Source organism: Dioscorea cayenensis, chromosome 17 (genome assembly GCF_009730915.1).
Source record: "Dioscorea cayenensis subsp. rotundata cultivar TDr96_F1 chromosome 17, TDr96_F1_v2_PseudoChromosome.rev07_lg8_w22 25.fasta, whole genome shotgun sequence".
NCBI lineage: Eukaryota > Viridiplantae > Streptophyta > Magnoliopsida > Dioscoreales > Dioscoreaceae > Dioscorea > Dioscorea cayenensis.
In genome coordinates, this window is record NC_052487.1 from 2,837,201 (window position 1) to 2,907,524 (window position 70,324).

Genomic DNA, 70,324 nt, shown 5'->3' on the forward strand with positions numbered 1-70,324 from the left:
CGGAAAGAGTCTTAAATGTCAGTAGATCGAATAAAATTCTGCTAACCTTTATCCTCCCACAATCATTCTCTTAAATAAAGGTTACAAAGGAAATTATTCTTATAAAAAATAGAAAACTAAAATTAAGGATTTTTAATTGTAATGAAAATAGTTGCTAAAATAGACTCTTCTAATTAGGATACACTATTAAAAATAAATAATTATTTGTCTTCCCATCTTTGGTGCTTCTAACTTCTCTTATGGTCCATATCTCCCATATGTCATACCCACAAAGGCACCTGTAACATGATTCCTGATCATTTCCGGAATACCCATCAAGGCTGAAAGGCCTAACAACCCATTAATCTCTTGGACGATAGCTAATAAAATTTCTGGAAGAATGGTGACACATGCAAACCCCAGCAGAAATATGGGACTTCTTTAGGAAATCATATGGAGAAAACCTAGATTGGTAAGGACTCATAAATGACATAGAAACTGTTGTCCCATAAATGAGATGAGCGAAGAGTCTAATCATATCTCAAAATAAAATAATCTACTTAAAACTTTTGAATATGATTATGGAGAGAAGCAATCATCCAGATACTCATGCCATATAATGCCAGCTTCTGACATAGTTAATACGCTCGAAAGAATAGAAGCATTAAGTTAGAAAGCAAATATCACCTTTTACTTGAGTAGACAAAAGATGGAAAGTGAGAAAGCAAGCATCCAAATCCCGTAACGTAGGCCCAGTTGGAATACGGTAAATAGGATACCTACGGGATGAAATATAATGAATTAAAAGTACATATCAAACTAAAAAAAACAAAAAGTAAAATAAAATGCAAAAACGATAAATATTCGCACCATGCAACTGACATCCAGCTGGTTGGCAGGAGATCACAACTTCTAAGGGTCTTCAGTTCAGAGAAACGGCAAGCAAGATCAGAAATCTGTAACAGTCATGTCAGTGGCAATCACTTTGGTTAACAATTTTCAGTTGGATTTTGAGTTGCAATAGAAGTTTTACCTTGTCAGCTAAAGGTTCACGACTATACGGAGGGCTGCGTTCAAAATACTCAAAAAGAAGATGGCCAGGACCATTTCCCGCCTCACCTTCATCGCTAGAAAACTCTTCTTGGGGCACCATATGTTCATCTCTCAAGGACAATCTTTCCATTTTGATTACAGAGGCACTTCCCAAATGATTTTGATTCGAATTCACTGTATATTTCAGGCATCTCTCACGTTCACAATCACTGCTAGCATCACTGCTAGAATCTCTGCAACAATCACCATCGCTCTCCTCACCCTGTCGCCTGTATATATAAATCCAGTCAGACAAGAAAAGGCCATGATGCCAATACTAGCAACTAGCTTGTACCTACAACCTGTGTTTGATTTGGTGGTAGTGAATGTTATCATTAAGTATCAACATTAGGTAATAAAAGTGAAGGATTGGACAAATTGGGTCATTTTCCCCTTTCAAAATAAGCAAACATCAACATCACAGACATAACCCAAACAATTGTCTGTGGGTCTATGAAGTATGAACTGTATATACTGATTAGCAACTATTTCATTATATGCACATATCCAACTCCCATTAGTAGAGGATATTGATTTAATGTGAGAAAAAAACCAATACTTTTCACCAAGTTAGTTTAATGTACAACATGGTATTAAACTCAAACAACAGAATGACAATTAGCCAACAGTGTAGTTGACAATACAGTCCCAATAATTGGATTTGTTTCACAAGTTTACTCGAATCATTATTTTTCTGGCATGTGGATGGCAGTCTGAGGCTGAGACTACCTAAATACCAACTTAATACACAATAAACAAGCCCACAAAATTGAATATGGGCTCATTGCCTCCACAAGACATCCATTTGTAACCTATAAGTATTCCAAACTATAATCATCCATTTATTATTCAAATAAATCTTATGGATTTAACTTGTCCTTTGCGCAATGTAATTAATGACGCATTATAACAAAAATACCATGACATTTATATACACTCTCGGTGTTTGTCGCCTTCGTCAAAACAAATTTATATACACTCAACTATAAAGCATTACATGCTAGGAAAATTGAAAATAATTCAATTACTAAAATATATCAATTTAAGGGCGGAAAGTAATCATCATTGCAAAAATAAATGCATTACGATGCAGGTTCAAATTTTTGCACAAAATAAATAAAAAAAACAGGTTCCTAAAATGAACCACTTCACAAAGAAATGTGAGGAACACAATGAAATATGTCCGCCCGTCACCACTACAAAGATAAAAGCACGACAACATTCAAAATTTACAACTCACACGAAAGTAAGAATTATAAAATATTTTCAATGAACAGAAAAAATATGGCATGGCATCTTAAAATAAAAGGCAACAAAAAAAAAAAAAAAATTTCTTCGAAAAGAAAAAAGGCAACAAAATCAAAGAGCAGAAAAGCTGCATTAAATGCCAAATAATAACCTCATCCAAAATCTTGAACATTCAAATGGAAATAGAACAAAGAAAACCAATACCTGGTGCTGTCCCGCTGCCTATTTAATTCAACATACAATTGCATGCCGGATAAGTAAGGTACGTAATATTGAACAACGGAGTCACTCCCATTCAAAAGCAACGGAACACCGGCGCCATAAGCACTCCACTCCTGGAACGACTCCCAAAGATCCTCCAATCCAAAATACGGCAACAACTCCGTCTTCCACTCCCTCATCCTCGTCTACCAATCCAGCAAAAAAAATCAAAACAAATCAAATAAAAAAACCTAAGTAAAACCTAAAGAAACCCAGAAGAAAAGCAAGAAAGGCCAGGATTGAGATACCTTAGAGGGATACTGAGCGGGAACAGAAGGCGAGGTGAACTTGATGAACTGAGCAAGATTACACGGTGGGAGGACCTCCGGGACGGAGGAAGATGAAGACACAGCAGCAGTCTTGCACGGCGGTTCGGATCCAGCGCGGTTCTCCGGCACACGGCCATCCAAGACAACAACCTTGCCTTTCACGCCAACCACCGGCGCCGACGAAGCCGCCAAACTCCGCGGCCTGAAAAAGCTCTGATTAGGGTTCCGACGAGCCTTAGCAGCGTTATAGAACCGATCATCACTATGCCCACGGCCGAACTGCGGACCGGCACCCAGCATTCTCGAATCGAAAGCCGAGACACCAAGAAAACCCCAATTCGGATCGAAATCGGAAGATCGCCGGAGATCAAACCCTAGAAAACCACGAAGATCGAAACGAAGAGAAGAGAAAAGGGACGATGAAAGGGCTTCTCTCTCGCTCAACGGCAGCGCGTTTTTATATATATTTTTATATATTTATATTTTTAATATTACTAAAAATATAGATTATATAAATGAGAGGCGGAGGAGGGGGAAGGATGGAGTGAATGAGATCAGCTGTGAAACCTCAAACAGCATCAGTGACTTTTCACTAATGTTAACGGTTGAAATATCCTCGTGATTGGGATGGATATTGATCTACGGTTGTGATGTAGGAATTCTGTAATGGATCTTGTAGGGATTTTTTCCAAACGTTGGACTCTTGGGATTGACTGCATGTGTTGCTGAAAGATGAGGTGATGCCACGTGTCATTATCGACACGTGTGCTTTGGTGATTGTTTGATTTGGGATGGTTTGGATCGCCACTCTGGATTAGCGCGTCCTCCCCTTGTGAGAAAAGATCGCCAGAAGCATGACCGATTAATTGCAATCACTTTTTCTTAAAATCCTCTTCCTTGATTGACACATGCCGTGTATTTCCTAGTAAAAATTTTAGGAAGTGAACATATTATAACCATTTTCTACTTTCTTCATTGAATTTCAATTTGTTTCTTTTTAATTATCCGACACTGATTTTTTTTCACCAGGAGATCACCCATAAAAATTCGGTCAAAAAAACCGAGCTGGCCATCAAAATTGGCTGAGTTGGCTTGACCTCCCTTAAGAATCCGATCAAAAAAGCTGAGGAGCTAGCCACCAGAATTGGCTGAGTTGGCTTTCCGGTGGCCAGCTCAGTTTTTTTTACCCGATTCTTATGGGTGACCTCCTGATAAAAAAAAATCAGTGTAGGATGACTAAAAAGAAACAGATTGAAATTCATTGAGCAAAGTGGAAAATAATTATATTACAGTGACCTCCTAAAATTTTTACCCGTGTATTTCCTTTGTATTTATTATTTTTTAAAAAGATATATAATATATTATAAAATCGACTTTCATTTCAATACTAGAATTAATTGCACTGCCACTCCCACCATCAAAACTAAACATCTCCATTGGAATTATTCGCACTACCACTAACGGTCGGACTATTAATCTCTGTGTAGAAATTAATTACACTACTACCACCCATCACCAGGGTTGTATGATTAATTTTATATTAAAAAACACAAATATTCTCTTTAACTTTGTTTACTTGTCAAATTTTAAAAAAGTTACTTAAAGTTAGTTGATAATCTAAAATTTATAAAAAAAATTATATTAACTTTCTAAAATTACTTTTATTTTATAATTTATTAGAAGTTATAGAAGCACATTAAACATAAGGGATAAATTTAAAAAAAAAATAATATTGAAGATAAATTTTCTAAATGGAAAAAAAAAACTATAGAAAAACTCTAAAATTGAATTAGTGAAAAGAACGGTAGAGAATAGATTGTGATTAATTAAGGGTCATTAGGGGTATATATATATATTTTATAAAATCAATCTTGATTTCGATACGGGAATTAATTGCATTATCACTCCCAGTCAAGTTATATCTTTATATTGGAATTACTCGCACTACCATTGCAGTCGAACTATCAATCTCCACATAAAAATTAATTACAATGTCACTCATCCCTCGCGTATTGTAGCAATGGTACGTATATTTATATGTTGATTAATTTTATATATTAAAAAAAACACTATCACTCCTAGTCAAATTCAATCTCTGTATTGGAATTACTCACACTACCATTGGCAGTCCAACTGTCAATCTCCACATGAAAATTAATTACACTGTCACTCATCACTCGTGTATTGTAGCAATAGTATGTATATTTATATGTTGATTAATTTTATATATTAAAAAAAAACACAAAAAAGAGGTTGTGATTAATTGAGGATAGGTAGAGGGGCACTAGTTACGTTAAATTAACGTTGATGGAACACTCGTTGCCGAAACGCAACGGTGGAGTGGTGTAATAGATTGGAGGATGTGATATGGTTAATTTGTTATTTAATGCACCTGTTTGTGTTTGTTAGTGAGTGTTCGTCTAGTCATGATAAGAGTGTTTAATTAAGATGAATAGGACCTTTCTTTTCTAACTTAGCTTTAGGTCCACTTTGATGGCTTAATTTTAGATGTGGAGTTTTGGACATGTGTAATGTTTGTTTGTTAATTTATTATTATTTTATGTGTAATGATAATGGTTTCAATTTTATTCATTAAAAAAAAAATTTGTGTACTATATATGAGCATGTTAGGTCTGGACGGTAGTCATGTGTTGTGTTTTTTTTATCAAAAAAATGCAAGTTTTTCCACTTGATTCAATCCTTTTTTGTCCTCTATTTTTAATTTATAATTCCAATGTTCTTGACTGATTTGAGTATGTTTATTTCCTAGAAAAAGTATGTTCCTCATGTTCCTCAAGTAGAATGATATTTGAGATGTACATCATTAATTATTGCTATTTGAATATTGAAAATAAGAGTGTGCCCCTTAATTTTTTTTTTTAATCTTTATATTTTAAGTTGGGTGGAAGAAAATTTTCCAATAAATAAAATTGAGACTTTTAAAAGATTAATATGAAAATATGTCACACGAAAAAATTATTGGATAATTTATAACACTTATAATTTTGTAAAGAATTGTAAACATTTCACCAATCTGAATTTTTAACTTCAATATAAGAAAAGAATAAATTATTAACTCTATTATTGCATTAGAATTACTATTTTCAGTTAATTGATTAAAAAAATTACATTTTTTTAAATTATATGTGTAAAAATATTAACTTAATCATCATTAAGATTTTTAGAGGTATATATACACAAATTTTTAAAATGTATTTTAACACTGTATATGGGATATATGTGTGTATATATGTATATATGAAAAGAATTAAAATTTTAAAAATACACCTCATATTTGATTTTTGGGGTAGAGATACATGCACATTTATCAAAAGAAAGCATCATGAAGGTTAGTTAGTTCTTTCTCACTTAAAAGTGAAGGGTTAGGATCCTACTTAACTTGTCCATATTTCTCTCTTAAAAAAAAAAACATGAATCCAGTCATCAAACTAATCTCTTCTGTGCCTTTATTGAGCTATAAGTTTTCAAATAATTAGTTTTTTCATCAAAATTTATTTCCAATGTTTGCCAAATTTATGGAGTTATTTTTAATTAAATAATAATACCCATCCAAGGAATATTAACCCCTTCAAAGTTTATGTTTTAATTTTATTAAATAATATCCATCCAAGGAAAATTTCAATCCAGTTTGTTGTGTTGTATGACTAATGACAACCGTTGCACCTCTTCCCCATGCTTGGAATTTTCTTATTCTTTTTTATAATATATGTTCATAAATACAACAAATAAGAGCTTGAATAAAATTTGATAATTAATTGTCTAATTTATGTATTTTTACTAAGCTAAATAGAAATTTAGATTGTAAACCTATATTTACAATCGAGAATCTATTATTAGCCGTGAACATAATTTAAATTTGAGGTTCTTAAATTTTTAAACTAATATTTTTTATAGTGAGATTAATGCCGCTGAGATATACTCGTGGATTAATCCATTATTATTTATTATGTTTTTTTTTAAAAATAAAAATCTCCTAATGTGAATGCAAAGACTTGGAAGGATCTCCTACAAATATCACCTTCACTGAGTGGACCTTGAAGTATAAGCCTAGTGGCGACTCCAAAGTCCGTAGTCTTGTGCATGAGATTGCAAGCCATAATTTATCATTTTAATAGTCCATGCTGTGGGGTACAAATACTAGAATCATATTATCACATAGGAAGTCAGTATAGAGTATATAGATTATAGATTATAGATTATAGATGGCACTCTGAATTATTTTCTTCATTCATGGTACGGCAGACCTCATAATCATGCAAGCCAAATCAAAGAACTACTATAAAATCATACGGATTTACAAGCGTCGTATTATGTTATATTAGTCTCTATGTTAGATCGTCATTTTGTACCGTTGTATTTTACTAAAAATAAATATTTTTATTATCGCCGCAATAGATGAATGTGATAAATAAATGCCCATATGAAAAGAACGGTTGAAGATTTTAATTAGGTATACATATATATATATATATATATATATAGAGAGAGAGAGAGAGAGAGAGGAGTTCATTTTGAGGTTTTTTTTAACATTAGCTTAGGGTGGTTTGATACTATTCTCAATTCTTTATTTTTGTTACAAATTTTAAATTTTAAAAGCAAAATAAGAAAAACACATTTAAGTAAGTTATTCATTTTCCAAAAATTATTGTAACAACACGCTTGTTTTTTTTTTAAAAAAAAAATTGACATAAATATTTTAATGTTCCAATTTTTTGAAAATATTTTTAAAACATTTGTTTTCTATTTTTTTAGAGATTTTTGAACTACTATCTTTTTTATGTTGACCAACCACGAGTGCTTGGTAGTCTAACAAATACTGATAACTAGAGATGGGGCAACCGGTGGTGGTCGGTGGTGATCGGCGATGACAATCTGTCAGTTGTCGATGGGTGGGGCAACATGTGGCCAATAGTCCTAAATAGGGTTGCCGGGGTGGATAGCGGTGGTAGGCCACCTAGCCTGCAATGGCGGACGGCATTGGTCGTTAAAAAAAGAACAAGACAAGAGTGGGTGGTGCGGTGGCGAACCATAAGTTGTCAATGGCCGCGCGGCCATGTATGACGTAGTGACAAGTTGCCGGTAGCAGGAGCGCCGAGCCGCCGGTGGCCGAGTAGTGACAGGTAGTTGGATTGCAAATTTTTTTTCATATATATATTTTTATAAAAAAAAACTTTGTTTACTAATATGACTTAATTTTGTCTATTAATATAAAAAACTTCATAAAACAAACTTGTAAAAGACTTTGTTTACTAACCAAACTTGTTTTGCATTTTCATTTTGCAGAACATAAAATAACTTGTGTACCCAAATATGTTTTTATTTTTAAAAAATTGAAACAAAACAAAAAAAACAAAGCAAAAGTGTGGCCAAAAATCCTAAAACAACCTCTTAGTTTATATTTTTATTTTTAATTTGCTAGTATAACTATTGTTTTCTCAGTTCGCAATAATTATGTTTGACAATTTGTGATTTGTCATTAACATCCTTTGATAATAGATGGGTGCAAGTGTAATCTTGTTTTCTCAAGAAGCCTCTTGTCTGTAATTAAATAAAACAGAAATACACAAATTTATATATATAAAAAAAAAAACTAAACTCAAATTTGGCAAGAATCACTTGTAAAAGAGGAGAGGATGATTCTACTATACTGAAAATTAATGACAATAATTGCCTCTCAATTTAGTAAAATTATTTTTTATCACAATCAAATGCTAAAAAAAATATATTTAAAATGAGCTTTAAATCGATCAAGTTGTTGTAAATTAAGTCTAAGTTGTTATTTGTCTCAATTGCTCTTTGGATGCAGTCGAATCACCTAAATTCTCTGAACACATACATATTGCCAGACAGAGGCCTGGCATTTCAATGGGATTGGTGATGGACTATGATAAGATCTGAAGGCCCTTTGCTCTTAAATTGAATCAAACTATCACACATACCAAAACCGTGTTGGTCACTTAACTCAATGCACTTGCTCATTTTAGGTGGTGTTTGGTTATATGTAATTGAAAATACAATGGATTTCTAATTACAGTATAGTTATAAATCCTTGTATTAAACATACAAAAGGAGTCAAATATAGTGTTTAGTTCGTTATATTTGCTAAATCATAAAATTTTGTATTTGGTTGGAGGGATTTGTAAATCTGGATTTGAACAACTTATGATTGGGATTTTATTTTTTTTGTTAAAAAAGTTACAAATTGGAGAAAACAATAAAACAAGGAAAGCAACTTAAAGGCTTAGATTAAAGAGTTTGCAACAGTCATCTATCCATCCAGGATGGTCCAAGCCTTTGGAGAAAAGGGATAGGTGCGGGTTTCTTCCTCCAAACCTAGTCAAATCATCAGCAAGTTGATTTGCGTCTTGGTCTATAGTTTTAAGAATAATGTCTAAGAAAGATTCCAGAAGCCGTTTCATTGGATCCAAGGTTTCAACACAATTAGTAGAGTATCTAAACATTTGAATGGCGCTGGAGCAATAAAAAAAAATTATGTCAGGTTTTCAGTTTCTTGAGGTACAATGTTCCAAAGAAAAGTTGATTATGGCAATCTCGGCACTGATTAGAGAGTCTATTTGAATTCTTACAATTCCTACAAGAAGCACATGTTTTTTATTAGTTGTAATTATGAAACTCAGCCCACTAATGTTCAAAGAATTATCCCAAGAAGCATCAATGTAAATGTCAATAATGTAATAGGAAGAGGAAAGGTTTGAGTACTCCCTGAGGAAATAATTTGCAGCTGTGAAATATTCAGTGGTATGGGTCCAAGCGATTGAAGCAATGGAGTTGAAGTTGGGGGTTTTGTGTTGAAAAATCAAATTGTATCTCATCTTCCATATATTCCAAGCAGCCATAACAATAACTGATTTAGCAAAATTATCTCCAATCCAAGAATTAATTTTGCTTATGAGCCATTCACCAGAAATGAGATTCCCAAGAAAATGCAGTTCCAAACGAAGAGATTGGATAATGATAATCCAACAAAAACACACTTTAGAGCAAGACCAAAGTAGATGATCTGAGGTTTCAGAAGCCATTCCACAAAAATGGCAAGTTATGAGAGGTCCCACATTGATGTTGTAGAGATATGCACCAGTGGAAAGTCTATCTTAAGCTAATTTCCAAATAAACATTTTTACATGAGGAATGACTGTAAGCCCCCAAACATAATAACAACCCTTCCAGAAAGTTTGAAGGGGAGAATTATCATTTAAATAATCATAAACAGTAGGTGCAATGGAGGCTTTTAAAGAGCAAGGCCACCAGATCCAGTTATTTTCAGCAGAGAATTCAAAATTAATTATGCTAATCCAACTCCAATCAAGGCTTGGACCAAACAAGTTTTCAAGGAGATTAAAATTCAGGTCACCATCATTCAACAAGTCACCTAAAGAAAAATCTTTAGGAATTCATATGTTCAGGAAAGTAGGCTTGAGATAAATAGGAAGATCCAATAAGCAAGGGTCTTTCCAAAAATCAGTCAACTGAGGGTTGCAGGTAATCATTCTGAAAATCGGCTTCAGGACATCATCAACTTTGCAAATAGAATTATGGAACCAAGAAGCATTGCGAGAAGCAACACAATTCCAAACAAACCAATTTCCATACTTGTTTTTAAAAATATCAACCCAAAGCTTGTTTTTAGAGTTTAAAATTACAAAAACATTTTTGGCCATCAGAGCAAACTTGACATGTCTAAGATTACGAACACCTAAACCCCCCTTGTATTTACTTAGTGTAGTAGTGTCCCAACCAATAGTGCGAAAAGCATTGTTATTGCCATTCCTACCCCAGAGAAAGTTTATGGTAAGCTTGGCAATATTGTTCAAAAATAGTGGCTGGGATAAGGAAAACAGAGAGATAGTAGGTGGGAATAGAGAGATTACTGCTATTAATCAGCACCACTCGATCAGCCGAAGAGAGGGTCAAGTGATTCTAGGATTTAATAGTAGCATCAACTCTATTAATCAGAAAATTGAAGTTGTTTACAGATAATCTATTGGGAGAGATAGACACACCAAGGTAATTGAAAGGAAAATTATCAAGCTTGATAACCAAGATGCTACAAATAGATTTAGCAACTTGCTTGTTAAGCCATAAAGGAAGATAAAGGGCTGATTTGTTCATATTTGGTTTATGACCAGTGAGCTCGCAGTAGATGTTTAGGTAGGAGAGGCAATTATGAGCCGATAATCTTGAAACTTTGGTGACTAGAATCAAATCATCAACAAACATGAGGTTGTTAAAATTTTTTGGAAGATTTGGCTCAAAACTAGGGATTAGATTGATCCTAAGGGCATAGATGAGAATTGCAGAGAGATTTTGGGTAACTAGGATGAACAGAAGGGGGGAGATGGGATCACCCTTTCTAACTCCACGAGAACTAGTGATCTAGGGACTAGGGCTACCATTAATTAAAAAGGAGAAAGAAGCAGAAGAGAGGCAAGACTTCACCCAGGAAATCCAAGCTTTTGGAAATTCCATTCTTTGGAGGGTTGCAATAATAGCTTTCCAATCCACTATATCAAAGGCTTTCTCAATATCTATTTTAGTAATCATCCTAGGGGGAGGTTTCGCTCAATATCAATTGAATGGGTTATCTCTTGGGCGGAAATAATATTATCAAAAGTAGAATGCCTAGAAAGAAAACCATTTTGCTCAGGACCAATTAAATTTGGGATCGCAAGCTTTAGGCGATGCATAAGAATTTTGGAAATCATTTTATAGCAAACATTGCAGAGGAAAATTGGACGAAAGTCAGTAACCGATTGGGGAGAATCTCTTTTAGTAATAAGAACAATATAAGTTTTACCCCAGGAATTTGGAATATTAGAGGTGTTGAAAAAATATAAAATGACATTTAAGAGATGATCACCAATAATACTCCAATAGTAAAGATAAAATTTAACGTTGAAATAGTCCGGCCAAGACTTTTCACACGGGGCATAGATCTAAGAGTGTGAAAGACTTCACCTTTGGAAACAGGTTTAGTCAATGCACTCTTATCCACAAAAGACAAAGTGGGAAAATTATCGGGAAGCACAGAAATAGTTTGAGCAAGATTAAAAGAGGAAGAAGAAGACCACATATTTTTATAAAAGTTCAAAAAGCAACTTTCAATATCCTCCGAGAAGTAAAGATATTACCTGCATTATCCCTCAAGGCATTGATCTTACTTTTATGACGACGAACTTTAGCAGCCCAATGAAAATAATTAATAGTTTTGTCACCTTTCTCCATTCATTGAAGTCTTGCACATAGTTGAAGTAGATTTAGAGATTTCTACATTTTTGATTTCTTGCTCAATATTCTGAATTTCAATGTCAATAGAGCCCATACCAGAAGCTTTCCACCAGATAATATTTTTCTTAGTGCAAGCAATAGAGTAAGGAAAGGCATGCATAGATAAAGAAATCAAATTTGAATTCCAAGCTTTTAAGATACAAGGATGACATTCATCATAGTCTAACCAAAGATTATCAAACCGAAAGATTTTGGTTTTTTGATGAGAGTAAATTTGAGCAGTTAAAAATAAAGGGGCATGATCGAAATTTGTTCGAGCAAGATAACGATTGTGAAAAGAATAAAAAGTTGAAATCCAATCCGAGTTTGCAAGAAATCGGTCAAGCAGAGCCCAACGACTAGCTAAATCGGTTTGGCCATTGCACCAGGTATAGTCTGGCCCCACAAACCCTAGACCAAAATGATGATTTGTAAGGGTAAAATCATAACATAAACTTGATTTGGAGACATAGTTTCGAAAAAAAAAAACCGCATTTTTTCTCATTAGCTGAAGTAATGGCGTTGAAATCACCCGCTAAAAGCCAAAGGATGTTTAGAGAAGACATACCAGATAAGCTCCGCCAAAAGATTTTTTTGCCCAGATATTACCTGGGAGTTATACATGACAGAAAGAATCCAAGAGTTATTCTCCTTCGTGATCAAAAGGTGGAGAGACAAACGAGTAGTAACAATTGGGGTGACAGTACTAATGGCACGAGACCAAAGGAATATAATGCCTTCAGAGAGTCCACAAGCATGCATAGCAGCCCAATCCCAATCTCTACTGAACCTTGTATAGAAATGATAAATACGATTTAGATTTGATTTAGTCTCAACTAAACAAATAATGTTAGGATTTAAACGAATCATGAAATCTTTAACGCGATCAATGGTATGAGGGTTTGAGACCCCACGACAGTTCCAACAGATTTTTTTTTTGTAGAAATCATAAACAATAATAGAGAAAAAGAGATGGATTAATGAGTGGCAAATTTGCGTCCCTTCTTAGATATGGTATTGCCTTTGCTGGGATCTCTCCTTGCTAAGGTTTCCAATTTAATGTCTCTTTGATATTGAAGAAGGAGCATGCCATCCTCTGGTTCCATACTTGAATCAGTATCATCTTCCATATTTTGGTCTTTTGAGAGGGGTTGAGAGAGGGCTTCCTTAACTCGGATCACCATCAGCAAGTGGTTGGAATCATCACCTAACTCAGCCAAGCGAGGATGAGGAGCGGCCGCTGGGTTTACCGAGGAGAAAAGCATGGGCTGAATTGAAATGTCTTGGGAGTTGGGAAAGGGAGAAGGCTTTAAAAGAATCCAAGAGTTGTTTTCAGGGTGATCTTTAGAAACTATGGCTTTAGGATCACGCGAGGAGTCAAGAAAGGGGTGAATGCTCGCATCATTGGGATTTTAGAAAGGCACCTCCTAAACTTTTTTCCATTAAATAATTAATTTAATCAACGGGCAAAGACGCATCGGATGGGGATGTCGAGGAGAAGTGATAATTGATTAACGCGGGCTTCCTTTTCCACATCGCGGCAAACCACCACGACCAGGGAAAGGGTTTGAGTTTTCTGCCACATATCGAGCATGCATCCACGAAGGAGAGCATGTCAAGATCGCAGTCATCTTTCTCCTTATGAGGGTTTCGGCTGCCTTCATGACCGTCAAACCGGACACAACCGCGACCACGACCACGACCTTCGTTGGTTCTTGGTTTTAACCAGGGGCCATAATCTAAGAATTGTTTCAGTTCTGCTTAAATGAAATCTGGGGATCTTTTGAGATATCAACAGAGCCTTCCTGTTCTTTTCTTGCCCCATCAAGCTACATGGCTTGTTGATCTAGCTCCAGTTCTTGTACCAACAGTACAGAGGGCATTGAACGAACAACATCATGCTGTCGATTGTTAGCAAATTTACATTGTGCTTCACTGTGATCCACACGTCCACACTTATAGCAAAACACCGGTAATTTCTGGTAAAGAACTAGAACGAAAACAATGTTAACTCCATAATTTATCCAAGTTCCCTTTTACAAAGGTTGCTCTAAGTCTAATTCCACACAAACGCGTGCAAATTTAGCCCGGGATCTGTTAAGAGTATGCTCATCAACCTTGAGGACTTTTCCAAATTAAGAAGCTATGGTTTCGAGGAGTTCACCACCCTAGAGCTCCATGGGAACATGATGCAGCTGAATCCAGACGGTTGCATTGAAAGATTTTCAAAAGCAAGCGGGAAGGATTCTATCCATGCTGATGATTGAAGAATTCGGCCTGCAATTGTCCAAGGACCTTCCCAAAGGGGCCGGCTTTGCATTTCTGGAGATTCAAAACGTATGAAATAAAAACCATTTGGTAAGTCCGCTACTGTGAAGCCATCGAGACCTCTTTAGGCTTCAACAAGTGCGAGTTTAGCTTGATCAAGTGGGAGAGCTTTCCCCAGAAATTTGGCGTATAATGAGGATCACATGTTGTCTTTGGCTTGGTTACATAGCTCATAATCTATGTTAACACAAATTTGGATGGAGTTTTTCAACTTGAGGAAGTGGTCTTTCTGAAGATGAAGTGGAGGTTCAAAAGGATTTTCTTGCCTGTTAGATCCAATAATTTTGACCCAAGAGACAGTTGTAAATGTTCTAGAAGGAGATTTAGGTTGAAGAGAGGCAGCAAGGGCCATTTTACCCCCACCTGGCGAGGCTAGAGGTGGGGAGAGTGCGGACGTTTTAGAGGAGCAAGAGTTTCAAAGGTTTCAGAGCATTTGGGTGTTAATTATTCGCAAAAATGCAAGATGGTCGGCAACGCGAAATTTTATTGTTTCACTATACCAACATTCTCATCTTGCCTGTTTAAAGTATTTAGAAGTTGTGGATACCCCTAGTGAGGTTACCTACACTTTAGGTGATCATAAAGTTTTGTTAAGTACAAAATACCGCATCAGATTATATTAATTAATAAAAATAAATAATTATGTATATATTTAATTAATTTGCATATGATTAATTTAATATATAATTGTGTTATTTTATTAAAATTTCACAAATGTCTAATAAATAATAATATTGAATATGAAATATACAATTAATATTGTTTTTTAATAAATTAATATTAATCAATTAATTAACCAATCAATATTTATATGAATTTCGTGACCTCCCTATCTAAGCCTCACAAGAATGAAATACACCCAATTTAGCATAGTTTTAAATCCAACCAAATCCCATTATAAAATATTTGTAACTACTTTGAGTTTGTTAAATCCAACAAAACAAATATCAGATTTTGAAAGATTTTATAGCTTCAATTACATGTACTTTTAAATTTAACAAAACAAAAACAAAGTAAAAGATTTCGGCTTTCAATGCTAAAGAGTTGTTTTAATAGAGTTCATGAGTCATGACTCCGGAGCATGCAACGCATGTCAAGACTCTCTGAGCTGAGATTTTCATTGCCAAAACTTAATCATTGTTTTTTCTAATTATTTTTTTTTTATTTCCCCCATTTTAGGAGACAACAGCTAACAAGCCCATAAATGTTGACAAGAATAAATTGGATTCCATCTCTGATTTCTTTTTCTAGAAAGTCAATACCAATATTAGGCTACCCAAAAGACCCGTCGAAGATTTGGTCACTTTAGTCAAATGTATTTCACAAACCATAATTCATCAAAATTCAACCAGAAAAAGGGCTAAACAAACACCAAAAAAAATCATACAAGTACATGCAGAAAACAACACAATCTTAGTTCATCCAATTCGGCATATGTTCAATTCAGAGATGAATACTGAAAATTTCGGAAACCATAGTCTCTGAATCATGCGGCAATTAGATTTAAATTCAAGTCACTGTCACCTTTTCTCTATGGCTCACATTGCATTTTCAACAAGTGCATAAAATTCCACTAATGTGCATCACAATGTTGATCACTTTATATAGGCCTTAACTCCTTCACATACATACACACACACAAAGACACACAAACCTCTTTCATTTTCTCTTCTCCAACTCATCATCTGCAACATGACTCCAAACTCATTACTTATCTTCAGAAATCCATCTCTTCTCTTAATTCTATCATCTTTATTTGTATTAATCTCAGTTACCACTCCAACTATGAATTACTGCAAGCCTATAAGCTGTGGTCATCTCCCAAACATTAGCTATCCATTTTGGCTGGCAGAGAAGCATCCATCTTACTGTGGCTATCCATCCTTTAAAGTCTCTTGCCAAAACAACATGTCAATTCTTAGTATGTCTGATAGTTTCCAAATTCTCAATATATTTTATGAGAACCAATCTGTTGTTCTTAATGATACCAAGTTAGATACAAGTACATGCTCATTTCCTAATTCCGATCTCAGTTTTGGTCTTTCGTTGTTCGAGATTAGCTCTGTTAACAGAGAACTCTCCTTCTTCTCCTGCAATAGCTCTCATTTTCCACCTGATTCTGTTAGTGTCCCTTGTCAGCCTCTGAACATTAGTTTACAACTTAGTAATGATAATTGGGTAGATGCAAAGCCGAAACCTTCATTAAGTTCTTGTCAGGTTGCGAGAAGGCCGGTTTTGGGATATGCAGGAGCTAAAAGCAGTGATTATGCAGTTCTTCTGAGGAGAGGATTTCTGCTGAAATGGAATGTGACTGATTGCACTGAGTGTAAACAGAGCAATGGCGAGTGCGGCTACGATGACGAAAGGGAGAGTTTTATGTGTATTTGCGATGATCGGCGTCATTTGAAGCATTGCAGTGAGTTTCTTCCATTTCTTTCGTTTTTACTTTCAGTGATTTTGATCTTTTATTTACTTTTCTTTCCTCTATCATCCAATTCATCTTCATTAAAAGCAAGAAATTTGCTAGTAAGTGATGAAAACTATTCTTTGGCTACCTGATGACTACTTGGTCCATGACAAATCAGTTAACAGTTCTAAGTCTTCGGTTATGAAACTTTCGGAGAAATTATTTTTTGGCTTCTTATTCATCCAATAAATCAAAGACGTTGGCTTCTTATTCATCCAATAAATCAAAGACGACGATGATAAACGAGTAGAAGACTAAATCCTCGTTAATTTTGAAAGCAAAATGGTTGACTTTCATTATTTGAATGCAGGAGTGAGTTTATTCCTTTGCATATTGTTTATCAATTTCATTCGTTTATAAGAAGCTAGATAGTGACTAAGTAAATTTTGAATCCATGTCTTCTTTGACCATAGAAAATGTGCCTTATCAACTGGGCAATCAATAGTAAGAATTTTCAAGTCTTCAGTTTCAAAACTTCTAAAAATTAACCAAAGATGAGTAGAAACTTAAATAGATTCTGAAAGCAAATTAGTTTTTTTAACAATGTTTACAAGCCACACACCACACACACCTCAATTCCTTAACATGTTTCAGAAAAGAGTCGAATCTTCAAATTTCCGCATAAGAGTTAATCGCACTACCACTTGCTTAATTATTGCAGCAATGAGGACTTTTCTTTTCTTAAATCGATTTCTAAGCTTCACTTGCTATATATATATATATATATATATATATATATGTAAGTAATAAAGCGCACATGTGAATTTCAGCATTGCTCATATGTCTGTCAAACTCTTCCTTCTCATTTCCAATCTTTGAATCCTTTCCTTGTGGAAATGATATCGAAATCAAACCCCCTTTCTTCGCAAATACTGCCGACCAATCTTTCCAAGAAACTTGCAAAGATTTCTTAGGAAGGTTTCAAACCAAATATTCGATTAAACAACCAAGAATACATTGTGAAATATATCAACTACACAGAGCACACCATCATCATAATCGAAGACAAGAAACTCACCAATCTCTTCAATGAATCCCACTGTCTTTTACTAACCAACTTATGTCTCATTTGCTTTAATTATTTTTTGGTTTGAATTAGTTAAATACTCCGTTCCGTTTTACTCATAATAGAGTTTTTTTTTTTAATTTATCTATTAAAAATTTTGTCCTGGTTTTTCAAATTAATCTTTTTATAATTATTGTACTACTACAACTCCCAATAAATCCTATTTAATTATGTATTTTTCAAAACATATTTTAAATAAAGTAATATTGAAAAGTTAACATAATTTTTATAAATTTTAAGTTATTAATTAATTTTAATCAATTTTTTAAAATTAGTTTAAATTAAATAAAATTGATAAGTAAAAAGAACGCGGGAAATTAGAGATGGCAATTTGTACCCTACCTGATGGGTATACCTGTACCCGTACCTAGTCAAAGAGGGTAATACCCTCTTTGACCGAGTACGGGTACGGGTAAAGGTATTACCCGTTAGTTTTTGAGTGGGTACGGGTCGGATAAAGATATGCCTCTACCCTACCCGTACTCTTACCCTTACCCTTACTCTTGCAGATTAGCGAGTGCAGGTGCACTCTCATATAGGGATGGCAGCGGGTAGGGGTATGGGTAGGGGTATGCTCAAAACCCCTACCCGTGCACTGTAACCCCTCACCCCATACTCACGACCCGTACCCGCTCTGAGGGTAAAAAAATCATACCCTTACCCTTACATGCAGTATCCCGCTTACTCGTTATTCCCATTGTTCAAATTATCGAATTAAATTTAAATAATAATAAAAAAATAAATTAATTATACATTATATTCGATCTTTAAACACATGTCCATAATTTCAAAAATTACAAGTTGATATATATTTGTTTATCTTAAATTATATAATCACATAAAAAAATGAGCATTTATTTAGAACTCGATAGTAACTCTACCTTTTGTTTTGTTCATGTTTAACTATCTTGGTTTTTGTTTTAAATTTTTTTCATATATCTACTATTTATATTTTTATATAGCTTCAAATTTTTATAAATATCTAGTAAGATTTTTGAATATAAAAAAATATTATAAGTAATTCCTAAGTTATATCCAATTGATTTTTTTATTAGTATCTTATTTTTTCGGGGATGTTTTTATAATTTATAGAATAAATTATTATAACATTATTTTTTTATATTTGTTTATTTTTTTAAATTTAATTATGATTTTTTTAATATATATCTAAAAATTCAATTTTGATAATATTATCAAATATAAATATAGAAATTAAATAAAATTTAAAATAATATATTAAGAGAAAATTTGAAGTATTATTTTTCAAATTAATCATCATGAAAAATAGATATTGAGTAAATGTTTAGTTTAATAAAAAATATATATATATATATATATATATATATATGAAAGGAGTAAAGGAATGCAGGTGCGGGTTTTCACTGCACCCTCTTCAACAGGTAAGGGTAAGGGTAAGGAGTGCGGGTAGGGGTGAGGGCATACCCTGCACCCGACCCTGCAGCTCAAAAACTAACGGGTAATACCCTTACCGTGCAGTCCCGGTCGAAAGAGGGTAATACCCTCTTTGACCCAGGGCATCTGATACCCGTCGGGTAGGGTACAAATTGCCATCTCTACTCTCATATATATATATATATATAATTTTTTTTATTAAACTAAACATTTACTCACAATTTACTCCATATCTATTTTCATGGTGATTAATTTGAAAATAATACTTCAAATTTTCTCTTAATATATTATTTTAAATTTTATTTAATTTCTATATTTATATTTGATAATATTATCAAAATTGAATTTTAGATATATATTAAGAATTTTTAATTAAATTAAAAAAATAAATAAATATAAAAATTAATGTTATAATAATTTATTCTATAAATTATAAGAACATCCTGAAAAATAAGATACTAATAAAAAATCAATTGGATATAACTTATGAGAATTACTTATAATATTTTTTATATTCAAAATCTTACTAGATATTTATAAAATTTGAAGCTATATAAAATATAAATAGTAGATATATGAAAAAATTTTAAACAAAAACCAAGATGGTTAAACATGAACAAAACAAAAGGTAGAGTTACCATTAAGTCCTAAATAGACGTCATTTTTATGTGATTATATAATTTAAGATAAACAAATATATATCAACTTGTAATTTTGAATTTATGGACATGTGTTTAAAGATTGTAATATAATGTATAATTAATTTATTTTTATTATTATTTAAATTTAATTCGATAATTTGAACAATGGGTAAGCGGGTACCCTGCGGGTAAGGGTAAGGGTATGATTTTTTTTACCCTGAAGGGTACGGGTATGAGGTAGGAGTCACAGGTACGAGTAAGGGTTTTGACATACCCTACCTATACCGTACCCGTTGCCATCCCTATAGAAAATATGTTATTACAAATGGAGGTTAATTAATGATTAATGATTAATTATTCAATCTCTTTCTCTCCATAAATGATAAGGAAAATGACTTTATGCTTGTCAACTTGGGAACTAGACCTTGACTCATATGACTCAAAATTCAAAAAAACTAAAATTCCTTTGTTCCCACCTACACTAAACATTTTAATTTTAGTGCTAGCACCAAAAGTTTGCGTGTGGGGGCAAAGCAAATCACACGCAAAAAGCCACAAGTTCCACCTTTCAAGTCTTATCCTTTATTTTTTTATAATATATATATATATAGACTTTAAAAAAAAAAATCAAACAAAGGAATTTTTAACAAGAAAAAACAATGAAATAACGAATAGTGATAATTCATAATTAAATGTAAATTGGTTGGTTTTTTTATTTTTAATTAATTTAATAATTCGATTATTTTATTTAAAATTTACATATATATATATATATATATATATATATATATATTGTTATGAAATAAAATAGTTTATTCATTTTTTTTTATAAAACTTACTTTATTCTAAAAATTATTCATATTAATAAATACAAAATAAAATAAAATACAACACAACACAATTTTTTTTTTCATCCATTTATTTTGTAAATCAAATATTTGTATTATAACTCAACCACATGTATTATCTTGTATGACTTGAGTTATTCTCACTTGGTTCTTGTCTCAATCTAGATTTGTTTTATTTATATTGATATTTTATTAAAATTATTCCATGCTAGCTTAATATTTTATTAAAAAATAATAATTTAATTTTCCATAATATGACTTTTATTTTTTGTTCCCATGAAACCACCATTGAGTTTTCACATTAGTTTGTCTAATTGCCTACTGTCTAAGTTAACAATAATGGAATGGTGAAAGCCATTATAACAAGGCACTTCCCTTGCTCTTCTTCCATTCTACTCCACTTCTTGAAATGTCTCTTCTCTTCACCTACCTCTCTTTCCTCTTCCTCTGTTTCCATCTCCCTCATCTTTCATCATGTTCTTGCTCTTCTTCCCTTAACTCATGCAAACAATTCAGTACTTCACCCAACAAAACTGCATATCCAAAATCTTTCAATCTCTGCTGCAATGAAACCACAAACCAAACCATGATCAGATTCAATAATTCTGGTCCTCTGTTCCAGTTGAAAAATCTCTCAATTCCACAACATAAACTTGTTTTCTTGGAGCCTGAGCTTTCCTCCCCACTCAACAAACAAAACTGCAGTTTCATGTACAATTTCATTCTGCCACTCCAAAACTTCAATCTCTCTTTTTGTCATAATCTTCTCCTAGATGAACAGCTATTAATCTTTGATTGCAATAAGTTAGAGAATACCTTTAACCATGAAGTCCTTCTTGAGTTTAATGGAAGAATTCCTTGCAAAATCTACAACTTCTATTTGGCCAATAAGAAATTAGATAGTCAAATATTTCAGGCTCTTCCTTCTTACTGTAAGACCAATAGGAGTCCTTCATATGAGTGGACATTCTCATTCAGTGATGATGGAGTCCTTGATCTTCTCTCTGTTGGATTCTCTAATCAGTTGGAGCTAAAGCAGGAATGCTTTAATTGTGGAGTCATAGGAAGTGGTTGCAGTGTTAATGGTGGTCATAAAACTGTTTGTCAGGGTATACTTTGCTTGAAAATTGAAAATCTTACTTGTTTTACTTGCATTTTAAAACATTCTCATGTGTTCTTTGTTTTGTTTTTTTTTTTTTGCAGAGGATGAGAAGAAGAAGAGGAAACAGAGGATTGAGATTATAATTATAGGTAACTATTGAAATGAATCAAAAGAGTGTTATGTTTTGGATTTAATGTTGTTTATTTTTTAGGTGTTAGTGCTGGAACTGGTGCATCACTTGTAGTGTTTGGCTTCTTGTTTTGGCACAAACGTTGGAAGAGGAATAAGAAATCTACAATAACTCTTGGAAGAAGCTATTCTGCAGAGAGTTCTTCAATGAGAGAAGACACAGGGTATACTTCAATTTTCTCTTATAGGGAACTCCAAGAAGCTACTGATAACTTCAGTGAGTCAAAGGAGCTTGGAGATGGTGGCTTTGGCACTGTTTATAAAGGTACCATTGATCTTCACTCTGATAACTTGTGCTTATCCACCAAATGTCTTTGATCAGTAAGTAATGACCGGTTTTTAAGTAATTACAAATTTTAAATTGGTCAGTTATTAGATAATCCAATGGTAAAGCACAAGAGTGCAAAGAGAGAGAGAGTAAGAGTTTGAATATGTACTGTACATAAACATAGGTGTGGGTCCCCTATGGGAGAAACAGTGGTTTCACCTCTTAAAAGTTGCAAAACAAGAGAATTTATTTAGGAGGTTTATAAAACACTATAACTGGTGTACCTCCGTACATGTTTATCTTTTTGACAATTCTTTAAATGAGGGGCGATTGTCGCCTATTAGTCAAAAAAATAATAATAATAATAAATAAATAATAATAATAATCTAAACTAATAGAGCATTATAATAGGCTCGATCTCTTTTAATCGACGAGAGGAGAGTTAGCCTTTGATTAACCCCTTTTTTTTTTAGTAATTACAAATTCTAGAATAACATAACACAAGATATTGAGAGCTTTATCATGGGCTTAACCTTTTTTAATCGATGAGAGGGGAGTTTTTTTCTTATCAACTTGTTTTTTTAGTAATTATAAATTTTAGACTAACAAAACACAAGATACCGAGAGCTTTATAATTGATTAGGCCTCTTTTAGTCAGTGAAAGAGAGGTTTGTTTTTGATCGATTTATTTTTTAGTAATTATAAATTATAAACTAATAGAACGCAAAATATTTAGAGCTTGATAATATTCTAGACCTCTCTTTGTTAATCAAGTAATTTTAAGTTTAAATCCTTACGCGTATAAATATTTAGAGGGGTTTTTTTTTACAGGATTTTTAGTATCAACAATTTTTAATTTAAAGTTTGTGGTTCTTTGATAATCAGTGGGTTCCTTGTGGGAGGATATTGTTTCCTTTCTCTTCATAGTTGTATGGTAGGGGATTTATTAATTTAGTTTGGTTCATAAAATAATTTATAGGTATACACATGATATGACTCTAATTATTTCATATGATGTCAGTTGAGTTAATAAATCTCTTGGGAGATATTAAATCGTCGTAATTGATGCATCATTATATTTATTTGTTCATATTCTTTGTGAGACTGAGTTTGTTATTTTTGTTAAATTTTTTTTAAAAGATATAATAATAATGCACCTTTATTCTTCTTCCACCACTTGCATATTCTTTCCCATTTTTTTTTTTCAATAAAATTATAAACAAAATATTTTATAGTGGAGAAAGAAAACTCAAGTTGGCCTACTTTGAATGTGACCAGTGTGTTACATCACCTCTCCATCATAAAAAACCAATTTATATGCATCTTATTCAAACACATTAATATAAAGACAACAAGGGATGTGAAAAAGATAGATTAGATTAGTACCAAAAAAAAAAAAACATTTAATGAATTTTTAAAAATTAACTATATAAGAGGGAGAGAGACTCTTCTATCTTTTTAGTTACAAGTCAAGTCCTATGTTTTCATACAGAATAAATAGTACTAATTAATATCTTTTTAGTTACAAGTCAAGTCCTATTTTTTTCATAAAGTATAAATAGTACTAATACACAGTACATAAGCACATGATCAAATTTATGTGTCTACTCATGCATTCCCCAAGTACTAAAGGACTTGCATTAAACAAGTGTTTTGCCAACACAAATTTTTAATAATAATTATTTTTTCCCATCTAAAAATATTAGTAGAAATCTACAAATATTTACAACGAACGCAATCTAACTATTATATATATATATATATATAATTAAATATAAACAACAATACTATTTAACAATTTTGGAACCAGTTTGTGTCTGTTTCTCTCTATCACCTAACTATTGCATACGGTAACATTTAAAATTATTTTTTTATTATTTAAAAAAAATAAATAACACATGTTTTTCAGGCATACTCCAAGATGGCAGAACCGTCGCAATAAAACGCTTATACGGGAACAACTACAAAAGAGCCGAGCAATTCATGAACGAAGTTGCCATCCTCTCCCGTCTCCGCCACCAAAACCTCGTCTCTCTTTACGGCTCCACCTCCCGCCACAGCCGTGAACTCCTCCTCGTCTACGAGTTCATTCCCAACGGCACCGTCGCCGACCACCTCCACGGTCACCTCTACCACCGCTCCCCTCTTCCCTGGCCTATCCGCCTCAACATCGCCATTCAAACCGCCACTGCTCTCACCTATCTCCACGCCATCCAACCTCCCATCATCCACCGTGACGTCAAAACTACCAACATCCTTCTTGACCAAAACTTCAACGTCAAAGTCGCTGACTTTGGACTCTCTAGACTTGTTCCGGTGGATGCCACTCATGTCTCCACTGCACCGCAAGGCACACCGGGGTACTTGGATCCTGAGTATTACCGGTGTTATAGACTCACTGATAAGAGTGATGTTTATAGTTTTGGAGTTGTGTTAATGGAGTTGATCAGTTCGAAGCCTGCGGTGGATGTGAGGAGGAGTAGGAGTGAGATAAACTTGGCGAGCATGACGGTGGAGAAGATGCAGAGGAATGAGTTGGAAGAGCTTGTGGATTGGAGGATGTTTGGGGAGGAGGAGGAGGAGGAGGAGGGGAAGGGGATGAGGATGGTGAAGGTGGTGGGGGAGTTGGCGTTTAGGTGTTTGCAAGGGGAGAGGGATTTGAGACCGGCGATAAAGGAAGTGTTGGAAGTGTTGGAAGGTGTGGTGAGGTTGGAGGATGGGTTGGTGGTGGAGAGGGATGGTGGTGGTGGTGGTGGTGGGAAGAGGGAGGGGCCGGAGTCGCCGGACACGGTGATGGAGCCGGTTTGGAGGAGTGAGGACACCACACCGGGGACTAGTTTGTAGTGGGGTTTGAGGTTGAGGTTTTGTCTTGTTGTTATATATTATTAATTAGTGTGTTTTGTTGTTGGAGATTAGGAGATAATTGGATGTATATAGATGAGATGAGATGAGGTGATCTTTTTTCTTTTTCTTTTTCTTTTTCTTTTGGTTATATATATATATATATATATATAAAGTGTGAATAATGACACTAATAATGATGATAATTACAGCTTTTTTGCAGTGATGTTTTTCTCTCCTGAGTGAGGGATTAGCTTACTCTCAAAACAATTGAGTTGAGTGAATTGTTGGCATTATAATTGATATTTTATTTATTTTTTTAATTAAAAATTTGGGAGAGTAACTAATAATCTTTGATCTCATAGTCAATTGATACTGGGTTTATTATATAAAGTGTTTTTTTGGAAAGAATACGATATCATATCTCATGATTCTTATAAGGTGTGGGTACAAGTGGGGAAAGGGATTAACTCCTCACATATACACGTCCCTAATTTTCCTTAAATGAGAGGTGCTTGAAATCTATTTGTCAAACTAAAAAAGTTGAGAGATTACAAGTAACCAATTAGTGGCAACAGAACCACGAAACAAAACATGGGGAAGTGGGTTGGAACTCTTCACTTCGGTGATTTCAGAGTTAACTTCAATGAAACAAACACACCCTAAGTAAGAGTCAAGTAAACCTGTAAAAAAAAAAAAACTAAAATTAAAAAATCAGAAGAAACAATCAAAAAATTTATTATTCAGAATCAAATAAAAAAACAAAAACAAAGCCTCTGAATTTCCCACATAAGATATTCTTGTATTATTGAGAAAGTGAGTTTGAATCTCAACTCACCCATAATAAAGACATGGGTATTGTAGAGCTTTCATTTGTGGTAACTTTTTCATGTGTGTATGTATACATAAAAGGAAAAATCACCCATCAACAAAGCTTTTTGAAGTTCCGTTTATTCCAGATATTTTATAGCTTTTGGATTGGTTATGAAGTGCATTTTGTACATTATAAGTATTGTTCTGTTTAAGTGCACTTTTGGTTTTTGTATATTTTATCATATTATTTATTTTGACTTTATACATTCAAAATATTTAATAAAGTCTTTGTATTTTATTTTTTATTTTTTATTATACAGAATACATTTATACATTTACCAGCTTTTATCAATCAATTTGAAATTTATGACTCAAATAGATAGCGATATAACATACTAAATTATATGTTGCTATCCCAGAATCTCATATATTATTTTATAAAACAACTCAAACATATGTCAAATAAATCAAAATAAATATTAAAAATACATGAACCAAAATCAAAATATAACAAAATACATAAATCAAAGCTTAATAAACATTAGCTCAGGAAATATTATTTTGAGGAAAGTGACAAGTGTTGTGTACGTCAAAAGTGTGTGCACGAGTCTGAAATTGATTATCTAGTTTGCACATTTGTAAATTTTGTTTCCAACACATGTAGTTTGAGCTGTAAATCATACCCACAACTGATGACCCGTTATCATTGATGTGCTTAGCAAAAATCAAATGCAAAACTTCTTAAATATCTCACTTTTTGCAAAAGTACTAATACCATTGGATGATGAGTTTTTTTTTTTTTTGACAAACTCCTAAAATATAACAATAAACATTAATTTTTTAAAATATAAAAAAAACAATCTTAATAGTAGTTTACTGTTATGAATACTATAAGAATAGAAATAGTGGATGTTCACTATAGCAAACATAAATAACATAGGAATCAACATTATTGTAAAAACATCCCACACTGTATTGTAGCAACCGTCAATAATTTTGTAGTGGCCGGTAGCACATCACTAATATTATTTCACCTATCAGTATATTTTATATTTTAGACTGTTAAATCGAATTGAGTCCAACTATTTATTTCTCTCTTGAGTGGCTATAAATATTTTCTTTATTTCTCATAAATAAAATAGAAAAGAAAAAAAAATTATGAAGATGTGAAGTATATATTCTCTATTTTTATTTTTATATTATTTATATTCTTATTTATACTCATCATATATCCATAAAAATCAATATATATATATAACATAAATTATTAATAGCATACACAATATTAACAAACCTTTTAAAAAATCAAGTGCATCCCACTATTATCCCCAGACAAAGACATTTTACCTATTTGATAAGGCCCAATGGGCCGTAATCAGCCCAAGCCCATTTGTTAATCTCGGGTCCACATGGCGACGTTTCCAAAGCTCCTCCCAAAGGATGGCAATTATATCCAAATCCGAACCGACCGGACCCGAATTTGACAAGTAAAACTCTGTTTGACTGGGTTTTGGATCGGGTTCGGGTAATACCCAATTAATGTAAAACGGGTGCGGTGCAGGTATGAAAATCCTGATACCCAACCCGAACCCAAACCCGATCTGAAATTTAATTAACAAATATATTTAATTATATATATTCAATTTTTTTGTTAGGGTTTTTAAAATTCCTATGCTACTCTGTGGTTGAATTTGTCTATTTTATTTTGATTTGAATATATATTTTCAATTCCAACTCTATGGTGTTGATGTTGATTCAAATAAAAAAACTAAAATTTTTATTAATATTTTTAATTTTATTTAATATTTTAATTTTATTTTAAATATTTTTACATAGGGTCAAAACGGGTCAGGTATACTCAATTATCCATCAAGTGTGGGTGTGGGTTGGGGTTTTAAAACACGTTGGATTCGGGTTTAGGTATGACAAAACCCAAACCCGACCCGTTATCATCCCTGCTCCTCCCTCACCGTTCACCATCTCGAAAGCGAAAAAGCCGAAGATCCCGATTCCCTCCATCGCCTTCACTCTTTCCTTCGCGTCTTCCCGCTTTCCAAACCTCATCAATGGAGCCCTAGAACCAGAGCTCCTCCGCCATCGTTCGAACAAGAAGAGCACCTCGGCATGTCCCAAGATCCCCATGTCCCTACTCCCCGTGATCTTCTCTGCAACGCCATCGCCGGCGCTTCCGCTGGTCTCCTCTTTAGGGCTTTTCTTTTCGCCGATGTTTCTTGGAATTTATTGGGGTTTGGCTCTGAATCCTTGGTTTTTTTTTTTGTTTTTGGTGGTGTTTCTAGGAGCCATTGCGGCTACATTCGTGTGCCCGCTTGATGTGATCAAGACGCGGTTCCAGGTTCATGGCCTCCAGCGCACGCATCTGTCCGAGAGCCATGGTATTCGTTTTCGTTTTCTTTGCAAGATTTGGGGAGAAATCTTAGTTGTTGTGTTGGTGTTTTTTGTTTTTTGGAGTTCAATAATTCAATTGTTTGTCTGGTGTTCATATTGATCGGCGATCATCGTTGATTTGAATTTGTTATTTTGTTGAATCATCTATATGTTGCCTTAAACTTCTTCGGTAGCATGATAAAACTTGAAACTTGTTAAATTTTGAAGGGTTTGCAAGAACTTTAGGTTTTGATTCACTTGCTGTCAGTCCTTATCAGTACCCTGAGGTTGGTTTATCCTGTGGAATTGTTTGTAGTTTTATTTTTCAATGGCATTTGCAATGAAAAGGAAAACCTGTGATGTATATATTAGTTTTTTTTTTCTGTTCACTGAATTCAGGAATTACTTTGATAGTAATGCAATGTGCAAGTTATGAGATGGAAGACATGTTTTTATCTGGGTTTTGTGTCACTCAAGTTTGTTCCTGGGACGGTGAAAGTATTCTGAACAATTTATCTGGGTTATAGTTGTTGTGTCATTATGGCAAGAAATTAATCTTTGGAATGCCATATAGGTGCTACTAATGAGCCTTATGTTGATTCATTAAACATTTCTTTTGTCTTGTTCATTTAATGTTTGCAGTCGGAAATTGAAGTGTTTTTTCCAATTTAATCAGGGAGTATCATTATTTCCAGCCTGGAAAGAATTGTAAAAGCAGAAGGCTTCAGAGGATTGTATCGTGGTCTCTCTCCTACAATTTTGGCTCTACTTCCAACCTGGGCAGTGAGTGTACTTTTATCGCAGAATTCTTGTGTTTCTTTTCTTCGATATGTTCCGGTCATATATGGAAATTAAATCTGTTATGTTTATTGCGCAAACATGTTGGTTGTCTTGAATGACAACTATGCTATCTGCACTTAGGGATGTTGAGTTTTTATTTCCAGAAGTCCCTCAGTTTACTTATCCTCTTGTATAATTAGTTCTAGTGCAAATCAGATGTGAGGCTAATTTTTTTTTCTTTAATTGAACTAATTTTTGATTCTGCAAAATATGTAGAATGTGAATTGCCAATGCAGAGGTGGTGCTCTTTTTTTTAACAGTTAATAACTACTAAATGTTTTACTGTTTCTTGTTGGATTTTGATTTTTTGGCATTGTTATGTTTCTCTGCTGCGCTACAAGCCTTCAGCTTGGAAAAGAATATAGACATTTTTGAGAAATCTTCTGCTAAGTTTCCAAAATACTCTTTTTCAGTAGCCAATGCCCCAATTTAAGTCGTAATTAGTGTGGTGATACGCTTATGCTTCACTGGCCTGCTGGCATGGCATGGCTCTTTATGTGTATCTTTCATTTTTTAATCATTTTTCTTTCATTTACGCCTATGTCTGTTTTTTTCTTTGGAAGAAAGTTACAGTGTCATTTTCAAACACAACCTGAACTTCCATGCATGGGAGATAACAAAGACTAGGAATTGTTGCTCATATTTTTTTTCACCATGAAATATCAGGTAAATTTTTTGATAGAGAATCAAACTGTAGTCTTTTTTGATTTTGGGGTCCAAACTTCAATTTGAATCAAAATGATTACCCAATTTCAATTTTGTTTCACCAGAGGATCATCTGAGATATTCTGAGCCATTTTTGATGATGTGATGTCAGAAATTCTTTGTCAGGAGGTGAGACAGAATTGTCAGCTGAACAAACGTGTCATATATATGATGATAAAGAATTTTCGGCATGTACATCATCAAAAATAGGCTAGAATCTCTTAAGTGACCACTCGGTGAAACAAAATTGAAGCTGGGTAATTCAAATTGAAATTTGGACCCAAAAATGAAAAACGACCATAGTTTGGTGTCTTACCAAAAAATTTACCCCTAATACATTTATATCATTTGTTCATACAATTCATGGTACATACACAAAACTGTCTCTATTTGATTGCTGCATTGGTTGTGTATTATTGCCTGACCTTGAAATGATGAAATTGTAATATGTTTATCAATCTAATACCTGGATTTTCAATCAAATATTAATTAATGATATTTTGTCCAACTGAGCATTATGATGTCATTTTCAGGTGTACTTCACTGTTTATGAGAAGCTCAAAGGCCTACTTCACTCACATGGTTGATTAATTTCCAATTTTCCACATTGGGCATTTGTGCTTCTCCTTAGTGCTCTGTTCCATTTCATGCCATGAATCTTGTAAATTTTTTCAAGTCATATATATGATCTATGATTACCACAAAGGCCTAACTCTTTCACAAATCTATGCAGGTGCTGTTGATGAAAGAAACCAGCTCTCGCTTGGTGCAAATGTCATTGCTGCCTCCTGTGCAGGAGCTGCAACAGCTACTGCCACCAATCCATTGTGGGTTGTTAAGACAAGACTTCAAGTGTGTGTTTTTCTGTTATTTTCCTTGTTTTTATGGATACTTGTTCTAGTTTATAGGCTACTGATCTTTTTTATACTGCAAATCTGTGGAAATGCAACTAGCCTTTAATTTCTTCTCCTTAAACCTATATGTTTAATTTTCTAATTTTCATAGCTGTGGTGCATTCATTTGGCATGGTAACATAGTCCAACATGAAATAGATATAAAATTGCATACTGGCTTGTTTATCTGGGCAACCTATTTATTTTCTCTGTAGACGCAAGGAATGAGGCCTGATGTGGTCCCTTATACAAGCACATATTCTGCTTTGGGAAGAATTTTGCGTGAAGAGGGTATTCGAGGACTATACAGGTCAGTTTACACTTTCCAGAGTACATTTCTTGCTTATTTTCTCATTATATATTTCTTTCAATTCTTACATGTTCTTTTTGTGTGGAAAATAGTGGCCTTCTTCCTTCCTTGGCTGGTGTTTGCCATGTAGCTATTCAGTTTCCAGCGTATGAAAGGATCAAGTCTTACTTAGCAAAAAGAGGTAATGAAATTACCAATAGAATTGGACAGTTATATTTTTTATAAATATTTTCTATGGTGAACGCTATACCTGCATATTATCTATCAGAAAACACAACTGTGGATAAGCTCAGTCTTAAAAATCTGGCTATTGCTTCAGCTTCATCAAAGGTACTTGCATCAACAATGACGTATCCCCATGAGGTACCAGCTCCCAAATTCATGGCATGTTGTGTTATTTATGTAATGTTTTTATTTAATTTTTAGATGGCTATAATCTGTATGCCTTTTTCCACGCCCAACCTTTAATACAAGGACCACCTGCTGCTGCTAAAGCATCAAATTCCAACTGAAAATGGGTGGAATTGATGTAGTAGGAAAGTGCCTTCATTGAAGTCTCAACTACAATCCTCAACCTTACGGCTTGGAGTGTAATATAACAATTTCATGTTTATCATCTATCAACCTGGATGATGCTTCAGATTAGATCAGCGGGTTTTTGCTAGTAACCGATTCTTGAAGCTAGTGCCTTGCAAAGCATGATATCATGGCCCTAAATCCCCTAAGAATAATTGTGGAAGAAATTTACTGGCTATTCTTCTCCTTGTGTACGTGTACGGAAAAAAAGCGAGTTACTTATCAGTATCAAGATTTTGTACATTGTTCATGGTCAAGTAACACAAGTAATTACATACCTCCTTGATCCAGCTCCTTGGGCACTTCCAAGATAGTGAATGCCTTACACTTTCCTTAACTTAAATTGAGGTGACTATTTACCAAGAACCATTTTGTTCAAAACACGGTTCAGCACTGCTGTATGACAGCAAGATAGTACAGCACTTGATTAAATCTTTTCTAGATCTTCTTTGGCAAAGCTCACAAAATTGCTTTATCAGGTTGTGCGGTCAAGGCTGCAAGAACAAGGTCATGCACGCAACTCTGCAAACCATTATACTGGTGTTGCAGATTGCATCAAGAAAGTCTTTCGAAAGGAGGGCTTCCCCGGCTTTTATCGCGGTTGTGCCACAAATTTGTTGAGAACTACTCCTGCGGCTGTTATTACATTCACTAGTTATGAGATGATTCAAAGATTTTTACGGCAAGTTCTTCCACCAGAACAAAATCACTCATGATCACATCCAGAATGTGATAACCAGATCAAATCCGAGAATGCTGGAGAAAAAGATGACACAAATTCCCGGCCAACACAAAACCAATTGACAGATAAAACTCAGCAAGATACAATGACTTGTTGCTCCACTTTTTGATTTGGGTTGACAAGGTGCACTTTTTTGAATGAAAAAAAATAATCATACCAACATGTAGGATTTCTCTGTGACATCAGGATGCATGAGAGGTAATAAGCCATTGCCAATTGAGAGATTGCGACTTGACTTGAGTTTCATTTTTTTTTTTTCTTAATTTTGTTTCAACTGAGATAGTTGTATTGTTCATCTTGATGTAATTTGTGAAACCTTTGATGTGGTGTGGTGAGAATTCCATATCCATGATCACTGGCTTTGTTAATCAGTGAACAAGGGAAGCACGGCATGCTGTGTTGAAGGATAACATGGCATCTTAATTTAGTTAATGATGCTTCATTGTTCTTTTTATACTCTCTCCGTTATTAAATGCATGTTTTAAAAAAAAATTATTTTAAAATAGTTGTTTTTTTATAATATTAAAATAATATTTATTTATTTTAAATTTTTTTTGTTATATAAATAAAGAAAGTAATATTTATAGTTTTAAAAAATATATTGTTTCAAAAGAGGAATAAGAGGAATAATTTAGTAATTTGATTGTCTTTTATGCTAAAGTTTAGATAAATTAATACTATTTTTAAATATTGTGCAACGAAGGGAGTATAAATTTGTTACTGGAAACACCGGAAATTGTTAGTTTTTGTCCATTTCTTTGAACTTGTTTTGTTGAAGTCAGGAATTTGGCAAAGCTCTGGCCAAACATTAAATAAATAACTTTATTTTAAAAAAAAAAAAAAATTTGAGACAATAAAATGTCTTATTGATGAAAAGCTCTCTTTTTATAAGTAAAATTTCAAACAAGAGTATCATTTACTTTTTTTTTATATATCCGGTTGCAATTTTATTAAATTAATTTTATTTTTAGATTAAACATATTGGTTAAATCTCTAAGGATAAAAATCCCACTTTTAATTATTAATTTTTTAAGAAAATTTTTTTATTTTTGTAAATTGAGCAGGGTTTTAATAAAAATAATTTAATAATTATAATTGAGCTAATAAAAGTATTTAATAAAATTAACCTAAATTCGCCCATCGGTTAAGTACCAGCTCCAACCCCAAAGCTCAACCTTGAAAAACACGCAGATCTCTCTTCTCTCCTCGCATTCCGACCTTGATCGAAGACCTCTTTCAGTGCTGATTGGATCTGTCGATCTAGTCTGGCTTCTGATTCGCATTCAGATAAGCGATCATTTCTTCTTTCTCGGTTTTCAATCGCTTTTTCTCTTTCGGTTTTGATTCTTTGGATTAAAGCTTGTTTTTTTGGGCATTCAATTCCGAAATTCATTGAATTGTCGTGTGATTTCACTGTCCAGGATATCCAGGGATGAGCAAAGGCCTTGTTGACGGAGTATTTATCAAACCCTTGCTGGATTGAGGATTGTTGTTTGGAGTAGGGGGTAAGGAAGGGGTGGGAGATGTTCTCATTGATTTATGGGTTGTGGAAGTACTGGTTCAGCAAGACTGAGTTCCATGTTCTCATTCTTGGAATCGACAAGTCTGGGAAGACGGTATATCTTGCTCTGTTCTAGCAATTTGATATCTTGCTGTAATGACATTCTAAAATTCCGAACTTGTGATTGTTCTAGTGTATTTAAGGTTAATTAGGATATAAATTTGAAATTTCGTTTTATTTTTTTTTATGATCCTTGTGATTGTTTTGTTATAGATGAAATCTGTGAATTCATGCTATGTATTCGTGCCCTTATAAGCTCCTATGGTGATTAGAAAATGGTGGTGTTATGCTCCAAGCATTCTAGGTGGGGATTGGTAAAGTTTTGATAAAATCAATGGTTGTTGTCTGTGGTCATTGCGATCCTCATAGCTGGATTTGTCAAACATGGAGTAATGTCTAAGCTTGTGCAAATTATGTGAATACCCTAGTTTCATTTTTTTCATGATTAGGTCTGGAGGATCTGCATCCTATATTCACCGTTTCCTTGTGCAACAAAATAAATTTATAATAATCATATGGCAGGCTAAAACTGTTGTTTGAATATAATGATGTTGGATGCCTTTTAGACTTTCCTTGTCTACATATTTGTAGTTCTGTATGTTGATTGTGGCAGTTGTATGAAAAATTATTGTTTGTATTTGTTATACCCACTAGAAGTGAATATATCACCTTACATAATTGGTGCAAATCTTTCATGTGCCTTTTTCTATTTTCTGTGGATATGTTTTTTTAATGGTGAACTTGTTTTAATTTTTTAGACTAAACCGATATATATTTCACAGACTTTGTTAGAGAAGTTGAAGTCACTGTACTCAAATCTCGAAGGTCTTCCACCTGATCGCATTGTTCCAACAGTTGGGCTTAACATAGGCCGACTTGAAGCTGCACAATCAAAGCTTGTCTTTTGGGATTTAGGAGGTCAGGTATGTGTTTTTTTGCTTCATTTTTTTAAATGATAAATGAAATCAATGTTTAGCTGACAGACAGAACTTCTTTCCAAGACTGATTTTCACTGTTTCAAAATTTTCCATTAGTGTTGCCTGAAAGATCAAAAAGTGTTATTCAAAACATTGCCTGTTTTGCCCAGACGTGCATGAACTTATTGTTATATGAATGCTTTTGTGGAGGGCTTGCTTTTGATTCTTAATCTAATTTAGTTGATTGCAAGCACCTTTTTTCGGCAGATTGGTTTACGCACTATTTGGGAGAAATATTATGAAGAGGCTCATGCCATAATATATGTGATTGATGCTGCTAGTCTGTCTTCTTTTGAAAGTTCAAAGTCTGCACTGGGTTAGTATTCATCACTCTTTTATATAAAATTATGTTTGATCTCAGAGGTTGATGTTCACTACCATCATGTATATATTTCTAGTGGTTCATGATATTTATTACTAAAAAAATATTTTGGTGCTATGCATCTTACCATCTTGATCTTTCCTGCAGAGAAAGTTCTTCGACATGAGGATTTACGAGGAGCACCACTTCTGATTCTGGCAAACAAACAGGTGAAGCATTGATTTTGTTCCTCACTCTTTTTCTGCTGAAATCATCAACAGGTTTCTTTTGCATTTATTTCTTATATTTGTATCTGACTTACTAACACTCGCTTCCTTGATGAATGCAATACTATTGATTTACTAGTGTCTTGTATAAGCCATGTTATTGGAATTGACATCAAAATTGTCATAATTTCTGTGGCCGCAGGATCTTCCTGGAGCTGTTTCAGCGGAGGAACTAGCTAGATATTTGGATCTCAAAGAATTGGATGAAAGGCTTTATATGTTTGAAGCCATATCTGCATATGATGGGTGAGTAGCACATGCCCTCCTCTTTTATAAAACCGAGCAACCACGTGTTGTCTTTTAATTTACTCTTTTCTTATTCGAAAGCTTTACAAATTAGTTCAACAAAAAAATTGTTGTCATTATGGTATCTATTCTTGTTTTGCCTTTATGACGAGCTGCCATGCTTATCTTTGAAGTTCCTCATTCTCACTATCTCATGAACATGAAATTATTCATTAACGTATGTAGTATGAATGTAATGATCACTTGTCGACTGTTTCTACAGAATGGGGATTAAAAACTCAATTGAATGGTTAGTGGAGGTTATGGAGAGAAGCAAAAGGACAGAAACGCTGAGAATCCGTGCAGGTGCAGCTGGGCATGTATAGAGACCTCCTTTGCTTATATGCAGATCAATCGATCATCAAAAAGAATTGCATTCAATATACAGGAAACATTTACCCAACAAATGTAAATCAGTCCTGGCTGAAATCTTGTTGTTAGTTCCTTACACTGGTCATATATTTTTGTATTTTCATGTATGTTGGCCAACCTTTTTATTAGGATAACATCTATAAAATGTTTTTGAGTGCACAGCAATCCAAAGATCATCAAGAAATGGCATATCACTCGGTGAAAGGTGATATTTATTCTTCGTTTCCCAGAAATTAAGTTTTGATTAGTTTGTCTGGATTAGGAATAACTCGAAGCTGCGTCTGTATTCTTTCTCCAGCAATAAGTTTACTAGTTGCCACCATGCTTTTTTCATTCATTCATTAATGAACAATTGATCTTTTATTTCAATGTACCTTTATACAATCACTCTTATCTGTGATACTTAGTGTTTATCTTCTCGAGTGAATGTGCATTTTTTTCAATTAAATTAACCATCATGCTATTTGTACTCCCATATTGGCAGCCATGAATAATTACTACCATTGTTTTACATGGCATTACAATTTGCATACGACTACAAAGAATTTCTTGCACTAGATGAAATCCTAAGCAGGATTCAAGCCATCTATTTACACTAGTTACAATACTTTATGTGTTCTCAATCAGGATGTGTTTGTGATCCAATGTTTGCATCTAAGCTGAAATTTGTGTCAAGTAGTTGAACATCTTCGAGCCCTATCTGAAACTCCGATGCACTGCCAATCCCCGGATTACCTGGATACCACGCCGATGGTGTTGTTGCTACTAATCCTTGTGTTATTGCCTCACCTGTAATACAAAGACACTAGGTTTGGTGTTCTCAGGAAAAGAAAGTAATGGTTATGGATGAGTTGGAATAAGAGCATTATTCTTACTACTTGGAATAGGAGCAGCATCAGCTCCTGAAAAGAAACTATCGGCTTCTTCAACCTTGTCCCAGTTCAGGTATGCCTCATAAGCCATGATTTGTGCATTTGCCTTTCATGTTAAAACTATCAGTTTCTTTGATTGTTGGAATGATAATTGCAAGAGTTTAGGGATTATTTGTTTAGCTTACTCTTTGTTGTGGAATTAGTTCTTCTATTTTGTAGATTAAGCCATTGATGAAAACCCCTTGAATTTCGCATATAGGGTTGATGATGATGTCGAAACAAGAACCTCTATAAAAGTAGTGCTTCTCCCCTAATCTGCAGGTCCTTGCATGTTTGATGGTTGCTTCCCACATTTTGTCAGACATTGCCATTCCAAGTATCTTGATTCACAAAAGAATTTAATTTCAATACGCGCTATATTATGTTTTGTTATTCATCAATGTTTTTATCACTCACCATTCGGAGGCGATTTTCATCGATGACTGATAGCTTCAAAAAGTCTTGAACAGTGTTGATGTTTGCTGCCGAGAGCTTCCTGCAGTAGGCTCCATATTTTCCTATCTTTTCCAGCCTCCATACTTCGTCTCCTAGTCGAGGAGGGTATCTCTTTTTATACACTATGAAAAAGATCATGTTGTTTATTTACATGACTTAATTATTTGAGTACCAATAGTTTGCAAGAACTTACATTCTCCGCGATGATCTCTAACAGTGAAACCTCTGGTTATAGCTTCCTTAATCCTCGGACCGGAATAACTCTCCGGCAAGACCCTTGCTCCGATTCGAAATTTCCGGCTTCGAGTCCAACTTGAGTTATCAGTGAAAATGAGTTCTTGAATAGAAATAGCAGTTGCATGGTCTTTTAGAACCAGATTAACATCACCAATGAGCAATGGCCTTTTGCCTTCCCTTTCTCTAATTATATTATCATTGAACTCATTTGCATTCCAGTCCTCTCTTTCTCCTGGAAAATCTCCATTAATGACTACAAGTTCAATTTTTATTGAAGAAGAAATTTGAGGTGGATATTGTTGTCCATTTTTGGTGCCAATTAGTTGAATTTGGAGATTGTTTCCTTGTTCATCTTCAATCTTGTTGGAAGTGAAAATTGGAAGTGAAGGTTGTTGCATGAATGTGAGTTTCAAGCTTGGAGTCTCTACTGCTTGTAATTGTCTGTGAGGTGAAATGAAAGAGAAGAAAATTATATAATTACAGTTAAATTGTGTTTTTACAAGGGGTTGTTTGTAAATGTTATATTTTGCTGTATACCCCCTCTAGTTGACAAATTTAATATAAATTCAATAAAGTAATTAATTTATAAATTTGAAATTATAAAAAAGATTAAAAACTGAAGTCATATTGATTTCATTACAAGGGTGCGTCTAGGTTTTTTGTATGTTATAATCTTGATATTTGAAATAATTTTATGTTAAACTAAATAAACAACTTATTTGATAGAGGGGTATAGAAGTTAATTTTGAATGGGAAATTAGGGATTGATTTAATATGATTACTCATCTCAACTTCTCAATCACCTTGGAATAAGAATGAATCTATTTTATAATTTCATGCACAAAGAAGCGAAAAGAGCAAATTTGAAAATTATTATTAAAATAAATATATAAATATAAATATATAAAATAAACTATTGAACAACTAGCTCTCATCCTTTTTATATGTCCACTTTAACAAATTCACACTTATTAAAAAAATCAAATTAAAATTAATTGATAGCTTTAAATTTATAAAAATTATATCAACTTTTCAAAATTATCCTCATTTAAAACTCTATCGAGATTCCATCAATTTCTTCCTACTTTAATGATATCTTTTATTTCCTCTCAATATAATGTTTTAGTTTTCTAAAAAAAATATTGAAAAATTGTAGAGGTACATTAAAAATAAAGGATAAACTAAGAAAAAAAAATTATTTAAAATGTTGTTGATTTTCTAAATAGACATGTAAAAAAAAAACTTCTAAAATGAGACATAAAAATTGGGATCATAGGGTAGATGATGAGAAGACTTTTCTTATAATATACTACCAGCTATTTCAACTTTCTCATAACTAAGGTGTTTTGCAATAATAAGAATAAACCTATTTTTAATTTTCTTTGCAAACAAACATAAAGAGTAAGTTTGAAGCTTATATTATAATTATAATAATAATTATTATTATTGAATTTCAATTTTCAATCAAAGAATTTTTATAAACCCTTTTATAATTATAATAAAGTAATGAACGATTGCTGAGAAGATTCACATCTTGTGATATATTGCTAGTTATTCAAACCTTCTCATAGCTCTCAAGTGTTTAGGAATAAGAATAAATCTATTTATAATTTAATCCATAATCAAGCAAAAAAAAATTTTGAAATTTATTATTATTTATTTATTTTTGAATCAATTGCATAGAATTACAATAAAGAAATTTTAAAAAAAAAATTATAATCATAAAGTAATTAACAACCATCTAAATATTCCCTCCGTTTCTTTTTATTTGTCACAAATCCACGTCCTTTTTTATTTTTCATTTTCTAACATCCAGAAGCATTTATTATTATTTTTATTAAATTACCCTTTAACATTCTATTCAATTTTCTTCCTAGAATTAAATATGAGAGAAATGTGAAGATATAAATTAGATGTAATTTTGGAAAGATAACTATTTTTTTTATAAAACTTTGTGAAAAAACTAAATTTCTTGGTATGTGAGATTCGGTTAATCATAACAGATAAAAAAAAATGAAGGGAGTATCATGTAAAAGATGATGCATGAGAAGAGTTATGTTTTGTAATATATATATATATATATATATATATATATATATATATATATATATATATATATATATATATATATTATCAGTCATTCCAACCTTAGTAACTCACTCTAGTCTTAATTTGTGGATATTACCCAAATACTTTGACTGTTATTTATAGTCTTATGTATTAACTCATGGTACACCACTCTTAAATAACTAGATACTTTACTAAAAAAAATTCAAATAAACCACAAAAGAATAATACTTTTTAATAAAAAAAGACTTATATTAAGAAATAATAAATTTATATACCTTGGAAACAAGATTGCACAATGAACAAGTCCACGTTCCACCTCCTCTTGCACCTTAATTATATCATCACAAATTAACAAAAAAACAATGTCTTAATTTTGTTGATGATTAAACAAAATAACACAAGTTATTGACTAATTATTAAAAAAAGAAAGAAAAAAATTTTGATGATAAATTGAAGAGCATATACATAAGTTGTAAAAGATTGCATCATATTCATTAATTCATACCACTCTTCTCAACACTGGTTCTAAAGCCAAGCAAAAACTTTTCAAAGATTCAGTCATCACTAAATCCCCTTGAACACTGAAAAAGATAAAAAAATATATATGTATCCTCATCATAAGAAGCAAACATTAATTAGATATATATACATCATTAACTATCTCATTACTTAGTGATATTTTTTTATTTTTTATTTTCATCAAATTGTCAATAAAATATACACAGGAATAGGAAGAGTTTTTAAATATGCATGTGACTAAAAGAACATGAAGAGAAAAAAAAAACAAACAATTCAAATTAAGGTTGTTCCCAAAAAGGACAGTAGAAAATAATAAGATAAAAAGAAGTAAAGCTAACGTTGAGAAAGAAGGCAGGTTTCTGAGTCTCTTATCCTCTCTTCTATCAGAGTTTGGTTCTTGTTCATCTTGAAGTCTTTTTGTTGCCATTTATTTCACTATTTATAAAGAGTTCAGTTGGAGAAGAAGAAGAAGAAGAGGAGGAAGAGTATTAGTGTAGTTTAGGACATGGGGAAGTTTTATGTTATAAGGAAGAGAAGGGAGAGAGGGAGTTTGTTTTTGTGTTCCTAATGACCTTAAATAAGGTAGAGAAAGCCAAAGAGATTGTAGCATATAAATACTAGAAAGAAGCTTCTTTGCAAAAGCTAGGAAGGTGAAGAGAAGTAATACATGTCACAATACTTCATCATCTCTCTCATCTCTCTCTCTCTCTCTCTCTCTCTCTCTCTCTCTCTCTCTCAATACAAGTTTTTATTTTATTTGATTTATAATTATATATATATATATATATATATATATATATATATCTTTATGTAACCTTAATATCAGCATAAATACAAGTATAAAATAGAATATTCCAGATAAAGAGTGAGAATCATGGGTTAAGTTTTTCTTACAAATTATAGTAGTAATAAATAATAGTTACTGACTTATTGGCTTTTCATTAATATGTATAACATAAATAAATAATAATTGATTTTTTATATCTATGGTGCTAATCAAATTAGAGGAAGCCACCTTAAAAATAATGTTTAGTCTCATGTTTTTTTCATGTTTTTTTTATCACTCACCGAGTCAGGACGTAGGTGATATAATATCAAATTTTGGATCCGACTAAGGTGTGAAATTACTGAACCTAATCATAGTGTCATTTAGAATGTCAAATCAATAATTTTCACATTAATTTTTTTTTTCTACATAGCACCACTATTGCTCTCTTCGTTTTAAACTATTCTCTTGTATAAATTATCATCACCACCGGTGGATGTTAAGATTGTGCCTATATCTTCAACATGTTTATCCACTTTAATTAGGGACAAAAAAAACCAGATATCTCTAAAAGAATATTAAAAATAACAAGCATAGCAATATTTAAGCTCTGTAAGAAAAAAAAAAACATAATAATTTGTTAAAGAAAAAGGCTTTACCATGCAAATAAACCATCATTATTATGAATTATTATTATATAAGTTTATATATGCAGTGATGCATGCATCTAGTTCAAGTTATTATCACATTGATGGTTGAATTGTCCTTAATGTACACACGACAACATTATATTCTCCTTGAAAATGATTCCTACCTAAAGTTCAAATTAATCCACATATGCTTCAATCCTCATAATAGTAGTCTCATCCGGTCCTTTTTATACGTCCCTTCTGGAAGTTTTCTTAGCTTCTTGTACATGTTTATTTAAAAAAATTATATAACATTAAATAATTTTGGTCCAAGTTAATCTTTTATTTCTAATGCACTCCTATATTTTTTTTAATAGAGAGTACAAGATATAATTAAAATAAAAAAAATTAATAGAATTTCAATGGATTTTTAAATAAGATTAATTTTAAAAATTTGATATATATATATATATAATAAATTTAAGACTAAAAACTAATTTTTAACTGAATTTTTTAATCGATTAAAGTTTATATATAAATAGAATTTTTTAATCGATTAAAGTTTATATACATATATATAATATACATGCGTACAAGATAAGGTATCTATAATATAGAAATTATACGGTACATATACAAAAACAAAGTGATTTATTTCGGAGATGATATCATGAGAGAAAGGTCACCATAAATTGAATTATTGAAAGGCATGCAATAAGCCTTGTTTTTCACAAGGTGGCAATGGCCTTAAAGATCAAAGCATGCATAAATTAGGATTAATTTTGGTTGTGAGTTTTTCAAAACTTAACCATCAAAATCCAAGTCATTGAAACCAAGTCATGGCACTAAAATGGCCATTTTTATTAGGGTTAGGATTTCCTCTTGTTTTCCAAGAGACAAGGAAGGTCGCATTCAAGTCAACAATGATAGATTCCTTTTGGTGTAAATATCAAAATGGTCGCTTTATTTTTTGTTTTCCGCCATTTTAGTCCCTTTAATATAAAATCCGCTTTTTTGGTCCTCATATTTATACATTTTCATCTTTTTCGGTCCCTCTAATTCATCAACTGGAAGGACCAAAAGAGCAGATCCGTCAATTAGAGGGACCAAAAAGACAAAATTGTAAAAATACGAGGACCAAAAAGGCGGATTTTATATTAGAGAGACTAAAAGAACGGAAAACACAAAATAGAGGGACTATTTTGATATTTTGACCATTCCTTTTTGTTTTCTAGTTTCTTGTTTTCTGTTTTCGTTTTCATTATTATTTTTTTTTTGTTTAGGTCTTGTTTATATATAGATTTATTGATATTTGAAATTAAAAATTAAATTGTTATTGATAAAAATATGAGATTAGAACTTTCAAATGTCTAAATGGAGAGCTTTCTAATCAATTAGTTAAAAAATTTAGAATAATAAGTGATGCTCAATTACAATGTCCGTATACAATAAAAAATCGCATTCTATCGAAAGGGATAGTTGATCGCCTAACTTAATAAAATTTACTGTTAATGTAATGATTAGTTGAGCAGTAAAAAATTTAACTCTCATGTTCTGTGCATGATTAAAAACTTGAAATGTAAATAGAATGTGTGGTGATTTAGCAACGTTATATATATATATATATATATATATATATATATATATATATATATATATATATATATATATATATATGACTTTTTAGTCACTCATGCAACTGTTTTTAGTTTTTTTTATTTTTTATTTTAAATATATTTATACATATCTCTAAAAATATATAAGAATTATTTTCATCACTTTTTCCCCAAAATTTTATATATATATATATATATATATATATATTTATGCAAAAGAGAAAAGTGAAAATTGTTTTTCAAGTCAAACATTCCAAGGGCTTCATTATTTTATAGCCATTTCATTGTTGAGCTTCCATTAAAGTTCTTAATTTTTTCTTGAATTTATTGATGAAATTAATTTCTCTATTGATGGAACTTCCGGGAAATTAGTATAAAAAGCAAGCAAGCTCAACAATAATTAATGCAAATAATTATAATCATATCAGTTTTCTTGTGAATGGTGAGAATTAACTTAGAATTGAAATTCTTTAATTGGTCACTGGTCAATATTTACCTTTTATAAATACGATAGCAATTACTCTCTCCGTTCCTTTTTATTTGTCACAAATCCATATTCTATTTTATCTGTCATTTTTTAATATAAAAAAGTATTTATTATTTTTTTCCAAAATTATTCTTCACTCTATTCAATTTGTTTTTTAAATTAAATATGAGTGAGAAATATGAAGATATAAATTAGGGGTAGCTTTAGAAAGATAAAATATTTTTTATAAAATTTTATGAAATAACTAAATTTCTTGGTATGTAAGATTCGGTTAACCACGCCAGATAAAAAAGAATGGAGGGAGTATATGTAACATAATTCTATACAAATTAAAAAAAAATCACAAAATGATTTAATACTCATACTATACCCAAAGATTATCATCATTATTACTATTATTATTGATGATGTTGTTGTTATTTTAACGAAGTGGGCAATTCACATAAAGGCATGCACAAATAATCGGTAAGAATAAAAATATCTTATACAAAGGACCTGATACCATTAAATGACTTTATATTTTTATTATATGATATATAATTAATTTTCTGGCCTGAAAAACTCATCCAAAATAGCACACACACATATACAAAGTAGGCAATTCACATAGAGACATGCACAAATAATCGGTAAGAATAAAAATATCTTATACAGAGGACCTGATACCATTAAATGAATTTATATTTTCTTTATATGGTATATAATTAATTTTCTGGCTTGAAAGACTTATCTAAAATAGCGCGCACACACACATATATATATATATTTTGTATCCCATTTTAATAAATATTTATTTTATTATATAAAACATGACTTCTAACTCTGACAAAATTAATCAATTAAGATGATTTAGATATTCACCAAACTAAACAAATATTTATATCAAATCAATGTCACATAATCACTCAATCAATGTATTAATTAGTTATAAATTATCATATATATATATATATATAAAGTTAGTAATTGAGAGAGACCTACCTAACCGTTTAGCATTTTACCATTGAGTCCACCAACGCGTTTTCTAAGTGAATATTATTATTCAAAATTTCAATGTATTGTTTTTGGCCTTTATAGTCTATTTGTCTATTTAGTCAACACAGTTCATTTTCATTGACTTGAAGATATTCAAAGTCTTCTCTTTTCCTTCCTTTCTTTTCTTTTTTTAATTTAATTAAACCTTTGTTTAAAAAAAAAATCTTAAAAAATGTTAGTCTTTTCAATTGAATAGTTATTAAAATTAAATATTTAAACATTTCCAAATTTTTAAGGCTATGAATTCAATGTATGGCAAATAAATAAGTAGAATTGAGAGTATACATCTATGTAAATTCTAAAATATTATGGGGTGGAATTGAAAAGTTAATGTTTTTTTTAAATTAAATTTAATGGATGGGAAATAAATAAATAAATAAAAATCAAAGTCTAAAGTTCCAAAAATTCTAAAATATTCACTGATGATGGTTAAATTCATGCCAAAAGAACATGATAAGCTTATTGTTAATACATGACATAATCACTTTGATTTTCATTATTTTATATAGATTTTGAATTCTATTTCTTAATTATAGACCTTGTGAAAATCAAAAGTTCCCATTCAAATAGAAAAACTTTGATGTTTTAATATTAAATAATTTGAATGCACACTTCAAGACTTGTATATATGCTCTCTTTTTTATTATATTTAATTTCATTGATGAATGAATGCTGGATAAAATATTCACAACCAATTAACAAAATAAATGATAAACAATTAATCAGCTTAATTAATGCAAACAAGTTCATGATGATGAGCTTATTGTTAATTACCAACATAATCACACCATAATGATAAACAAGTTCCTTAATTATATTTTTGTGTTAGTTTCTACAGAAATGCCTCATTAGAAATGTTTTAAAATCACAATGTTTAAATAACATTCAAGCTCATTAGATCAGCACTGTCATCAGTAGTGAAATTTATAAAGTAATTGAGGGATGATCATCAACCACTTAAATATATTCATCATAAAATTAACTATAAGATCATCCATTAACAAGATCTTCTTAAAAACAATTATGCGATAAAAACAAACATTATAAAATGTTTTGATGATTAAAAAGTGCTAACAAGATCATTATTTTAACTTTACAGCCCTGTAAGTCATCAGGTCAAACTGCTTCTCACTTTGTTCAAACAAAACTTAATTAAAGGAATGAGATTAATCAGTAATATCTCCTAAATGTCACACTTACTAACAAAAAAGAGTGGAATTATGCTAAACACTTTTCGGTTTGACCTTGCCGAGCATTCGATCAGTTGTTAGTTTTACATGCAAACCAAACACATGTCGATAAAACAGAAATGTGCTTATTAGAATTATTATCTCTAATACGAGCGTAATATAGCATTAAAGTTTAATAACAAGCATGGATATGAACCTCATTCATCCAAATTTTTCATTAAGGTCCAGATCTTTTATTTAATTGTAACGAGATTCCACATCTAACAAACTAAAGAGCACATGAAACATAGTAGTACATTAAAAAGATAACACAGGCAACAATGGCAGAGAAGATAGTAAGATTTATAGCATGCTCTTGCTTACCTTTTATATGTAGCTACCTGCAAATGAGGAGCTAAGTTTCACTCATTCATCCTTCTTTAGGTCCTCCTCGGGGTCACGAAGGGTGCCGAACATCCAATCCATCCAAATCGTGTAGTGACCGTAGTTGTGGCGATAGGTTGTGTGGTGAATTGTGTGGTAGCCAGCGCCCATTACAGGCCAGAGCTTGGCGTGGATGCAGTCATGAATGTTGGCGGTCCAAACCGCCTCGAGGAAGAGCAATGCTATGTGAGTTGTGAATTGTGTCGGGATGATGAATAGGGCGATCACGTGAGAAACCGCTTGCAGTATGCCATCCAACGGATGGAATGCCAATCCTGTGGAATGATGTAACATCGAAAACAATTCAGTGAAACAAGGAAATCGAATGAACAACTACTAGATTTGAAGATGTCAGCTGTATGAACGATGAACATATCAAATTTAACTCAACAATAACCATTTAGAACAAGTGTTTTCATACTTATTTTTATATTAAGCATTTCTTAAGACTGTCTTATGTAAAAATGAGTAAAAAGTGAATCAATAGAGGAATTATAATGACAGGAGTTTATAAAAATTCAACCAATGGAATAACACGCGAATCAGATTGATCTAGAAGAGAACCACCTACAATAGAATTCTTTGATAAACCAGATACAACAAACATATTTATTGCAAGACAAATACTTACTTATACTGTACTGTCTCAGAAAGCTAAAGCAAAGAATTTTGAATTGACATTGAGGCTACTTAAACATCTGCCATCAAGTTAATGCTGTAGTTAACTTACCAGCAAATGGTGAAAGAGTATTTTGTTTGTTATAGATGTGATGAGTTGCATGAAGATGCTTGTACAATGGTTTTATGTCATGCAACTCCCGGTGCGCCCAGTAAATTCCAAATTCACAAAAGACAAGATAAACAGCTGTGTAAGCAATGTAGGCAGGCCAACCAACTTCACTTATACTAGAGAAACATCTTGTCCATCCCTTTTCAACCATGTACTCAGATAGCGTTGGGAGTGCACAATACCAAGGCATAGCCTTCATTGCAACTATTATTTGCAGGAGCATGGCCCTGTTTGATGGTATAGCATCTAGATAAAAGAAGACTTCCATTAGAATTATAGAAGTTGTTATCAATGATTAGACAACATTATCAAGAAAAATAGCTTGAGAAAACTACTGCAAACATAGTATAGCAACAGAAATTATGATGAATGACCTTTCAAAATCCTAGCAAATGTGGCAAGCTGAAAAAACAGAAAAGCAGACTTATCTGGAGTCCGGATACAAAAGGCCTCAAACAACCAACAATAAAGCCACCAAGGGGAAATAAACCAAACAATATAAACCACAGACTCAAATAGACATCATATCATCTATCTTGTCTTCAAGAAATGTGTAGGACATTTGGGTTGATACAAACCCAAAATGTAATAGGACATTACCAAAATTGATCAACAAGTAACTCTCTTCAAAGTTCAAACTCAAACATAATTTTCACCGTATAAGGTACAAGAACAAGGTTCGGAGTAATACAATAGTTTTTGATATTTTTAAGCAGCTGAAGCAGCAGACTTTCAGGAAACAACAGAAAAGCTGATGAATGCACTCTTCTAATATAACCAGATCATTGCTTTTGATCAAACAAAGAAGTAAAGATCAAGACTATTAACTAAAAAATCCTTTTCTTTTCATGTATGTTCATTCACACCACTTCCTATAATCTGAGATTAAAGTTAACAACTTTAAGCAGGAATATCTAAACATTTCGCAAGTTCTAATTTAGAAGCACCGAGAAGTTAGCATCAAACACCAACCAAAGGCTCTCCCTGCAGAGGGGACAAACACCAATGCTTATTCGAAATCTAAGAAAAGCTTTCTAGGTAATGAAGCCATTGTGAGATCATGACTTGTTTCTTAAACAACATCCAGCATCCCCAAAACAAACCAAGAGATCTTGTAAAGCAAGCACCTTTACACAAATTTTTTTAACAAAACATCATAAATAGGTAAAATCTTAAGCAAAAAAGTACCCTTTTGACGCCAGCACCGTAAATCCTGCGGCAAATAATTGACTTCAAAGTAAAGGCACAATCATCACCCAAGTTTTTCCAAAAGAAGTCAACATTTATCAAAAACCAAGTATTCAAAACTATAAATTCAAAGAAAAATCTTTAAAAAAACAGTTAAAAATTAGAACTTTGAAGGACTTCAAGAAAAATAAATAAAAGGTAAAGTAAAACCTCAGTGAACAGTGGCCAAACAAATATGGAAAAATATACCTTCCGATCCTCAAAGAACACAACTCACCCCCAAATCAAGAGAACTCGAAAAGGAAAAGCACATAGAGAATCAAAAGGATCATCAGACCTTTAGGGAGGTAGACGTTGCGCTTCAAGTAGTAAATGTAGAAGCACCAGAGGAATCCAGATATGAAGTAGAGCGCGGTGCCGCCGATGTAGTCTCGGAGCCAGATCTGGAGCGGCCGAGGGAGAGGCTTCCAGACGGAGTCCGGCAGTAGGTTCCCAAGCACAATGCTGTTGTACCAGTCAGTCTCCGCCACGAAACGCTGCAGGTATTCGTCGGAACTCCCCATGACGGAAGCGGCCACCGGAGAGTTCGCCGGAGGGAAGATCGCCGGCCGTGGAAATGAAAGAGAAGTGATGAAATCATGAAGAGACCTTATCTTTTATTTTGGGAGTCAAGCCTGAGGGTAGTTTAGGAATTTTACTTTCAATTTTTTAAAATTATAATTTTGGAATTAATTTATTTATTCATTTAAATAATAATAATAAATTCAATATAATAAGAAACAAACAGTCTTTGTGTGACTTGTTGTCCAGTGAGAGTTGTTTATGGGGTAAATATTCAGTTTTTATATTTAAATTATATTTTATATTTATTTAGATCTTTATCTTCAAATTTTGATTTTTTTTTTTAGTATATTTAGAGAACATGAGTATGCTTATGACACGTAACTTGTTTATTTTTGTTAAAAAAATTAAATTTTAATTAGTTTTTATTTATAATTAATTATTTCTTTAAAAAAAATAAATGGCTTACTTTGCGTGGAAAACTCTCAATGTGTAATAATAATAGTAATAGTAATAAGCACATAGAATGAAAGAAAGGATGATTGTGTTATAAAAGATATTAAAATTTTCTCTTTTGATTAAAAGTGAAACTAAATAAAATTAGGAGGGCCTATCAGTTTTTTTATTATTATTATTTTTTAAAATAGAGTGAGAAATACCAACTCTAGGTACGTACAGAAGAATTATTCGTCTTCACTCTTTTAAAACTGAGGGGACCTGAGATACCACTAGGTCACGTGCCTTTTAGTAAAACAGTGTTTAAAAACTTAATTATATATTTAATTAATATAATTATGAATACAAAGTTCCACGTGGCAAGCAGGGTAGCCCAGAGGAAGCTAAGATTTACATCTAGCATTGCAGCTAAAGTTTGGAGGGAAAAAAGCCGAGTCACGAGATGCTCAGTCTCGAGTGATGACATAAAGTGTGGGACCCACAATCTGATTCTGAACAAGTCGCATTAATTTCAGTCAATGTTCCAAATCTAATCACTTATTTTAAATTTTATTAATAATTTTCTAATTTTTATTAATTAAAATTTTGAAGATTCAATGGGAAATTAAAATTTTATTAGTCATGAAGCAATAAGAAGACTAAAGATTAGTTAGTAGTAATTTAAGATTAAATGTTTATCAAGTTTTTTAATAGTTTCAATTAAATTTGAAGTCCTCCATTAACAATGATAATAAAATTAAATAATGTTTATTTGTTTAAAATAAATAAATAAATAAATATATATATATATATACATATAATAAAAGCAACAAATATCGCCCATAATTGGTTATTAAAAACATAAGTAGATACACAAAAACATCAGTTAAGGGTTATTTGATTCATAGAAGTGTAATAAAAGTCAAAAAATTAAAAACTCTCATTTTAATAAAAGTCTCATTTTTACATAAAAGTTACTTTTCTGCTGTTTGATTACATACTAAAGTCATACATTTCTATTTCACTTTTAATATTTAATTTATTGAAGTGAAAGTTTATAACTCTCACTTCACATGCTTAAGACTTACATGTTTGATTGGCATCAAAATGAAATAAATTGCTTTACTTTGAAAACCCTTAAAAAAGTTTAAACCACTTTTTTTTTTTTTTCTTTTTTTCCAAGGGATCCTATGCATTTATGAATTGAGAGTCAATTTGAGACCCTCTGATCATCCGCAAGGGACATGAGAATCGCTGGTCTAGGTCATGTTCTCAAAAATTGAAATTATGAAAATCTAGGCAAATAAATATTATATCACAAGGTAATCCCTATATTATTTCAGTCTCTGTCTCTTTTAAAATGCCAATTTATATTTAATGAAATGAATTTACTGTATAATTGCATTTATGTGGTCATTGAATTCAAATCATAGTACTATCAATCTACATGATGTGCAACAATAGGTAGTTTGGTGAGCAAAGAACTTTTGTTTTTTATTCCACAATATGTTTCTCATCAACTCAAAACAAATTCTATATGAAGTAATTTTAAAAGATTTAAAAGCATGTTCAAAATGGTAAAATGCAAAATTAATTATATTTTTATTCTAATATTATTGAGTTAATTATATTTTTATAATTTGCTGGCTCAAAGGGTCGAGTGTGTCTCTATTGCGATTGAGTTCAAGCTCATCAATAAAAGTGACCAGTGAATAGTGGTGACCATTGTTTGGAAAAATTGAATACCAAACTCTAACCAAACCGAATAAAAAGTTTGGTTCCATTACTTAATTTTTTCTGGTTTGGTTTGATAACATTTTTATTAATAATTTGGTATTCGTGTTTGGTTCGGTTTTTTTTTATAAAAAAATTCAGTTTAACTGAAACCGAACCGAATTATGTTATATAAATAAAACAAAAATTATATGTAGGCAAAGCTTTTGTACAAGTTATATATAATTAATTTGTAAACCCATTAGTTAATATGTAATAATCTGCCTAAAATGGTAGAATGATGAATTAAAAAAATTATGAATTAATAGTTAAATTAATTGCCTTAGAAATCCTTTAAAAACTTTTTTCTATAATTTCAGTTAAATAACAAATTTCGGTTAATAACCAATCGAGCCAAAAAATTTCGGTTTGGTTAATTTTGATTTTTATCTTTGGTTTGGTTCAGTTTTTATTTTTAAATATATTTTGATTTGATTAACCAATAATTCGGTTTGGTTACCAAACAGATCGATGCTCTCCCCTACCAGTGAGAGGGTCTAGTGCTCTAATTAGAAATATACTAAAATTTTAAATTTTGTATTGAATTGGAGGAGTTGGTGGAGGTTGTTGTTAATTTTCTGTAAATTTTATTATCTCTAATAAATGAATAAATAAATAACATGATGACAAACATATCCTCTCTTTAGTGCAAAATTCAAATATGGATGTAATAATTATGTATAAAAAATTATATTCTCCTTAACAACTAACAATGTTAGTTGGTTGTTACGATAAATGATGAAATAGTAGACCAAAAGTCAAATTTTTAAATCGACAACACTAATTACAATAATGTGCCCATAGAATATTATATAAATATTGTAGTAGTACTGCAGGACTTATTGATTATGTTTGGTTCCTAAAAATCTTCTAGATGTGCACATATTAAGACTCTAATTATTTCATGTGATGTCGGTCGGAGTTAATAAATCTTTATGGTTTGATAAGCTATCATACATATCTGTCTTTTGTCAACATCTTGTGAGGTGGCTTGCCACCTTTGTAATATATATATATATATATATAACATGTCATGAAAACATAATTCTATTTATTTAAATAAACTTATCCCAAGTCTACCTCACTGCTTAAGCAATTTATAATGAGAATATAACAAGATTTGTAAGGCCTGGACCAAATAGAATTTAAGATATTATAAAAATATTAAATATAGAAAAGTATATTAATGTTACAAGGGTGAATGGCTCTATGAATATATAAGCTATAGAGCTCATAAAACAACACATATGTTATAATTATAAATTGAAACTATAACATGAAATTTTTATAATAAAATAGAGATATACAAGGGCAATAGGCTAACATTTTCAGCAACTTTATTTGAGATTTCATTGATCATGGACAATATTATCATTTATGGTCTCTTTAATTTTATGCTTTTCATTATTATTATTATTATTATTATTATTATTATTTCAAACTCATTGATGTGTTGAATTTTTTTGGACAATTTAATATTAAGAAACCTGTTAAAAATAAGTAATATGCCATATATTAATCTCATTTAAATAATTTTAGTAAACAAGTTTTATTTTACATGAAATGGATGTATGAAATGCAGGATTTATAATAATTTTCTTCTTATCCACGTTTTCATACAAAATAAGAGTTGATAATATGACTGCAATCCAATCTCTATATAAAATTCAATATATAATAAAATAATGGGAGTACAACAAAACCCATTGAAGCCAAAAAAGGTGTTCTTCAACCAGCGAAACACAGCTATTAATGGCATGTGGAAATTACTAGGTATATATATACATACATCAGCTTACCTGGCTTGACAAGTTGACATGGATGCATCATTCATGGCGTCATGGTCGCATAAATAATACAATGTGAGCAGCCCCACCATGCCATGTGATTTAATATTGACCCGACCTTGTTCAAATTAATGAACCTAACTGGAACTATTACTGTTTCAATCGAATAAGAATTATTTTTACTAAAGTAGTCAGACCCGGCCCGGACATTGACCTGGTTAAAACCAAGAGTCAGGGGTCAATGGGTTCGACTGGGTCGAACTGGGGTTAATAATAAAATATTAAAAAATATATTATAATGATTAATAATAATAAAAAGTAATATAACTTATATTTTTAATAATTAAAAAAGCACAATTAATTAAATATGTTATTTTAAAATTTTATTTTATGTATATTCATTGATTTTAAAAATGTTTAAAATATAATTAAATTTAATATTTAAAGTTTTAGTTTTATATAAAATATTAAAAAAATAAAATATTTAAAAGCCCTAATCGTCTCTCACACTTCTCTCTTCGGACTCACAAAGAAGAAAAAAATTAAAAAAAATCCTTCCTGGACTCATCAATGAGGGAAAAAAAAATCTTAACTGCTCTCTCTCTCTCTCTCTCTCTCTCTCTCTCTCTCTCTCTCGTTTCTCAATCATTTCTTCTAATCCGGTGGTATCCACCGGCGTCTCTCTCATATTTCTTCTGGTTTTTCTCCGGTTCTGCCTTGTTTCTCTCACACTCGCCGCCATTGCTAGAAACCACTCGCTATAGAAATTTTTTATAACTGATATATGAAAAATCTCACTTTCTCTCGCCATAAAATTTTTCATTTTTTTTGAAATTTTTAATTTTTTTAACCCGGTAGATACGACCGAGTCAACCGGTTTCGGATTAAGCGGCCGGGTCACCGGTTTTTGACCGAGTTATCTCGACACCGAGTCAAAAGGGGTAGCCGGACCGGCCTCATGGCCGGTTCCCCGTTTTTTTGGTCGAACCGACCGGGCCGGTCCGGTTTTGACAACATTGATTTTTACATTATGGATTAAAATTAGAAATTTGAATCAGAATTTTAGGTTCCAATTAAAGTTCTTACAAGTTGGAAAGAATAGCTGGAATCTAATTGTTAGTTCAGATACTTTTATTTATTTTTTAAATAAAAATTATATAAAATACAATATATTAATTTTTAAAAATATATTTTAATTTACTGGAACACATCCGTAATAAAAGTTGTTTTAAAATCAACATCAAACAGAAATTTTTAAGCTATAGTGTAATTTCATGTCTAAAATTTATAAAGTCGAAACCATCCATTTAGAACCGGAACCAAAATAGAGCCGGATTTAAGTTTATAATTTTTTTTCATAGAAATAATGTTTGAAATGTATTATTACTTAAATAAAACTGTCAACTAAATTTTTTTAATTTTTTTTATAAACTTTGTATAATATAAAATTAATTTCAAAAACCCATTGAGCCAGTTTAGGTGATAGACTTAGGTCACTTAATTATAACTTCAAATTTTTATGTATATGTAAAAAATTAAGAGTGATTATTTGTAGACGCTTTTCTAGTATCACATCAGAGGAATCAATAAGATTGGAGCCCAATAGAGTCAGACAAAGCATTTGTTATTATACATGGAGTAGAGTGTGGACGCACTTGTATTTAATGTCTTTTTATGTTTAAAAAAAATTTAAATTTTAAACCAATCATTATCTTTTCAGAGATCGTGAACTCCACGTTCCTGATTACCGCTAGTGGTTACGTGTTAAATATATATATATATATATATATGTTTTTTTAAACCAGAGAACTTCGTAGCCTTTCTTTCTCATTTGTTGATCAACTTTGGGGGTGTGTAGTAAGAACGAGAAAATCATTCATTTTGAGTGTAATACCCTGAATCTTTGGATACTCGTTGGAAAATGTATTCAGTGTATTACTACAGTTGCAGTAAGATTTTTCTACAGAGCAATCTTGTTGAGAAAACCCAAGTGAAAAGAATAAGGACCTAAATGTGAAAGTTTCTAAAAGATTTTGGGTTAAAGAGTAATAGAAAAAGGATGGACATCAAATGTTTCTGAAAACCAAGAACTGCAAGGTAAGGCGGAAGGGATCTTTTTGAAATACTGTGTTATAATTTAGGGACCGTTGGATAGTTTGTAAGGATTTTTTGGGAACATTATTTCATGATTCAGGGACCATTGCTGAACTTTTTAGGCATTGTTTTGTAAGAAATTGTATTTTGAGGGACTAACAGTGAATTTCGGCTGAACACTTAAGTTAGAGAAAAATCTAGAGTTTGATGGTTTCATCCTCTTCCTCTCCTTCGTAATGCTACAATAACCCGAGAAAAAGAAATTGAAGAAATGAGGAGAAAATTGGAGGTTTTTAAATAAAGGATCTTGGCAAGAGCTTTTCTTGGTGTGTTTTTCATGAATGAGAGTGTATGTATGCATGTTTGTATATATGTTGAATTTGATGAAAATGATGATGGATTTGAAGAGGTATTAATGAGAATGATGAAGTTGTTATTGTGAGATGTTTAGATGTTGGAAAACCTTGTATTCATGATGAATCTAGCTTGAATGGAGTATGAGATTTTCGGTTTTACTGTAGTATTGATGTAGCACCGAGATTAGGGTTTGGTTTAATTAATTAAGTTGATAATGATGATGATTAAGATGTTAATGATGATGGCTGGATTGGAATTGGTTAGATTTAGCCAAATTGATTTGATTGGATCAAACCAAGTTGGAATTGAATTGATTGAGTTTGGTTTAATTTGGTTGAGTGGGCTTGATCAAATCAAGTGAATAGAATTGATTTGGTTTAGTCAAGTTCATTAAATAGATTGGAGTTGGGTTTGGATAAGAATTGGAGTTGGTTCAAGGCTGGTTGGCTAGATTGAGGTTGGTTCAGTGAAATTGAGTTTGGTTCAGTGAATTTGAGCTTGGTTCAGTGGAATTGAGGTTGGTTCAGAATAGTCTAGCCTAAATTGGGTTTATTTAAATGCAATTAGAGACCGGTTTAATTATGCAAGGTCGTGTTTTAACTGATTGGAGTGAGTGACCCAATTAGAGAGTCGATTATTGATTTCTTATATTTTCTATTGGGTTCAATTATGTTTTTAGTTGTCGTATTTATTTATTTTATTCTGTTATCCTGTTAGGTGTTGATTAGGATTGCGAGGGAGTTCGAGGTCTAGCAATAAACCCAAGGGAAATCAGGTGAGTTGATAATGACTATTATTTAAATTATTGGATAATTATTATTATTTTGCAAATAATTATTTAATTATTATTATTTTGAAATAATTATTTAATGGCTAGTTTTTTTGGAAATGATGGTTTAATTATTTCATTTTATTATGTTTAATTGCATATACTGTTGAAATATACTTATGTTTATAATTATTTATTTGTCGTTGATGTGCCATGACGATCGTATTGATATACATGATTTTGTATAATTATATATATTTTTAAATAGTGAAAATACACGTATATATGATTTAATTATTTGGTTCATGTGTTTATTTTTTATGGTTACATATGGTTTGATTTGGAATTATTTGTGAAACCATGTGAGCATATTAAAATGTTTTATCGGTATTGTTTGTGGAATTGGTTTTCATTCCTGGTATAGGAATGGTATCATGGATCTGAACTTTACTGGTTTATGCATTGTTATAGTTTTAGCATTGGCTTTGTGAAAAATAATGTTTATTTCCGAAATATGAATGCTTGTCCTGGATAAGGATCATGTGATATGATTTATACCGATTGTATTATTGTTATATCTATATGATGGTTTGAATGGTGAGGCGGGCTAATGCCCGACTACTGCAGTAGTGGGTTCCCACGGGCCAACCTTTAGTGGTGGCGTGGTGGACCTGAGTGTTGATTTGTCCAGATCAGGTGGTAGCGCAGAGCCTTGATTGGATGATACATCGGGATCCCGAGATCACCACACGGGACCGGTGGGCCAACACCAAGGTTATGAAGACCTTGGCGGCTCCCAACCTAGTCGTGACTACGGCTAAGTCGGGGACAATTTTCGGGTTGTGGATTTGAGAACGGTTTTTATATTACGTGTTATTTTGAATTGTGATGAGGGGGTGAAGTCCAGCTGTCGCTCTTAAGAGGGCAATCTCTCACAATAATTTCGATTTTTTGGAAAAATTGATTTAATGTTGATTTGTGATGAAATTAAGTTTCAAAAGCTTTTTAAAGTTGTATTTTACCAAAATTTTGGTCTTTGTGAAAGTTTTGAAATTATTTGTTAAAATTGATCTTTATATGCTTTATGTACACTACATTTACTTATTTAAAATTATTGAGCCACTATCGACTAACTGAACGTGTTGTAGTTGCAGAAGCAGGACCCTAGTAGATCACTGTTCGACTATAGAGCTAGTCAGGGTCGAGTCCAAGATTGCAGTGGCTCACATACCTTTGTTTCTATTTGTTATTGTTGTGATGTTGTAGTAGTTGTACCTGCAAATTTGAGTTATTATATTTGTTGTATTCATGTATTTAAATCCTGTAGTTGGTGTAAAGTTGTAAATTGTAATCTATAAGTCTAATTTGGTTTCTGAGGGGTGTCAGGTTTGCAGTTAAAATGGATTTTTAACTGATGGGTGCCACATTTACCTCGGTAGAAGGGGTGAGTGTGACATCGAGTGTTCGTCTAGGAGTATTTGTGGTAGGTTCCTTTTTCCCTTCTTCAATTGGTTATCTTTTATTAGTTCTTGTTTTGCTTCCTTAACGCTTAGGGTTTCCTTCTTGTTTTAAATTATTCCAGGGTTTAAAGAGTGGTAAGAAGAGTACCTAGTTTTATCCTTCAAAAAGTCATCAGGTATTTTTCTCTTTCTTAAGTGGTTAAGACGTTCGAATCCATTGAATCGATAGATTATGATGGATGTGCATAGGAATTTGTATGCTTTGATATTTTCTTAGGGTTAAACTATTTTCAGTGTCTAGAGTTGAAAAGTGGGATTATGGGAATTAGGCGAAATGCATAATTACCAGGGATTTTAAATTGATGTTAGTATGCTGGTTGTTTAATTATATTTGTGGACTAATGATTTGATGGGAGAATGGAAATTTATCTGGAAAGTAATTCTATCAATTGCATATATATATATATATATATATATATATATATATATATATATATATATATATATATTCAAATGGATGTTGGAATGGTTCTCCAGTTCTCTGCCCAATTATCATTGTGGGTGTAGATATACATATATGTATGCTGTAATTATCGGTGGTTATAAAATTTTCTGTCATTATAAGAATTAATTTCTGGTACAACCCTATTTTGAATAGCAGTTAAATTATTGGTAACTAGTTAATTTTATTTTTTTAGGGTTGACTTTGGTCATAGATTATTTCTATGAACTTACTTATTTAGTATCTTAGAGCCCTGTTGATTGCTAGCCAATAGTTATTGTTTTATTTAAGCTTGGAATTCTAAATCAAGGTGTAATGTTCATGTTTTAGGGCCTTTGTTCAAATTTTGATTTTAATGTCCAAGTGGGTTCTATAGCTTAGGGATATTTTATGTAAGTAAACCACGTATAAACATGCATATATGTATATATTAAATTTTTTTATTACCGACAACGATATATATAATTATTTAATTATTTTGAGTTTTACTGTTAAAGAATGGTAGGTTAATTTAAAATCTTTGGTTTTAACTGCTGTGCATATCTTCAATGTCAGAATTTACAAATTTTTCATGTATTTATTCGTTTATTTTAATTGATTAATCTCTAATAATTTAATTAATTATGTATCACATGTTCTGTCAGCAACTGTTCAGTTAATTATTATATGATATACTTATTTTGCTTTTATTCTTAAACTGTATTAATCTTTATTATTTATGAATTACTGAATTGTTTGAGATTCATTATTCAAATTCTTAACCAGAAACTCAGTGATGGATTTCTTATATACTTATTCATTTACCGGATTAATTATTGATTTGCCAACTATGTTTACTTAAATTGTGTTCATTAATTGTTTTTACGAATTAGATTATGAATATATTGTGATTTAATTATTGATTAAGTTAAGTCATTATTATTTTGTAATAATTTGAATTATTTTTTTAAAAAAAAAGGATCACCGAATCGCACTATTTTTGCATTGACAATGATTTTGGACTTGACATATTTTAATATAACAATCAGTGGTCCCCAAATTAACTTTATAATAACCCTGTCACTAGGGGTTAAACACTGATTGTGTCGACACGTACTCTGACTCTGGTAAGAAACTAGTTTCGCATCATTCCTTCGGTGGAGAATAACAGCCTTTGAAAATCTGGCTTGGGTTACCAAGGGTAAATAAATGAACTCTGACAATTTAACTCGGGTCACCGAGTTTAAATATATGAATTCTGTGGTTTTATTTTTGGCATTAGTTATTTGGGGGACATATATACTCGTTCACTTGGAAAATTATGTTTGTTTGAAATACTCTGAAATCTAAGTTTTATTTCTATTATTTATTGTACAATATCACACTTAAGCATGTTTTGTGAAACTATTGAGTTTTTGTGATTCCTATATTTTTGATGTTTTTAGTGGTTACTTATGGGGCTGCCAAGCTCATAAATAATAGTTTTATCTTTTTCAGATTAGGAGTAAGTGTGTGGTTAATAGCTTAGCGGGGACCGTTGAGCGAACACCAGTTGATTATCATGTAAATAGTTCTTCTGTTGTGAACTTGGAACTAGTTATTTGTTTAAGCTTTGAACCTTGCACTTTTAGTTTCCATGGATCATAGTTGTATTCCTAGTTATTGTATCCCTTAAATTCTTATGTTTTTGTGATGTTAGAATCTTGTTATATCTTATTTTGTGAGACAGATATTGATTTTGTATTTCTAGTTATGGGTCTCGACCTTATGGGGCGTGACATAGAGTGTTTCAAAGCATAGTAGATATAACTACATTGTGCGGAGGCAGGAAGATCCTCACACACAAAATATCATAAAAAAATCTTAGTGGGAAAGCTTGTTTGCAGCCCAATCTCCGTACTATCATGTTAGGACATATGGTTCGATGATCAATTTTTAATTGTTAGATGATCAATTTTCAACTACACGTCTATGTCGACTATATGCGTGTAGCATTTGTTAAAAAAAGATTAGTTAAAAAAATAATAATAAACACAAAAGACTTTAAATTAAAAAAAACTAATTATTAAAAGAAGGAATTATCAACAACTAGAAAGAGTTACGTCACGAGCCCGTCCACTTTCTTCAGAAACAGACGGCGAGTCAGACACCGAGTCAAACGAGTCAAGAGACGGCGACACAGAAGCATCCCCTATTCCGCCGGAACTAATATCCTCAATCATTCTAACTACGTGTCTAATCTTAGGCCGTTGATCTGGCACAATGGCCGTGCATCCAAGCGCCAGCTGGAGCATCGCCACCATCTGCTCCTCTATTCCCTTGCACCGCAAGAGCTCCAGATCAAACACCTCCGCCGTCCACTCCTCCCGCACCACCGACTGAACCCACCGCGGCAAGTCCACCATCTCCGACGCCGCGCGCCCCGTCAGCAACTCCAGCAACACGACGCCGAACGCGTACACGTCTGCGCGCTGTGACGCCCACGGCCGCTCGGCGGATGGCGCCTCCGGCGCGCGGTAGCCACAGCACCGCGCGGTTGACGATGGGCCGAGCGTAGATAGACCGAAGTCGGAGAGGCGCGCCGTGCCGGCCTTGTCGAGGAGGATGTTGGTGGTCTTGACGTTGCCGTGAGCTAGCCTCGGCGAGCGGCTCGCTGTGTGGATGTGCGCCAGCGCACGCGCCGCCGCTAGCGCCACCCGAAGCCTCACCTCCCACCCCACCGGTGTCCTCCCCGGCCCCCTGTTCCCTGTGGATAATATATGTTATCAATTTATTTTTCTTTTTTATATTTTTATATTTTTATTTTTTAATAAAAATTATAATAAAAACGTTTATTTCATTAAGCTTTATATATATATATAATTATTCAAACATGTGATTAAGAGATTTTATTATAGTAAGGGAAGCCTCATTTTTCGCTTTTTGTGATGTTTTAGTTGGGCTAGCATATCTTCTGGTGGCTGTTGTTTCTCTATATTTTGTTATTCACCGGTGTGGTGAAATTTTTATACTGGTTCGATTTTTTTAATCTAAGTGGTTCATTCATTTTATTTTTTAAAAAAAATTAAAGATTTTAAATTCAAAAAATTACAATTTATTTTTTGAATACGATAGTTTGTCAATATATATATATATCCAACAACCAAAAAAACTTCCCTAGAATTTTAGTTAATTAATTTAATATAAAATCAATATAGAATAAAATAATATTTATAATTAAATTTCCAAATATGTTCGGAAAAATCATGCATATTAATTTTTTAATATATTTATAATGTTACAATTTTCTATTAATATTTTATTAATTTTTATCAAAATAAATTAAAATTTTAAAAAATTAATAATATTTTTGTAATTAAATTATAATGTACTGTATAAAATTTCTTAATAAAACTGAAACCAAAATTATATATCCAAAATATGAAAATAAATAAATTTGAGTGTAATTGAACAGAAATTTTCTCTATTTTATACAAGGCAATTAAATAAATAATAATAATAAAATAAAAGAACAAGACGGTAAGGTTACCGTGGATTAGAGCGAAAACGCTACCGCCAGGCATGAACTCGTACACGAGAAGCTTCTCATCAGGAGCATAGTAATAAGCTTTGAGGGAAACGAGATTCGGGTGCTGGATCCGGCCGAGAATCTCCATTCGTTGCTCGAATTCGCGTTTCCCTAAGCCTGAGCCCGTTTCCCGAAGACGTTTCACAGCAACGATGTTCTTATCTTGGAGCACGGCTTTATAAGCGGTCCCGTAACCGCCCTTGCCGAGCATCTCGGCGGAAGCTCGGAGGAGGTCTTCGAGCTCGAAGCGCGCCGGGGTTTCATCGAAGAACACCATGTGGCCTCTCTCGATGCCGGCGTAAGGGCTGGAGGAGAAGACGATCTTCTCGCCTTCGTGGAGGTGATGAGATGGAGGTTTGGATCCGATCTTGCGCCAGAAGTAGAGGAAGAGGATCGTGAAGGCGATGAGGAGAGCTGCGAGGTCGCCGGCGATGATAGCGATTAGGGCGGCGTGGCTCATTCCAGAGTGGTGGATGCCCTGATCTGGTTTAGATCCTGGGGATGAGGAGACGGTGGTGGTGGTGGTGGTGGGGGATCCGGTGGGATTTCCGGCGAATGACGCCGGTGGGAAGGAGGAGAGTGAGGGTGGGATGGGGCCGGTGAGGGAATTTGAGGAGAGGTTTAGGTCTTGTAGATTGGGGAGGGAGAGGACGGGGATCGGGCCGGAGAGGTTGTTGGAGTTGAGATGGAGGGTGAGGAGATGGGGTAAATGGTTCAAGGAGAGAGGGATCTGGCCGGAGAGGAGGTTGAAGGAGAGATCGAGGCGGTAGAGACGGGAGAGGGAGGAGAGGGAGGAGGGGATGAGGCCGGAGAGGGAGTTGTTGGAGAGGAAGAGGAGTTTGAGGGCGGAGAGGGAGGAGAGATCGGGGATTGGGCCGGAGAGATGGTTGGATTTGAGGTTGAGTACGCGGAGCTCGGTGAGGTTGGAGAGAGGGGCAATGGCGGCGCCGGAGAGGGCGAGGGATTCGAGAACGAGGCCAGTGATGCGGGATTGGGAGCATGAGATGCCGATCCAGGAGGAGCAGGGGAAGGGGGAGGAGGAGTTCCAGGTGAGGAGGTGGTTTGAGGAATCGGAGAGGGATTTGAAGGTGAGGAGGGCGGCGAGGTCGGAGGAGAGGGAGGGAGCGCCATTGGAATGAGAGCAATGTAGGAGGAGGAGGAGGAGAATGAGAAGGCATTGGAGAAAGATCGACCTCTGTTCCTTCTTCTTCTTCTTCTTCTTCTTCTTCGCCGCCATTGTTGGAGCTTCAGAGAGTGACAGTTGGAGGTATGTGCTGTAGAACTTCATGAATAGGAAGCATATTTCATTTACATTTATATATATATATATATATATATTGACTAAAATGATTTTAGAAAAAATCATTGGGACGTAGTCAACAATGGTAAAATATATAATATATAAATGAAAAATGATAACTCACATTTATCTTGGTCCATTGATACTGTATATTTTGAGCAGGGTGTTGATTTAGAGGATTCTATGAAAAAAGAGGACAAAAGTATATTGAAGTACAGGTGAGTATAATTAAAGTGCATGTTTTCTATTTTTTTTTTCGTATTAATCGTTACATTTAAATTTTGCGTAAATATTAAAATTATTATTAAAATTTTTAAAATCTAAAATAAAAAAATTATGATAAGATAGATACTAGTTATTTACTTTTATTAATGTACACACCTGTTTTTAAAAAAAAAAATTTTAAAAAAAATAATTGATACTTATAGAATTTTGAAATGTGATAAGCAAATTTAAATATAATGATTAATATGAAAAGGATGAAGTATTAAAAAAGATTGATAAATAAGTTACTCTACAAACTAAAGCTATGCAATTTGGGTTTTTTCTTTATAATATTATTTATTAAAAAATTTATGAACTTCATTATTTTATATAAAAATGTTGATGTAGACCATAATAGTAAACATCCAGTGAAATTAAAGGTTACTATTCTAGATTTGCCTTTGAGATAATACCATGTGATTTTTTTAATATAAAAATAAATAAATCATAATTTTATTAAAAAAACAATTATAAAAGTAGAGTTTGAATACAGAATAAATACACCGTATAAAATAAGCTCTGCGACCTACTGGTAGTGGAAGCATGTAAACATTACAAGAGATCAACAATATATCCTGATTATCACTTAAGTGAGTTGAGGAATTGATTGCCTTAGCCAGACCCATTTAAGTCACCCAATGTTGTTTGTGGTTCCTGTGTTTAGTTTAAAATTTAAACTAAATTTCTACAACAACGTTTACTTTACATGTACCTTAGTACAGTGCCATGTGATTTTATATGTCAGTATCTTATGGACAACGAGTTTAGGATAAAATTAAAATCATATAAAAACAATAAATTGCATGTTCATGATAACAGCAGATGCATGAAAAAAAAAGCACTTTTGAAAGTGATCCAAAAATTTATAAAAATTTAAAAGCTTTTTTTTTTTTTTTTGGAAACATTAAATAATGATGTGAAATAGGATTCCCTTGGATCATCTCATGAGTATAAGATTTAGATGCTACTTTTCATGAATAATAATGATAATAAATTTAGTGAAAAGGGTGGCTCAATGATAAGTTGGAGGTATGGCCTTGGATTGTGTGCAAGTGTGAGTTGTTCTTGTTGTCTCACAAGTTGCATGTGTTGAGCTTTGAGCCTCTTTTTTATGAGACATGCCATGTGATCCCTTAAGATTAAAACCATGTCAATGCGCACTCACTCACATTACTCATTCTTGCTTTGAACGTGAAGAGTATATAGTACTTTTTTTTTAATGTGTGTATATATATGTCTATTAATATATATGCATATATATTACTATATTAGATTAGTCTTTTACAATTTAATTATGTGCAAATTGCATGAATATATTGAGTTTTTTACTCGTTAATAAGAATCATGCTACTTTTGACTTTGTATTATAAATTAGACATGCCATGTTGAGGTAGTATTCTTTGAGTTAAGAATTAAAGATCTCTTCATTAATTAATTTTTTTTCTCTTCAGCTTAATTTTTTAACAAAGATCAAATTTAAATTGGTTTGTTCAAATCAACTCTTTGATGATTTTTTTTATCAGTTTGTCTTTAAATTTTAGATCTCAAGTTAAAGACTTGTTTATATGCATGGAATTCAAGTACAATGAAATAAATTTAATTACATTAGACTGAGAACAATTTGAGCCAAATTTGAGCCAAGTTCTACCCACTCAAGTTTAGGTACATAAAAAAAAATTCTTGTTAATTATATTCCTGCCAACCCATGCCAATCCCCTTTTTAATTACATCTTCATCCCCATCTCCACAAACTCTATATATGTGTGAATGTATATATATGTATACAAGTTATCTCTTTTAATTAGGGACCAAATCCCATAACTTTTGGAGCAAACTTCATCAACCTCCACAAAGTATTAGGCAAGAACTTCCTAGCAAACAAGAAACAAACAGTGGTCTTACCTCCATTATAACTACAAGTACTCCCACTCCTCAACTTATTAAGAAACTCAACAGTCACAGACTTCCTCCAAACCCTAACAGGATGGGGCCCTCCATAAGACCAGTCAACCCAAGTCAAACTCCTGTTTGAGTTCATCCCTCCAAACTTCATGCTCACATAGGTTGGTAAATAATGCTCATCCACATAACATGAAGGCTTGCAATGCCTTGAAAACAGCTTGAAGAACTTGTTATCTGACACTATCTCAATTGCGAGGTTTCGATCCATTTCGAACCATTGGGAGCCTTTGCGCCATTGTTCAGGTAATATAAGAGGTTGCATGTGCTTGTTGTATCGGCCCCGGCCGACCGGGCCGGGGTCGTCGAAGGAGTGGACATGGGAGAGGGTGGAGTTGATGAGGTAGGAATAGACAGTGGGAAAGTTGAAGAGAGGAATGCATGATTCAGAGAGGAGAATGAAACGTTGGTTGGAGAAGTCTAGTAGTGCATTGGCTAATAGCCTTCTTTCAGCTTCCATCATGCTTAGTTCTCCCCATCTCACCACCTGCATGCATGCTTAATTGTGTCATTTGTATGTCATCTTCATGTCTTTGTATATATATATTGTTTTGGTTTTTGATTGCATGTATATGTAGTTTTAGTTTAATTTTGTTACTCAAAAAGCTAGGGAAAGTTAGGGCCTGTTTGGATAAGCCAGAATTATGGCATAATCTGTACAATATGCCATAATTTAATATTTTCTGATAATTATGCCATATTAGCTGTTTGGGTACTTATTTTAGAGTATAAAATTATGGCATAATATAGGCATTATGGCATAAAAAAATATTCCACTCTTAGTGGAATATTTTTTTATTATGAAAAGTCTCTCTCTCTTTTGATCCAGCAAACAGCCACCAATCCACCGGTGGCTCGCTCAGCCTCCGGCCAACGGCCTCCGGTGACACGCCGGCGATCCACCGGTGGTCCGGCAGGCTTCCGGCAACTGGTCACCGACCCAACCACCGGTCCACCGGCCTCCGGTGACACGACGGCGATCCACTGGTGGTTCGCCCGGCTAGCCTCCGGTGACACACCGGCGATCCATCTATGCTCCGACCGACCTCCGATGACCGGCCACAGGTCCACCGGTGGTCTAGTTGCCGATAGGTCGATCTCCGTAATTTTTTTTATTTTGGTAACCAAACACTCATTCTATAGGAATAAAATATGCTATAATTTTTGTAATAATCACTTGCACTTCCTACATAATAAAATTATGCTATAATATTTTAATTCTCAAAATAAAAAAATATGTGGACCAAAATAAAATTATGTCTACATAATAAATTTTGAGAATTATTCTATTCTAATGTACAAGGAGATATTTATATGTATAGAGGTATATGTGTCTATGTGATTTAAAGTTACCGGTGAATCCTGAAGTGAGCCATTGCTTGATTTGCCTTTCCGATAAAGTTATGATTATTAGAGGGCATGTCATTGAGACATCTTTAAATTTAAAATCTATAGACATCTCATAGTAGTCGTTAGATTTACATCTAATGGTTTTTATTAAGTTATATACAATGTAGATAAGTAATTATATATATATATATATATATATATATATATATATAGTAATTAACAATAATTTTATACAATTTCTAACGTAAATAATAACTATTATATTATCATATAATAACTATTATTAAATATTTTTAAATAACAGTAACTTTAGTTACCTTAGATGACATTATCTAAACATATAGTTAAATTTAACTACCAAAAACGTAAGAGAAATTCAGAAAAATCATTTTGTCATCACATAATGTGCATTCATACAAACTCCAAAGATATGTGCAAGTCATCTAATTTGTAAGATTTGGAGTTTTGGTTAATCCAAGAAATAAAAAGTAATGTATATATATATATATATTTAGATATTGGTGAAAGTCACAAAACTCATCCACATGCCTTTATAGTCTTTTCATCTTTTAATGGCATTATTTCCTATGACTTGCCAAACATAAAGAAACAACTACTTTTTCTTGGTCATACCATCACGTGGATAGTTCAAAAGGAAGCAATTCATCTTATGCATGTGCTGCTGTGCATCACGGTATCTACTATCTACTTTCAACCACATTATTTATCATGAAGATGAAAAATATTATAATTAAAAATATATATTCTTTTTTAAATAGAACCTAAAGAAAGTTATTTAGATTATATTATCAATATTTTAAAATCATAAAATTCGTTATTAAAATATGTTTAAAAATAAATTTTAATTTATAAAATAAAATATATAAAAAATAGAGTTTAAAAAGCTAAGAACACTATAATAGATATTAGAGAGTTTGATAGTTCATTTTTGTCTGTATCTAAAGAAAAAAAATTATAATACAATCAGAATAATCTTTTTATAAAATAAAATAAAAATCTAATGCGTATATATATATATAGTTTCTGTAAATACAACCCCTCCAGATAGACCTATGAATAAAATAAAATAAGGATTTAATGTGGAATCATGTGTGTGTATATATACATATATCCCTAAATACAACCTATCCGGATAAACCCTGCTAATTTTGAAGGTTGTTTATGTATGTAAAGGTGGCTAAAGTTTGAAAACTTCCCTTCAATGAAAGGAAACATAAATGCCAAAATTAATAAGATGACAATATGCATGAGTGGAATCTAAGAAATGAATAAAGTCTTCATTTATCACTTTTCTTTAATCATTACTTCCAATGTATAATCAATAATGTATGAATCCATTCTAGCTAGCTATAAACTTCTAGTTTTAGTTTATTATTATTTTTTCCCCTTAAAACTAGTGGAAATGATATGGAATTCTTTGAACTCTAGTTTGGTCAGAGCTTTAGGCTTTGACTAATAACATGCTTCTTTGACTTTGCAACATTAAAATAATATAAAAATTTTCATTCTGACTTTTTAACTTTTTAAAATTAGATACAATGGTTCTCTATCTAGTTAAATATCTCCTATCAATTATCAAGTACCACTAAAATAAATTAAACACTAAGATTATCAATAAATGTTTGTATATTTTGAATATTTATCTGAACATAAACCTTTAATGTTTTCATTAATTGGTAGTAAATGCTACAATTAATTAATACCAAGAGTTTGGTGTAGATTTCTAGAGCCGGCCAGGCTTATAACTAAATAGGATGCTGCCACATATCTCACTTAATCTTAATTATATGCCTTATTATTATTATAATTATTATAATAATAGTGACTAGCTATTGACGTTGACGCTGGTCATAGCTAAAGAGGCGTGCAATCTTATTCAGCTGAGAAGCATTGAACAATAAGAAATTCTAGAAGGCATATTTTGCATTCATATCCCTACATAAATGTCCAATTATAATTAGTACAGTCAAAAATCAAAGAAATAAAAACCCTTTTAAAGCTTATGGAGTAATTTCAATCTAATTTCATTATTGTCAATTTTACCTAATTCATACCGATTAATATGTTGAAGTTAGTTATCAATCTAAATTTTATAAAAAAATCTATTTACTTTCTAAAATTACTCCAATTTAAAACTCCATTAAGTGAAATATATGATTTAATGCTTAATTAATTGTGATTTATTAAAATTATACAAGTACATTAAATTAAAGGATAAATTTAGAAAAAAAAATTGTGTAACATTGTATAACATTTTTAAATGGACAAGTAAAAAAGAACAAAAAACAAAACTCCAAAATGTGACAAGTAAAAAAAAAAAAGAAATATAATAATACATGGAAAAACAATATTTAATTATTTTTCAACTAAAAAAATTTATTAAAAAAATAAACCAATTTTGTCATGCATTCCCCTATCAATTTAAGAAAGTCAAAAGAGAACAAACAAATATAATAAACTTATTTTCCTACCGAATTTTTAAATCTACCTTTTTAAGGATACATCAGCAAAAATCTTCTTCTTAACTTATAAGCAAATAAATATGCATTTTATAAGGTTATACATGCAAAATTACAAATAAAGAAAAAGAAGAAGAAGAAGAAGAGGCTGACCTTGCTTGGGATTCTCCGGCCAAAGAAAACAGAGTCTTTGGGAGTTGATTCATGGAAAGAAGGATCAGCATGCACGTATATAGAATACAAACCTTGATGTCCTTTGAAGAACATCTCCCACAATGGAGCAAAGGTAAGTGCCCCTCTAGTTAAGAACAAGAATGCCACCTTTGGGACTCTTTCATAAGGTACTACCCTTTTGTGGGGCACCATTGATGCTCTCCATAGAATCTCCTCATCATTCATGTCATGCATCATCTCCTTTGGCTCTATATATTCCTTCAGTCCAACATGTTCTTTAGGTTTAATATGTTCTTCATGAGTTATCATGGAAGAAGGTGGTGGTGGTGATGATGGTGATGGTGGTGGTGGTGGTGGAGAAGGTGATGGGAAGGATTGAGAGGGAGTTTGGAAAGGGATGTAGGAATGATAGAAGGTGGATAGAGAGGTGCCAAGAGCTAAGCCAAAGCCAAAGAGAAAAAGGCTTGCAAGGACCCATAAAAGTTTGATATTAGGGTTTATGAGAAGCATGGTTGCATGTTGTTTTAGGTCTTGGATTTGTTGTTGTTGTTGTTTCATTTTGGAAGATGAAGAAGATGAGAAGGTTTGGTTGGGAGAGGAAGGTTGGGTTTCTTAAATAGAAATTGAGGGGGGTTTTTGGAATATTTGTTTTCTGTTTATGTGCCCCTGTTTGATCTTAATATTACATGTGTACCCTTTGGAATTTTTGTGTGTTTGAAGCATAGACCGACCCAGCAATCGTCGACCCGGTGACTCAGTGCTTAAACCAGCTTAAACCGGTTTGAATTTTTAATTAGACCGTTTTTACAATCCACCCATTTTAACTCAGT

General features: G+C 32.5%; 9 protein-coding genes across 10 annotated transcripts in view; 4 read left to right on the top strand and 5 right to left on the bottom strand.

The window, feature by feature from the left end:
* LOC120279971 overlaps positions 1-3,303 on the bottom strand; it is a 4,651-nt gene extending 1,348 nt beyond the window's left edge. The window contains exons 1-5 of the mRNA XM_039286659.1: positions 2,829-3,303; positions 2,524-2,726; positions 1,013-1,301; positions 850-935; positions 667-758 (exon numbers count right to left, since the gene is read on the bottom strand). Coding sequence (XP_039142593.1) covers positions 667-758; positions 850-935; positions 1,013-1,301; positions 2,524-2,726; positions 2,829-3,149 — 991 coding nt within the window. The 5' untranslated portion in view covers positions 3,150-3,303. The remainder of the gene's footprint in view (positions 1-666; positions 759-849; positions 936-1,012; positions 1,302-2,523; positions 2,727-2,828) is intronic.
* Positions 3,304-16,166: 12,863 nt separating this feature from the next.
* LOC120280502 (LEAF RUST 10 DISEASE-RESISTANCE LOCUS RECEPTOR-LIKE PROTEIN KINASE-like 1.2) lies at positions 16,167-17,042 on the top strand. Its single transcript, XM_039287361.1, has one exon. It carries the CDS (start codon positions 16,176-16,178, stop codon positions 17,040-17,042), a length of 867 nt encoding a protein of 288 aa, XP_039143295.1. The 5' UTR covers positions 16,167-16,175.
* A 4,254-nt stretch (positions 17,043-21,296) lies between these two features.
* On the top strand, positions 21,297-25,532 carry LOC120279969 (LEAF RUST 10 DISEASE-RESISTANCE LOCUS RECEPTOR-LIKE PROTEIN KINASE-like 1.1). Its single transcript, XM_039286657.1, has 4 exons — positions 21,297-22,027; positions 22,122-22,169; positions 22,232-22,474; positions 24,387-25,532. The coding sequence occupies exons 1-4, from the start codon at positions 21,328-21,330 to the stop codon at positions 25,319-25,321; spliced, it is 1,926 nt and encodes a 641-aa protein (XP_039142591.1). The 5' UTR covers positions 21,297-21,327; the 3' UTR covers positions 25,322-25,532.
* Positions 25,533-28,065: 2,533 nt separating this feature from the next.
* On the top strand, positions 28,066-33,009 carry LOC120280781 (nicotinamide adenine dinucleotide transporter 1, chloroplastic-like). Its single transcript, XM_039287728.1, has 9 exons — positions 28,066-28,325; positions 28,429-28,524; positions 29,193-29,299; positions 30,595-30,643; positions 30,795-30,913; positions 31,170-31,264; positions 31,357-31,445; positions 31,533-31,627; positions 32,320-33,009. The coding sequence occupies exons 1-9, from the start codon at positions 28,256-28,258 to the stop codon at positions 32,554-32,556; spliced, it is 957 nt and encodes a 318-aa protein (XP_039143662.1). The 5' UTR covers positions 28,066-28,255; the 3' UTR covers positions 32,557-33,009.
* A 719-nt stretch (positions 33,010-33,728) lies between these two features.
* LOC120279967 (ADP-ribosylation factor-related protein 1) lies at positions 33,729-36,586 on the top strand. 2 transcript variants are annotated; one of them, XM_039286655.1, is made up of 7 exons: positions 33,729-33,894; positions 34,004-34,198; positions 34,926-35,066; positions 35,328-35,436; positions 35,590-35,651; positions 35,851-35,954; positions 36,217-36,586. In XM_039286655.1, the coding sequence occupies exons 2-7, from the start codon at positions 34,106-34,108 to the stop codon at positions 36,317-36,319; spliced, it is 612 nt and encodes a 203-aa protein (XP_039142589.1). In that variant the 5' UTR covers positions 33,729-33,894; positions 34,004-34,105; the 3' UTR covers positions 36,320-36,586. The 2 variants fall into 2 exon arrangements, with proteins under 2 accessions (XP_039142589.1, XP_039142588.1); XM_039286654.1 differs by having other exon boundaries at positions 33,729-33,869; positions 33,997-34,198.
* A 132-nt stretch (positions 36,587-36,718) lies between these two features.
* On the bottom strand, positions 36,719-40,623 carry LOC120279966 (protein SAR DEFICIENT 1-like). The gene is made up of 6 exons (XM_039286653.1): positions 40,545-40,623; positions 40,315-40,367; positions 37,926-38,410; positions 37,694-37,854; positions 37,423-37,617; positions 36,719-37,343 (listed from the first exon to the last, which is right to left on the bottom strand). Exons 1-6 carry the CDS (start codon positions 40,599-40,601, stop codon positions 37,206-37,208), a joined length of 1,089 nt encoding a protein of 362 aa, XP_039142587.1. The 5' UTR covers positions 40,602-40,623; the 3' UTR covers positions 36,719-37,205.
* Positions 40,624-46,446: 5,823 nt separating this feature from the next.
* LOC120281345 (delta(7)-sterol-C5(6)-desaturase-like) lies at positions 46,447-49,311 on the bottom strand. Its single transcript, XM_039288193.1, has 3 exons — positions 49,020-49,311; positions 47,435-47,740; positions 46,447-46,979 (listed from the first exon to the last, which is right to left on the bottom strand). Exons 1-3 carry the CDS (start codon positions 49,243-49,245, stop codon positions 46,687-46,689), a joined length of 825 nt encoding a protein of 274 aa, XP_039144127.1. The 5' UTR covers positions 49,246-49,311; the 3' UTR covers positions 46,447-46,686.
* Positions 49,312-60,479: 11,168 nt separating this feature from the next.
* Positions 60,480-63,232, bottom strand: LOC120280153 (probable leucine-rich repeat receptor-like protein kinase At1g68400). The gene is made up of 2 exons (XM_039286895.1): positions 61,929-63,232; positions 60,480-61,145 (listed from the first exon to the last, which is right to left on the bottom strand). Exons 1-2 carry the CDS (start codon positions 63,202-63,204, stop codon positions 60,481-60,483), a joined length of 1,941 nt encoding a protein of 646 aa, XP_039142829.1. The 5' UTR covers positions 63,205-63,232; the 3' UTR covers position 60,480.
* Positions 63,233-64,977: 1,745 nt separating this feature from the next.
* On the bottom strand, positions 64,978-70,065 carry LOC120280540 (glycosyltransferase BC10-like). Its single transcript, XM_039287400.1, has 2 exons — positions 69,474-70,065; positions 64,978-65,977 (listed from the first exon to the last, which is right to left on the bottom strand). The coding sequence occupies exons 1-2, from the start codon at positions 70,050-70,052 to the stop codon at positions 65,333-65,335; spliced, it is 1,224 nt and encodes a 407-aa protein (XP_039143334.1). The 5' UTR covers positions 70,053-70,065; the 3' UTR covers positions 64,978-65,332.
* Between the last annotated feature and the right edge of the window lie 259 nt (positions 70,066-70,324).

What these genes read in the sequence shown, in the direction of transcription:
- LOC120280502 (XM_039287361.1), top strand. Translation starts at nt 16,176, where the DNA reads ATGACTCCAAACTCATTACTTATCTTCAGAAATCCATCTCTTCTCTTA.
- LOC120279969 (XM_039286657.1), top strand. Translation starts at nt 21,328, where the DNA reads ATGTCTCTTCTCTTCACCTACCTCTCTTTCCTCTTCCTCTGTTTCCAT. An exon ending in TCATAAAACTGTTTGTCAGG is followed by an intron (nt 22,028 to 22,121) that starts GTATACTTTGCT and finishes TTTTTTTTGCAG; the next exon opens with AGGATGAGAAGAAGAAGAGG. An exon ending in CTTTGGCACTGTTTATAAAG is followed by an intron (nt 22,475 to 24,386) that starts GTACCATTGATC and finishes CATGTTTTTCAG; the next exon opens with GCATACTCCAAGATGGCAGA.
- LOC120280781 (XM_039287728.1), top strand. Translation starts at nt 28,256, where the DNA reads ATGTCCCAAGATCCCCATGTCCCTACTCCCCGTGATCTTCTCTGCAAC. An exon ending in CTCTACTTCCAACCTGGGCA is followed by an intron (nt 29,300 to 30,594) that starts GTGAGTGTACTT and finishes TGTCATTTTCAG; the next exon opens with GTGTACTTCACTGTTTATGA. An exon ending in AGGCCTACTTCACTCACATG is followed by an intron (nt 30,644 to 30,794) that starts GTTGATTAATTT and finishes AAATCTATGCAG; the next exon opens with GTGCTGTTGATGAAAGAAAC.
- LOC120279967 (XM_039286655.1), top strand. Translation starts at nt 34,106, where the DNA reads ATGTTCTCATTGATTTATGGGTTGTGGAAGTACTGGTTCAGCAAGACT. An exon ending in TTTGGGATTTAGGAGGTCAG is followed by an intron (nt 35,067 to 35,327) that starts GTATGTGTTTTT and finishes TTTTTTCGGCAG; the next exon opens with ATTGGTTTACGCACTATTTG. An exon ending in AAGTTCAAAGTCTGCACTGG is followed by an intron (nt 35,437 to 35,589) that starts GTTAGTATTCAT and finishes TCTTTCCTGCAG; the next exon opens with AGAAAGTTCTTCGACATGAG.
- LOC120279966 (XM_039286653.1), bottom strand. Translation starts at nt 40,601, where the DNA reads ATGACTGAATCTTTGAAAAGTTTTTGCTTGGCTTTAGAACCAGTGTTG. An exon ending in AACCAGTGTTGAGAAGAGTG is followed by an intron (nt 40,368 to 40,544) that starts GTATGAATTAAT and finishes GATATAATTAAG; the next exon opens with GTGCAAGAGGAGGTGGAACG. An exon ending in TAGAGATCATCGCGGAGAAT is followed by an intron (nt 37,855 to 37,925) that starts GTAAGTTCTTGC and finishes TCTTTTTCATAG; the next exon opens with TGTATAAAAAGAGATACCCT.
- LOC120281345 (XM_039288193.1), bottom strand. Translation starts at nt 49,245, where the DNA reads ATGGGGAGTTCCGACGAATACCTGCAGCGTTTCGTGGCGGAGACTGAC. An exon ending in CAACGTCTACCTCCCTAAAG is followed by an intron (nt 47,741 to 49,019) that starts GTCTGATGATCC and finishes TCTTTTATCTAG; the next exon opens with ATGCTATACCATCAAACAGG. An exon ending in TACTCTTTCACCATTTGCTG is followed by an intron (nt 46,980 to 47,434) that starts GTAAGTTAACTA and finishes ATCATTCCACAG; the next exon opens with GATTGGCATTCCATCCGTTG.
- LOC120280153 (XM_039286895.1), bottom strand. Translation starts at nt 63,204, where the DNA reads ATGGCGGCGAAGAAGAAGAAGAAGAAGAAGAAGAAGGAACAGAGGTCG. An exon ending in CGTTTTCGCTCTAATCCACG is followed by an intron (nt 61,146 to 61,928) that starts GTAACCTTACCG and finishes TATTATCCACAG; the next exon opens with GGAACAGGGGGCCGGGGAGG.
- LOC120280540 (XM_039287400.1), bottom strand. Translation starts at nt 70,052, where the DNA reads ATGAAACAACAACAACAACAAATCCAAGACCTAAAACAACATGCAACC. An exon ending in GCCGGAGAATCCCAAGCAAG is followed by an intron (nt 65,978 to 69,473) that starts GTCAGCCTCTTC and finishes GCATGCATGCAG; the next exon opens with GTGGTGAGATGGGGAGAACT.